Below are 71,125 nucleotides of genomic sequence, written 5' to 3'. Positions count from 1 at the left end.
TTTATTTATGACCCTATATTAGGATATTAGGAAGATCCACTACAGAGGATCTTGGAGGCCATGAAAGACACTTAGAAAGGACGAAAAGAGATTGACTAAGATCTCTGTAATAAAGGGAATACGATCAATTTAGTAATATCATGGAACAAAAATCAACATTTTAAAATGTTAAAATTAATGTTTAATATTAATAAAAAATAATGTATAAAATTTAAAATGGTGTCTGGTTGTCTTTGTCAAAAAAAAAAATTAGCCTGAATTATAGTAGGAGGGATTTGGACTAGAGAAAGAACTCAGCAAGAATTTGTGAGATGGACCCTTCAAAGCCATGTAGCCCAACCCTTCATTTTCATGGAAAATGAAGCCAGAGATTAACTATAAGGAAGATTTTTCCCAAAGCAAGAAGTTGGGTAACATTGGGAAGGATTTTGAAAGTTGGGGATATTTAGGCTCTCTTTCTCTCAGTCTTTAAAAGTAAGTTGGAGTCTCATGGCGAGGGATAATTAGGTGGATCGGCTAATTAGTTCTGGTTCAGTCCGAGGAAAGGAGATAAACTAGGTGGCTTTCCTAGTCTCGTCCCTGGAGTTACCAGAACCTGCTATTAGTAATAAGGACTGGTTTCGGCCTGCTCCAAGTAAACACCGACGCGAACACACTAAGCCCTTGCTCTAGCTCCTGCTCGCTTTTCTTCCTTTATTGCTCGAATATGAAAACCATTGAAATAGCTGGAGTTTGTTAAGATTGTGACTCTCCTGCAGCCCTCTTCAGTCACGGCTCCCCGGAAGCTGCACTAGAGTCAGCGTCCACGCCAAGCGGCCCCGCTGGTGCTCCCTTTGCCGGAATAACCAGAGGCCCCAGCGCTTCCAGCAGACCGCACCACAGCGGCAGAGCCAATGCCCCGTGCGCGGTGGCCGCTTTCCCCGCTTCCAGAGGGAACCGTGCGGGATCAAGGAACACGCGTGGCCAAAGGAGGCGGGATGGGGGGGCTTCCCAAGGTCGCGGGGGGCTTCCCGAGGTCGCGGGGGGGGCTTCCGAGGTCGTGGGGGCTTCCAAGGTCGTGGGGGCTTCCCAAGGTCATGGGGGGCTTCCCGAGGTCGTGGGGGCTTCCCAAGGTCGCGGGGGGCTTCCAAGGTCATGGGGGGCTTCCCGAGGTCGTGGGGGCTTCCAAGGTCGCGGGGGGCTTCCCAAGGTCGCGGGGGGCTTCCCAAGGTCATGGGGGGCTTCCCAAGGTCGTGGGGGCTTCCCAAGGTCATGGGGGGCTTCCAAGGTCGCGGGGGGCTTCCAAGGTCGTGGGGGCTTCCCAAGGTCGCGGGGGGCTTCCCAAGGTCGTGGGGGCTTCCCAAGGTCGCGGGGGGCTTCCCAAGGTCGTGGGGGCTTCCCAAGGTCGCGGGGGGCTTCCCAAGGTCGCGGGGGGCTTCCCAAGGTCATGGGGGCTAAAAGGGAACCAGAGACCTTATTCCATAGAGGAAGAAAGGGAGATCCGAAGCCACTGTAACTTTCCCAAGGTCCCACAGCAGGATTTGAATTTAGATCCTCTCACCGGAGTCAGTCCTCTTCCCAATGCATCCTGGGGGGGGCGCTAGGGGGAGGGCCCTGAAGCCCAAGATCATCCCCGAGCTACAGCCGCCCCCGGTCCCGGGGAAGCGCCCTTCTTTGTGCCAGACCCTGCCCTTCCCTCCCCACAAAGCCCCGAGGACCAGGGACGTCTGGCTGCAGACCCTGCCCTTCCCACGCTGTGGGCTCTGTTTTCTCCTCTCTACTGCCACCTGCTGGTTCGTCATTCCGCGCTGCCGCAGGCGGCTTCCACTGCCCCCATCTGCTGTTTCTCCGCTGAACTGCAGCCGCCTGGCAGCCGGGGACCGGGACTCGCCTGACACGGGGCCCGGGTCTGGCGACAGTGATGGGGCTTATTCCCAAAGACTGCCCGCTAAGGAAAAGGGGCCGCGGGCGTTGGGAGGGGGTACACATAGCGAGGAGCCTGAAATGCTGGGTCCGCGATTAAGTGAGGAGAAGAGAAAAGATCATTTACTGAAAGCACCAGAACACTAAGAGATTCCTGTAAGGAAGCTCCTACTGAATGCACTGAAGTGGGAGCCAAGGCTCTCCCAGAGGAGACATCTGGGCGCTCTGGAACCACATGTGTGTGTGTATGTGTGTGTGTGAATGTGATTGTGTGTGAGAGAGTGTGTGTCTGTGTGTGAGTGTGTGTCTGTATGTGTGTCTGTGTGTGAGTGTGTCTCTGTGTGTGTCTGTGCATGTGAGTGTGTGTGTGAGTGTGAATGTGGGGGGGTGAGTGTATGACTAAGCAGCAGCAGGAGAAGAGGCGCCTCAGGGCGTCAAAATCTGCAAAAATGGGGAGATGATCATCGGGCAAGCCGGGCACTCGCAGCCCTCCAAGTGGGCAGCTATCTGGCTTTTCCATTCAGCTGGTGAAATTCAGGATAGAGGAAGAGGGAGGGGGGAAGAGGGGAAGAGGAGAGGGGGAAGAGAATGGGGAAAGGAAAAGAGGGGGGAGAGGAGGAAGAGGAGTAACAGAAAGAATAGGAATGCTTACTGACAGCCTGCCTTCCCCCTCAGAACTCTCCCAATCACCTAGTCCCAGCCCATAGAGCCCAGGGTCAGGAAGACCGTCCATCCACCAAAGCCTTTGGTTTTCCACTCTTGTTGCCCTTAGACTTAGTAGAACTGGATTTCTGAGCTCTGACCTCAGATGAAGAAGTTCCTGGAGGCCGAGGCCCTCCAACAGTAACCATGCACCCCTGGGTCCTTCAAGTTTACCTCAAGAATTATAACAGACAACCATCACCTTCCATGGAGAACCATTTGCCCATACAAAAATCATAGAATGTTAGAGCAGGAATGGACTTTGGTAACAAGATGTCCAAATTTCAGATTTCCAAGAATTCAAAACACATTAAGGTTGGTGGAAAGCTTTATTAATTTGATGACCCTGTCAGGAAAATCTGGATTCAAAGCTGGTCTCAGACATTTACTAGCTGTGGGTCCCTGGGCATGTCACTTAACCCTCTTTGCCTCCGTTTCCTTATCTGTAAAATGGGCAATGGCAAACCATTCCAGTATCTCTGCCAAGAAAACCCCAACGGAAGACAACTGAAATGTCGGGTAGATACGACATCAGGTGGTCACAGAACAATCTAGTTTTACAAATGAGGAAACAGAGGCACAGTTTGGACCCATTCGCCCTAGGTTGCCTCGCTGGGCCTAGATCCTGCCCAGCTCTTCCAGCCGCACCACGATGCTGCAGTTTATTTATAACCCAGGTAAGCCTCCCTTACTCGAAGGAGTAAGCAATTGGACGCTTTTAGAATTTTTCAAATTACATACCATGGCTTTAAAAAACTAGAGCTGGGTGAAAGATTAGCCAATCTGTACTTAGTTGAAGTGTGTTTATAGACACCATTCCCAGTCCTTGCGATGGTTTACTCTAGTTATCTGAAGATTATAGAGCGCCTCCCCTGCTGACCTCTGTGATGTATATTGTTTATCTTCCCAGTTCCTAAGGATTCCACTAATAACAACCCTCACTCTCCTCCTGCTTTCAGTGCGGAGGACAACGTGAATAAATTAAAGTGAATGGCTAGAGTTTATCTCCATACATTCATTTAACTTGACCCAAAGCAAGGGATTCATCAAGCAAGTAGCCACAAAGAAATATTTGGACCGCTCATTTCAACCTCGGCTCAACCCCTCTTAGATCAGATCTGAAGGCAGCAACATCCAGGGTCGTTCATTATTTTATTTATTCCAATCATGTTCAAAACAAGTCGGACATTCACTGGCTGAGGTTTGAGAGTCTTTTTGCTGGAGACAAATTGTCACTAACCATGTCTGGGTTTGTTGTAAAAGGCTGGAGTCTATTTTCCGTTGTCTGTTTCAAAGCATGACGTTTACCTTAAAAGCATATTTTAGCAATAAATTCGGCAATAAATCATATTGGAGAACTATGGATGAATTAATAACATATTGGTTAACTACAGCCCGGATCTTGTTTCTCTTTAAAAGCTGAATCCTTTGGACTAATGCACTTGTTACTACAGACTATTTTTTACCAGGGAAAAGAGGCAAAATGTTTTAAATGGGGGACTCTGCTTATCTTCACATATGAACGATCCCTACGGAGAAGTTGTTGGGTTAATCTTATCAGAAGAAAAAGACTGTTCTTGAGAAATACAAATCAACCATTTGGGTTCATTTCTGGAACCTGGAGGAACCCAGGAATTTACAGATTATCAAAGTAAAAATACTGGGGGAGGCCGAGAGGTGCAGGATCACAGGTTTACAGCTGAAAGGAGCTATCTAGTCCAGTCTCCCCCTTTTGCAGATAAGAAAACTGAGGCCTCCAGAGGTTAAGTAGTTTACCCAAGAAGCTCCAGCTCCACATTCTTTCCCTGGAACTGTCCTGCAGCTCGGTCAGCTTTCGGGGCATCACAAAGCAGCTAGATACTAATGATTTTTTTTCTTTAATTCATTAAGTATTATGCAACGAGGAAAATTAGATGGATCAGATTACAGGTGAAGTATTCATTCTGTGACTACTGGGATTTGTGTGGTCTGACCAGGAGATGGGCAATGTGCTTGAGAAGAGCCCAGTTTCTCTTTCACTATTATGAATTATTCATTTATGGACATGGCATTACAAGAAATCACATTTTCCCCTGGTAAGACTCTTAGATATATTCTCTGTCTCTCTCTCCCTTCTGTTAGTCTCTGTTTCTGTCTCCTCCTTCTTTGCTACTCTCTCTTCCTCTCTCTCTTCTCTGTCTCTGTCTCTGTCTATCTCTGGCTCTGGATCTCTCCAACTCATCCCCATCCCTCAGAAATTCAGAGTCCAAATAATCCCTCAGTTCCATTTTGGCCACAAGACCAATCTTTCCTTCCTTCTACCTTCTCCCAAGGTGCTCCCATCCCCTTATGATTGGGTGATGACAATGTTTTCATTCACCTGCAACACCGATGCTCCATAGAAATCTCAGCCAGGAGAGCCAAAGTTCCTTCTCCTGGTGCCGGAAGGTACCCCCCTCCTTTACGTGGCGCCCCATCCACTCTGGGCGGGCCCCCTCCCTGCCTTCCAGCCCGCAGAGCAGCGCAGGGCAGCTGATTACAAAGGGGCCACCGGACTGCAGCCTCACTAAGGGTTCGGTCATGGAAATTCCAGATGCTACCAGACTCAGGGGCTCGATCTGTATTTGCCAGCTGGAATATGAAACCTGTCAGAGCCCAAATTAATGAGTTCCAAATTCCTTACATCACGATAACAGGTTAAGACTGGTCAATTAATTACATAAATCCTTCCCGAGTCATTGTGCGGCCGAGGCCCAGATTGTGTCGTACACTGCCGGGTGACAGGAGGCCTCTGGGCCCCGTTGACGCGGAGGCTGCCGGCGACGGCAAAATGTTAAATGTCACAGGCTAAACTTGCACTTTTCGGTAATTGCTTTTGTTTAAAATAAATTAAAGCAACCGGTAACGGTGGTAAACAGTACAGACACTGAAGAGGCTTTGGCTGCATGGAAAGGTACCTATGCCGGGCAAGGGCCCACTCTTGGCAGCTCCTTCTCTCTCTTTGAGGAAGAGGGGGACAACTGGGAGAAGACATGGGCCGGGTGCTAAGAGGATCCTGGTCTACCTCACTACAAACATCTCTGAAAAACCTGGCTTCCCCCACAAGATAAATAAAGAGGAGATGATTCATTTTACAAGAGGATGTTTCATTTTACAAAAGCATTCCAATAAAAACTTCATTAAGTAACTAGCTCCCACTGGACTTGGTGGGATGGGGCAATTTACAAAAACATGATTTGTACATGCTTTCTGTGCCTTTGTGTCTGAAAGGGATGTGGGTGACTGCGGGTCTAGCTATTTTTGGGAGCCGCTGGGACTAAAAAAAACCTTCCAGTTAGCAAACCCTTCCACCATGTAAGTCCCTACATCTGGAATTAGAAAGATCAGAAACTGAGAACTGCAAGGGGCCTTTGGAGCACGTATTAATCAATCAACCAACAAGTATTTGTCAATAATATAAATGTTAGCTAGTAGTATCAATAGTTATAAAAGCTTACAAGACTTTTACACTTTCACAGAGGAGGAAACTGAGACAAGCAGAGGTTGACTGGTTTGGTCAGGGTCACCTAACTCAGGCCTTGACCCTAAGTTTATTGCCCTTTCCACTGGACCACACAGTTCCCCAGATTAGCCACTATATATCAGTTATAGCTTTAGATATTTGCCTGAGCCAATGAAATATGACACAATGGTGATCACAATATATGTCAGAGACCACACTCAAACATACACATATATGTGTACATACACATCTCCATACTCATATCATATATGCTACATATATGAAGTGTATATACAGAGATATAACTATAGACATACCATTTTTCTATGAATAATCTGAAAGGTGAATAGTGAAAGTATTATAGAACCCATTTTGCAGATAAAAATAACTGAGTTCAGGGAAGTCAAGTGACCTTTGCCCGTGGTAGCAAAGTGGAGAAGGAGTAAAATCAGAGGATTTGAATCCTGTCTCTGCTCCTTATTTGCCTTTTAAATGTTAACAAATCACTTCTCTCTGGCCTTCCTCAGTTTCTTCATCTGAAAAATAAAAGGGGTGGGACTAGACATGAAGTTTTAGGTGGTTGTACATTATTTATGATTATATCAGTAATAGAGAGTGTGTGTGTGTGTGTGTGTGTGTGTGTCCCTGCGTTGCAGTCTGGGAGTCAGGAAGACCTAGATTCAAATCCCTCTCCCTTTATACCCCTCTTTCAGGCAGGTATGACTTGGCTATCACTTGGCCTTTCAAACGCTTCAGACTTCCGTTGTTGAGCTGATGCCATATTCATTAATATGGGAAGTTCCCTCACTCCCCTATCAACAAAATCACAGATCCTGACCCCCCACCAAAAAACCCACCTTTACAATATGTACTTTATAAGTGCAGAAAGGTAGGATGGTGCAGTGCTGCCCAGTCGGTCTTGGCCACACCCTCATGGGAAAAAAAAGATGTACCTGCTCCTCCGATATTATTTTAAATTATATACTTTTGCTATTGTACTAATATGTACATTATAAACATTTACACAAAAATGCATTAGAAAAAGATGAGATAACGATGAAATGATATTCGATCCTAAGGACACTAGGGATCCATGAGTTGAGAGAATCAATGTTCAGACCTATCTTTGGGGAAAGTTATTTTGGCAGCTGTGTTCAGTGTAGTTGTTGGGAAGATCAGTGGGGAGGCTGCTGTCAGAACTAAAGGGGAGCTGTGTGTGTGGAGCGAAGGGGCCGCTTTGGAGCCCACCAGGGTCCTAGGAAGGGCCCGCCACACACACTTGGTTCTAGCTCTGAGACGCTGCTCTGCATTTGGGGGTGGAGGCTCCGAAGGGCTTGGGACCTTTCCATGCGGAAATGGGAAGCGAGAGAAATACATCCGAGTGAAACGCGGATGATTTTGGAATCACCATTGCCAAGGAATGCGGCCCATAGCGGGCATCCCCGCGGGGAGGAGGGGCCACAGCGCCAGTCTCGCCGGCGCCCCCCGACGGCCTCCGGTCCCAAGGCTCCATCGTAGCCAAGTACAAAGGGGCCACCCGAGGAAAGCTTTCCCCGGCCGGGCGGCAGGGCGCCCACGCTGAGCCTCCTGCGGCCCTGCTCCCTCCGGGAAGCCGAATGATACCGAACTAAACGCAGTTTTCAAGGCCAAGATCTTTCAGGATCTGCGGGCGGAGGCCCTCGCCTTCGCAGGCCCCTCCCGTGGGAAACCAAGACAGGCGGAGGGCCCGAGGGCGGCCTTTCGGACTAGCCGCCGTGCAGAGGGGCGGCCTTGGGCTCCCCGACCTACCCCTCGAGACCAGGGCGCTCGTGGAAGCAGAGGCCTGCCTCGCTCCGCCATGGGCCCGCAGAACAAAGAGCTTCCGCGGAACCAGGAATAGGGCAGCCCCCTCCCTCCCCTTCACACACACACCGAGGGCTGGGACAGTCGGGCGCCCCACCTCCCAGCCCCGTCCCCGCCGTGCGCGGCACGCGCACGCACACACTAAGGCGTGCCATTGTAGCCCGGGACTCAGACAGACGCACGCGTGCGCACGTACACCCAGATCCAGACAGACAAAAGCGCGTGCACCCGCGCGCGCGCGCCAAGTCACAAGCCCGGCGAACGCGCGCACGCACAGACAGTTCTGCAAACATGGAAGCGGCTCGCTGGAAAGGCTTGTTGTGCACAGCCATGCACGGCTGCGGATGCAGACATAGGTGCGGGCGCTAAAACGCGCAGGCGTGCAGACACGACACACGCGCAGCTGCACGCACCCGCCGCCGCAGACACCACAGCCAGCCAGGCGTAGACGCCATGAAGTTCCCTGGCTCCATAATGCCGCCTTTATACTGAATAAATAAGTCTCTTCCACCACAAAAGGTGGGGACAGGTGGGGGCTCCCTCCCTCTCCCGGATGTGCCCCGGAAGAGACCGCAAGGAGTGGGTGGGTGATCATTAAAGTCCTCAACCACTGCCCTCCACCCCCGGGTAGGACTGGAGAGAGGGAAGGCTGCCAAGCCACATCCGCCAGCACCCCCTTCCCTCGGTCCTATAGCGACCACCCCTTCTCTCGTCCTGGCGAGGAGGGGCTTAATCCGGACAAGAGGGGCTCGCCAGGCCCGGGCTTTTATGCTGCCGGGGCTCGGGGCCCGCATTCCCAGCCTGCGCAGTAAATCGCTGTCTTTTTGTGGACGCGGTTGTTCACACTCCTCCTCCTCCTGCCCCTCCCTTTTTTGTTGCGGTTGCTATGGGCTACCAGGGCGGTTGCCATGGGTTACCGGACCAAGGCCGGCTGCCTGGTTACCTGACAAACAGTCCCAGCAGCCCGAGCCTGCCGGAGACTGTGCACACTGCAAGCCAAGGCTGGGGAGGAGGGGAGGAACGCGCGTGTGCGGGGCAGAGAGCGCGTGAGCGTGTACGCGGGCCACTGAGACAGACCCCCCGCACACAGTCAGTGTGTGTTTGCAGCTTCGGGAAAGCTACTGCAAGGGGGTGGGGGGGAGCTATAAAGAAGGCCCGGAGGTAAGAAGCTAGGCAGAAGCGCGGCTGGAGATGCTGCCGAGCCAGGGGCGTTGGCGAGGGGGGCCCAGGAGGGAGGAGGGGAGCTGCCAGACACACGAGACTAGATGCACGGGGGAAGGGGCCGCGGCCCGCGCTTCCTTCCTTTCTCCGACGTAGGCCACGGTTCAGAAGGCTCAGGGATTTTGCAGAAAAAGGACAGGGTCGTGGACGAGCCAAGCTTAAGCTGCCGAATCAATTCTGTCCAGTGAGTGCACTTGTCAGGACAATGAGAGAGGAAAGTTTCCTGCGAGAAAAGGAAGATCAATAGTAGGGTCTGACTACCGGGGACAATGGTGCCTTGGGGCTCTTATGCAGGAGGGACCCAGAATTGAAAACACTGGTTTCTTTTTTTTTTTTTTTAAGCAGCGTGGGTTACCTTATTTACATATTTTTCAAATTCTCACCTCCATCTTACACACTGTAATCATTTCTTATGAAATTTGTGGCTTTGGGGGGCAGGGTCATTGGAGGGACAGCGGTGCTTTGTCTAGTTGTCGTTAAAAACCTTAATTCTAGCAACATGATTTTTGTTTTTCAACCAAAAACTTTGTTCCGGGCCCTCTATACAATAAACCCAGCAAACAACATTTTTTTTTCCCCTGGAAAAAAAAAAAATTTCCACCCAGGACTCGGGTGAAAAGGCTGCATCGTGTTCAAAATGTGGCAACGAAGTAACTTTAGATTTTAAAGCTGGTCAGTTAGAAGGAATATAGAGCAAGGGGCGGGGGGAGTAAGCTAGGAAGGGGTCTTAATTTTTGTTTTAAATATGTTAAGGCCTATCTCGCAAACCATTTTGGCTTAAAAGGCTGGAAACCTCCTTGCGTCTTGTTGATGGTGCATTTTTAGGGAGCTAAAGATTATTTCAAAAGAAAACTAAAATGATTGAATAGATTTCCAGAATTAGGACTAAATTCTTCTTTTATATTTATAAGAACTGCTAAGGAAATTTGCCTCCTCTCTTTCCCCAATATATGTTTGTATTTAATTATGTAATAAAATGTGAATTAGTCTTGGGAAAAACTGCAACACTAGCAAGATCTTTCTCGGTGGACATTGCTCGTGAGCTTAAAAATACTAAGCTACTTCCTTGTAGCATTTTTCTTTTGGTAGCAATTTAAAAATCATACCATTTTTTAAAATGCAGGACTTTTGCATAGAGTAACAGGTCTTTGAATTTTATGGTGGAAATCTTCAAGAGTCACATAAACCAATTAAAAAGAAGTGTGGGGAGAAGTAGGGAAGTATTGCCTTAAAAAACAAATCCAAAATATCTATGTTAATAATAGACAGCCACTAATTCCTAGCAAACCATAAAATATTTTCACGTATTTGACATTTGCTTTTTTTATATATTTTTAAATAAACTTTTTTTTTAAAAATAAGAATCACTGAATGGCCCTTATTCTCCATAAGTAACTCTTAAATGTCTTTGCCTCATGGAAAGGTTTATATGGAATCAGTCCAGGTAAGTAAGAATGCCAAGGAAGATTTGAACAAAGCAGGGAAATGGGGCGGGGGAAGGGGAGAGATTGGGGAAGAGGTTAAGTTCAACAGACCTGGCTATCATGAGATTGGCAGGAAATAACTTATTTAGTCGACCTGTGTTTGGAAATCAAAACAACCAAACCAAAAATAATTTCCCCAAACTTTAACTGTTAAAAAAAAAAAAACACAGAAAAGCTAAATTTATTTAATTTGCCAACATACTTTAGGTAATTTGAAAAAACAATAAAAAATAAAATCTCAGTGAAAAAAATGAATGATTTTTTTTCCCCTCAGAAATAAACCAAACAAGCCAGACGAGATTTCTTCACGTTTAATTTAGAAACAAAAATCCACTGAATCTTATGGAACAAATTATAAGGAAGACATTTTGATATTTATGTTACAAGATCTAAAAATAACATTAAAATTTATGGCCGATCACATCTTTTCTAAAAATATTCCAAAAGCGAAATAGTGATTGTAAATTCAAATATGTATCGCTAAGAAAAATAAATAAATAAATCTAATACTACATGGCAGCCTACCCCCTCCTTCTCTTACCCCTATCCCCGTTACCAGGGTGATTAGAAAAGCTCTTAAATCTTGGGGTTTTTTTCCCCCTGTTTTCAATTAATGGCTCTCCCATGATGCAGTAACAGGCCTCACATACTAAATCAAGATTCTAAGCAAAATCTAATAAATGTTTAGACCAAACAAGAAAGCAAGACAGCCAAATTAAGAGAATAATTCTTGTCTTGCGTTTTTTGTTTTGTGTTGTTATTTCAGTACAATCCTTTGACCTCCATTAGGAGTTTATTAATAATGGAATGATAAAAATACTCCTTAAATTAACTGCTTTTACAAGCATCTTCCACCAGCCTTCAGGAGGAGAAAAAGCTAGGAGGAGCAACAAGTCACCTCCGTTTCTTTGTAAATATCTTCCTGCCAGTTTCTTAGAATGGAAACTCATTACTCTGTGCCACTGGACAAGGAAGAAATTTGGATAATTATCTTATTAAAGTGCTATGTCAACAGAAAGTTATATAAGGATATATTTCACCAGCCTGTAACATTTCTCAAGTGTAGCCTTAAAGGAGGTAAGAAAATGGATAGAAATTTTTTTTACTGCATAATCACACAGTTAATTTTATTTCCGAAACTAGCAGAATACTTTTTTTGTAAACATGACCTTGAGTCTTGTTTTTAAGACGGTCTTTCCATTTAGTGAAGAAATTCATCACCACCTAAAAATACTGAAGAAATGACAAATTCTGAAAAGAAATAAATGAATTTGTCTTTATCAAATATATGACAAAAATTAGAGTCTCCACATCTGAGGCTGAGGTCGATCCTTGCTTGAAAAGATGTTTTGTTAAGTCTGAAGAGACGTTAGTTGTCCTATTTATTTGAATTAACACTCGAATAAAAAATATTCAAATACTGGTCTGTGTTCCTAAGCTGTGAGTTCCATCTGTGTGCACAATAAATAGCAGGCTGGAAGCTGAGCAGTCCTAGCTAGTACTGAGTCAGCCACACACACTCACACTAACATCCCAAGTTTTTTTCCTGCATAGGGGACGGAGCCACGTAATATCAGCACATTTCCTTAATCCATGCTATGGGGTATGGCACTTGCTAGAATACGGCCTGCAAAATCCTATGACAGATTTCAAAAGTCTGTTTAAAGTGACACATCAATGTAGGGGAAATGCAATATCCTGGTTTTAATCTGTGTTTATGTACCAAGTGGATTTTTTAATTGATCAGAACCAAAGGTTTTACACAGCACACACAAATGTAAATTCACACCTATATATTAATATAAATCATTTCCTACTGAAGCAGGAGCTCATTTATCAATCATTGTTTATCCCCAAAATTCAGTCTTAGCCATTTTACTGAGTCACAGCCAAGAGAGTTTTGCTTCCCCTCTACCTGGACTAAAATAAGACAACATAAGACCCTGAACTGGGAACTATTAATGAACTTAAAAAAAGGGGGGGGGAGGAGAGAGGGGGGAGGCAACAGCTTTGAGAACACATCACCAATCATGTCATCCAGACAGAAGGGCTTTATGTAGGGAGCTATTGTGAACCAATCCTGTCCTTATGACATGGGCATGATTTCCTATTACTAAGATAGTAACATAAAAATTATTTTTCAGTATTCTTGAAGATCTGGGCTTGTTTTACATCCATGTGGACTGCTGTCTTCACAACTGTGACCAAGCCCGGAGGATGAACTGCAAAAAAAAAAAAAAAAAAAAAAAAGAAGAGAGAGGAAAAAAATAATAAAAAGAGGAAATTGGTTTTCACAACACACTCAAAGGCTGAGTAACAGAGGAGAACTTTAATTATCTCCAGTCACAAAGAGAGACAGGAAATTTGGACTTTTAATTAGCCATTTGGAGTGCAGTTGGATATTTTTTTAGCTAGATAATTTAAACGCGAATAATTCAAGTCTGACTAAATGAAATTCACATAATCAGAATGCAGATAATTGAATTTCTACTGCATTCATTAATTCAGTGTGGAGGTGTGTGTGAAGACTTCTATGATGAGCTGTCACAGCTCAATAAAATCTCAGTCAATTAATTTTTTCATTATCTTAGTATTACATCAACAAAAAAGTGAAGTGTGTATGTGTCTGTACACAAATATGTGGAAAGTAAATACACATGCACATATAATATAGGAAAAACGAATGTAACTAAGTACCTTTCTGATCCATATTCTATAGAATTGTCTTTTTTCTCTCCCTCCTCATTTTCTTCGGGGAAACGTCTGTTTGAGGAAGCAAACTTGTGAATTGCTTCGGTAACGGAATATTTTGTCTGTCCAGAAACACAGGCCTCGATGTCTTCAGAACTTAAGTGACTCTGTAAGAAGAGGTGAAGCCGGCTGTCTGAGAGCAAAAGGGCATTTTGTAGGATCCTGTTTAAAAATACAGACACACGTAAAATTGGGAGACCGGAATGGATGATTGTTTGGCCTGAAGAAGAAAAACATTTTTAAAAATATCATGAGGGAGAACACATCAGCTAGACCTAGAATTAAAGTGGATACCTATTAAGGTGATGATAGCATATGTTAACTTTTATTAAATTATTTGGAATTTTAGGTGAGTAAAAACATGAAGCTAATAGAGAAAGACATCTGTTATAAGAATAACTCCAAGGGCATTTCTGCAATTTACCCATCTGCCATGGCTGTGCGGAGCAATTACAGAAATATTTTGCTTATATAATCGTAGAAATTTATTCTCCTTTAAAGAAGTTTTTTAAATAGCTAACCACTAAGCTCAGTGATCTTTACTGGATAGACTGTATTGAAATGTCAAGTTTCTCAAGGACCCTTTCGTTTAAAACAAGCACACATGAATAATGGGATGCCTTATACTTAGACATGTTTTAGAAATCGGCTTTAACACGTAAACTATATATGTATATACTTCCACGTAGACATATGAAGTCTGGCTTGAGATTTTTTTTTACACTAATCCGAAATTTGAATTTAACATTTCTCCCATATCTTTACCTGCATCGGGTTTGTCAGAATCAGCAACCTAACTAAAGGATTATTTCTTTTCATCAAGCATATGGCTGGAATTTGAAGCACCTGGGATGTCCATCAAGAATTAACCTCCTCCATTCCAGAAAGATTTGTCCAAAGATTCTAACTCTCGTTTCAAAATTACGTCTTGGCAAGATTACGACATGCATACTAAACGGAAGCCAACGAGTAATCATAGATATATTGTAAAGTGGGACTCTGGGAAACACACTTCCCCTGATTTGACAAGCCAAGGGTCGACAACGACTCGGGGAAACCCAAACACCGTGGCCTTTTACATGAGCCCGGGAAGGTATGGGTTTGATCTTTGATGCATTGTTCAATGATAGGTGAATTTCCTGTAACTGACATAACCCAGGAGCCAGCAACACCAAATTAAGTGGCCGGAACGAAAGCTGTCCAAAATCCAAAGACAGTCTCGGGGAATTAGAGAACTTTACAGCCAGGTCTTTTCCCCCATCAAACAAAAAGGATCTGATTTTCTTTTCTCTTTTTTTGGAGACTTGGCTAGACGAGCAGTGGGTATATGGCTTTATTTTGTCTCCTTAAAAACCTAAGGTTATCAATATAATGGAAAGACTTCAGTTATTAGGCTCATGCGTATGATACACATAGATAGAACTAACTATGTAACTCAAAATGAAATAGCTTGGATCAAATGAGAGAATAATTGTTAAGTGTTTAGCACAGTGCCTGGCACACAGGAAGCACTATATAAATGCCTAGATATATGTATATGTGTAAATATATTTTCTTTTAATAAAAGAGGAGCTTTGAGCCTTTCCATTCTGTGAGGAATTATTTGCACACGTCTGCATGTATGTTCGTGTGTCGATGTGTGTATTTAAATGTGTTTCATTCAATAATCTAAACACAGATGTGAATTATTTGCCCGCATGTCTTTGGCATGGATGTGCATAAATATTCCTGGGAACGTGTCTGAGTATAGAGACTGGGATAACCTGCAGAGACTTTAGATGGGCATGTGTCCACACGTGTGAACATGCATGTGCATGTGTGTTGATGTGTCTATCACCATCCCAGGACCCATACATGACTGCAGTTTGAGTATGTATGTACCCATGAGCACACGAATTTTTACACTATACTAGATGCTTGTATCTTTGAAGGATATAGAACATACAATGTACATTTATATTTATATGAACATACTTAGCAAAACAGAGCATTAAACCAAAAAACTCAGGCCCTCCTCCAGAGTTCCCCCACAAACAAAAGCCACCCGGATTCCTTTCCCAGTCTCATCTGACAAGAATTTCGAAACAGCACACATTTCCCACCATCCAAAGGAGACTAGATGGTTGATACTTTTTAAATGTTTTATTTCCTAGCCAGAGGTCTGAATCCATTCCTCCTTGTCATGCCTTCTCACCCACTTATACCGCCACCACCACCACCAAAAAAAAAAAAAAAAAAACAGATGTGCTGATGTCATGAAAAAGGGGAGGCGGGGTGGGGGGGTAACACAGCTCCCAATACCAGCCACTATCCCCAGTCTGATCCCACTTAGAAAGTCTGCTCTCTACATTTGCAAATGGATCTCATGCATTCAATATTTCCCATGAGGAGGAGCTCAGCAAGGACCCCGCCCATCTCAATAAACTTTTCTGTGCTGGGCCTGGGGGGGGGGGGGGGGGAAGGATTATGGATTGGAGGGGGGAGGGGGTCTAGTTTCACCCTGGGCTTCCTGCCCCTTACCTCCAGCCCCTTCCTGCCCGCCAGTCTGGGGATAAGTAACTCTTCCTGAGATTGTACTTACTGCTTTGTTGCTGTTGGAAATGTATTTTATTTTCTTTATAAAATAATGGGCAATCTTTAAAATTGATTTCCGATGGTTTGAGGCATTACACCACAGAAGTAATGAGCACTAATGTCAATGATATCGGACACAAATTCATTTTGGCTTTATTTCATGTCTAAAGCAATTCGTCCAAGCCTTGAACTGCTCCAGCGCCGTTATTAACTTGCGAGCGAGCTAACACATGGGAGCAGCCAATGGCCGCGGTAAGAGCCCGGCCCGAGCAGAACCTCAAGGCTACCGGCCCTTTTCTCCGGCTATAATTCAATTTCCAATTTTACTTTACATTGGACTCATTAGTCCAGTTTTCTTTACTGCTTAATGGCGCCACCTGGAGGGCAGACAGGGGAGGCGCTTGAGGGCTCTAGCAACAACCTCCAAGGCCTAATCTGCCAGGGCTGGGCCGGATCCTGCCAGGAGGAAGGATGCTGGAAGGATGTTGGGAGGATGCTAGAAGGATGCTAAAAATCCTCCTGAAGGTGCTTTTCGAAAGCAGGTGCATCCCAGACTGCCTGAAGCGCTCTATCTTCTGGGCACTAAACTGGATTTGGAGAACACTCTCTACCGGTCCTGGAGTGCTGGAAAGTGTCATTTTTAAATTTAAAATAAATAAAAGAACCAGACAGGTTTCTTTTTGTGGGAGCAGGGGAAAAAAATCATCCTGCAGAGGAGTTACTAAGGAAAAGGAAATGGGCATTCGGCAGCAGTCCAGCAGGCCCACCACTGCAGTGATGTGTAATCCACTCTTCCTTGAGCTGCTTCCCTCAGTCTGAATGAGCCGAGGCTGCCCTTCAGATGCTCCCTTCTATGGAGCTCCTCCTGCCATTTTATTGTTGCCATAAACCAATCTGGATCCAATTCAAAGAACCTACCCTGTGCCGCACTTTGTGCTGGGGATACACAAACAAAATGATCCCCCTGGACAGAGTCCTCCTTTTGGAAATCAGAGGGTCCAACATTAAATCCCACCTATTGCCATCTGTGTGACCTTCTCCCCTCTGCCTCAGTTTCCTCATCTATAAAATGAACAGATTAGCCTTTCCAGCTCTCAAGCTATGAAACTATTTTTTAAAATTCTGCCTCCAAGCAACCTATATTCTTCATATTCTTGGAGCAGGAGCAACACAGTTGCAAGATGCTGAGTATCCAAAGACAAAAAAAAGCTTGCCTTCAGGTAGCCTACAGTCAGTGTCCTGGGTGGAAGAGAGACCTATGACTTGTAAACAGACATGTAAGCACATGATCACTGGAGGAGGAGGAGAAGACCAACAGCCAATGGAGATGAGCCAAGTTTTCCCATAAGAAATGACCCATGAGGGGCAGCTAGGTGGTACAGTGGATAGAGCACCAGCCCTGAAGTCAAGAGGACCTGAGTTCAAATCTAATCTCAGACACTTACCACTTCCTAACTGTGGGCAAGTCACTTAACCCCAATTGCCTCAGAAAAAAAAAAAAAAAAGAGGAATGGCACTAGAGACTCCCAGATGTGGTTTTAAAACACTTAACACTGAATGGGGACTCTTAAAAATATAATATAAAAGTCTAAAGTCTCAAATAAATTCTCTAGTGCAATAGGGATTTTAAATAAACAATGGCTGTTCTAAACAAAATGGCCTTAAAAAGATACATTTACAATTTAATACCAAGAGTTCAGCCTTTTACAGAAAAAAGGAACAAAAAGTAACTCTTGGTTTGATTCATCCAGGAAGTTTCAGGAAGCTATTTGTAACAGGAATCATAAAATTTTCCTTTTGAATGGCTCTCGGGGAGAGTTAGGGACACTGGGAAATGCAGGGGATGTAAAAACAGAAGACATACTAAAAATTTAAGTCGTTCCTTTTGCTTCCCAAGTTGAAGTTGTACAGAGACAAAACACATTTCCCTCTTACACTGGACAGTCAAAAATCTGCTTTTCCTCACTGTGATTTTATTAGGTGCATCATACACACACAAGTCTAATGGAAAACACCACTGGGCTGCACCCATCTGTTCTCACGTTGACTCATGATTTCCAGTGTCTCTTGGAACGTGGCCTAATAACAGATGCCTTTTTGGACAGGGAGGAAGGTTAACCGTTGGATTTAGGCCGACTAAAAAACAGCCTAAAATCGATTGGCCATTTACATGAAAGAAAGCAAACTTGGTCACAATCACTGAAGACATCCATGATCTGTATTCTGGTGCCCTCTATTGAACACAGGCTTCCAATAAGAAAGGGGAAGATGGTTACTCAGGGCCTTTTGAATCAAGCAGGTGAACTGGACATGGCTGCCAACATTTATGAGTGGGAAGGAACTGTGAGCGCAGGCCTGGATTCAACAAGTAAGGTACTACCAGCTTCAAATGTATGATCCCATTCACCTACATAACTAAGGGAAACACTACAATATTCAAAAATGTAAAGGCATCAAACTATTATTATTACTACAGTACCTAAAGCTCCAGGAGCAGACTTCTTCCAAAGAATCCCCCTTCATTCTCTTTCTTATCATACAAATAATAGAGAAAAAATTTACACTTAATCACTGAAAGAAAAAAATGCCATCCTACACAAATTATACACGTGGGACACAATTTTTACTTAAAAAACATATGAACCAATAACTAACCATACTGGAGAAATGTGAAAATAATGACAACGACTGATGGGAACTCAAGCCAGCACGCTCTCTAAGACCAAACTTCCTTAATCCATTCTGATACTGTTTCCCCAAATCTCCCCTGAATTTGTTTTTGTCCTTCAAATATTCATGATCTCTCCCTACTTCTCCTTGATCTTTCCCTTCAAGCAAAACTTCTCCCCACCATTTATTAAAACAACTCTCCTGGTTTCTCCCCTCTCCTTCTGTCTATAAAAATCACCCCCCCTCAAAGTGTGGCACAAACTCATAATCGGATTTTGCCGGAGATCTTTCCGCGTTAATAAGGTCAGGGAGAATGCCTCACTGGGATTCTTCACAATCTTTTCGCCTCATCTTTGCTCTCCCGACCTCGTCATGACCACATCATTCACTGCCGCTTCTATAGCATGTTAAGGTCCTTCGAGTCAACTGCTTAATGGTCATAATTATTCCCACTTTACAGAAAAGGAAACTGAGGCTCAAAAAGTGGCTTCCCCAACCAGGAAGTGTCAGGGGTGGGATTCAAATCTAGGTGGTGCCCTTTTTATTCTCCCAGAATGATTACAATATATTTTCAAATAACGTCAACATCATGATTTAATAATGATGTGCTAAATTAATCATTTAATCAAAAGCTTTCATTAGGAGGTGGTTGTGGTGACAGTGTTTTGTATCTTCTGCTCTCTCTGGAGACCAATCTGGCAAGGTGACTACGGAGCTCAGAGAGCCACATTTGGAATTCTGACACTGGATGGCTGTGGGATGGGATCGAAGTCACTTCAAGTTCAGTTTCCCCATCTGTGAAATGGGCATCACTGTATTAGGATTAACAAGTGACTGGGGCTGCTGTGAGCCACAAATGACAAGAAGCATGAGAAACCTTGGGTAATTTGGGAGTTACAAATAACTCCCTTATTTGTAAAAGTCAGCTACTACTACCATTGTGACTATTACTCCACCTGGACAGCTCTGAAGTGGACTTCATTCCAAAGGTGACTTGAAAGGAAAAATTCAAGAATGAGCTTCCTCCAGAAGGCCCCTTGAATACCGATCATCTGGGGGAAATCTGATGACCTTGCATGCAATGCAGCTTGGGAAACTGACCAAAAATGCATTCAGAAACACAACAGATCTAACATTTCCTAGCACCATAATAACCTAGACTGCCCTTCCTCGGAGTTCTGGCCATAATATGGCAGAAATATGACTGCATTGAGGCTGCCCCGAAGTTCTATTCACTTCTCTGATTTTTCCTCAAGGTCAGGAGAGATTCCTTTTATCTCAGCATCCCCAGCCCAGTGCACAAAATAGGAGGTTAATAAATGTTTGCTAAATTAAAAAAGAATTGAGATTTGTCCTTTCATTAATGTTGGAATGGAGAATATCTTTCCCCTCTCCTGCAAAAGGCCTAGGAGCAGCTGGGTGGGGCGGCGGATGGAGCACCAGGCCTGAAGTCAGGAGGCCAAGAGTTCAAATCTGACCTCACACACTTAACACTTCCTGGGCAAGTCACTTAATCCCGATTGCTTCAGAAGAAAAAAAAATACACTATTCCCTCATTTGCGCAAATCCTCAGCCCGGAACCCAAAGACTCCCGTTAACCTCTGACCTCCAACCCACAGCTCCCCGCTGCTCCGCCCCTTGCCCAGCCCTGCCTGGGGAAAGCCAGTGATGGGAGGCGGCTCCTGCCCAGCAGAAGAAAAAGGCCTTTAAGACTTGCACCTCAAACCCCCTCCCCCCCCAGGTTCAAATGGGGGATGAGGGAAGGGGAAGAGCACCAGGGAAACACTATGTATCCAGGAAAGCAACTGAAGACAAAGTAACTGGGGGGAGGGGATGGCACACTGATGGGGGATGGGGCTGTTATTATGAGGCACGTCACGATGTGGGGGAGGGGCCGGCGAAGGCTTCCCTAGATCTCCTCTGTCGAGAAAAGGGGGCCCTGAAGGAGAGTGAGGGGACCAGCCTGATCTCTTCCCGTCATTTCCCCTCCCTCTGCCTTCCCAGTGTCCTGAGCGCCCACGGCCATCAGCTCCTATAACCTGGTCATTGCCTGACAGCGGCCCTGCCCCCACCCTTTAGATAAGGGTCCAGTAACCAGGGAGCCGGGCTCTGGGCTGGGAAGGCCGGGGTTCAAGCCTGGCCAAAGGGGCCGCTGCCCCTCCCCTCCCCCCGCCCAGAGAAGGCAGGGCCGACTGGAGCCGGCCGCCACACGGCCTAAGCCGACGCGATCCCGCGCCCTTCCCGCCGCATTGCCGCTGCCACCGCCCCCGCCCGCAGGGGCGGGGCCTGCTGGGCTGGCACTGCGGAAGCACGTGACCCCGGCTGTCTGGGCTGTTTTCCATGACGAAAAGCCTCAGAGAGGAAAAAACAAAACCCGAGCAGCCCGAGGTGCCGTCCCCCTGGGCCGCCACGAGGTGGCGCTCCAATACAGCACATGGATAGGCTCTTCTTCCAGGCTCAGGAGAAGTCGGTGGCTGAGCAGGGACGGATCTCAGACCAGAGTGAAGGCGGAAACCCGACCAGGGGCTGGTCACTTGGCCCTGCCCCGCAGGGGAGAGCGGCCGGAAGCCCGTCTTCCGTCCGAATGGCCGCCCCCTTTGAAAACGGCGCCCATCATTCAGTGTAATCTCAATAAAAATGAGAATAATAAACGATGGTGGGGATGAGGATGATGGCAATAACCTCAATTGGTAATGGGAATTATTGAATAATTTAGGTTAATTAATGATAATCTCAATAAATGCAAATGCATTTACTGATCTCCCACAATGCACCCGGCGCATAGGTAGGCTCTGAGCTACAGGAGCAAAGCTTCTCTAGAAGCTTACTCTGCGCAGGCGCCTTGGAGGCGCTGCGGGTGTGACCCGCGCCCTTTGGGTCTGCTCTCAGCCTGAGCTGCCCTCAGTTTCCTCATCTGTAAAAACCCAGAGACTGGGCGAGATGATTCTTGGACCCCTTTCGGTTCTAAACTTCCGCGTCCCTGGTTTCCGGCTCACTTCCCCGAGATTGGGGAGGTTTGTGGGTGAAATCCCCGGGGAGAAAGCAGCCTGCTCCTAAGCTGGGAATGCGGATTACGGGCCCTGGTAAGAAGTACTGAGTGAGTGCCTGCTGTGTGACAAACAGGGGACTCACGGCTGCCCCCGCCAGTCCCCGGGCAAGAACGGCTTCAAAGGGGGCCGAGGGCTCTCCCCCACCCCACCCCCCCTCCATCTCAGCGCAACTTACTTTCTCAGAAATTCTTCCAGGCCTTGACGCCGCTGGTCAACGTGCTGGCGATTATTGATGTTGAAAAACAGGTTTTTAGAAGGAAGTTCGGGAAGTTGTCTAATAACAGAGAAGGGGGGAGGGGGGAGATACTCTCTTAGTGAACACAACGAAGTGACCTGTGATCAAGCTGCTTTCCGAGGCCCGGTGAGGGAATACGAGGGGCGGGGAAGGGGATCCTGGCTTTTCCTCATCGTATGGAATATAATGGACTGGAGGAAAAAGAAAGGAATTGTTCACTGCCAGAGGAGCCTTTTCAGACTCGCCAACTTGGGCAGCAAGGAAAGAAAAAAGTCCACTCGTGGTTCGGTTATTATTTGGGGGAAAACACTGAATTCATTCAACACTCCAGCTAGCATTTCCTGAAGGCCTACTATGTGCCAGGCGTTAGGCTATACAGACAGGGGGAAGCAGTTCCCGTCTTCTGTCGGGGGAGGAGGAGATACAAGGATGTACTAATAAGTAAAGTTAAACTAAGGGTGAGAATAACAGGATGGGGGCGAGGGGAGGCCCGGGAAAGCTTCCCTTTGCAGGTGGGACCAGGTCGGCTTCTGAGGGAATCGGAGGCTGTCTCAAAGGGGCAAAGGGGAGAGAGAGGGGCTCCCCAGGCACGGAGGCTGAACCTGAGCAAAGGCCTGTGGGAACCTAGTGGGCCCGCCTGCCCAGAATCCTCAAAAATGTGAAAAAAAATGCTGGGAGGGGCTTTGAATGCAGAGCTGCTGACCACAGGGGGCGACTTGCTGAGGCAGGATGAATTCTGCAGAGACCGTAGTGGAGAGCAGGAGAATGAGCAAGACTGACCAGTGCTCACCCACTCAAGGCCTCCTGGGAGCTGGCTGGCACCGGGGTGCAGGGTTCAAGTCCAGCCCCAGACACTTATTAGGGGACACAAAGAGATCGTCCTTCCCTGCCTTTAAGGGGCTCATAGTATGACAGGGGAGACACAAAGCAAGCTGCAGGAGAAATAGGAGACAATCGACAGAGGGAATCCAGAGGGAAAAAGTAGAGGCGAGGGAATAATTCAGAGGCTCTTGTCCAGGGAGAGGAGAAGACCATCGCCCAGCCAGTCACGGGGGACGGCTCCGAGGCTGCCCCCAGGCCATGGCCTAGGTCCCCTGGCAGAGATGGGATCGACCTCGGGGAGGAGCTTTCAGGCCCGTGGCCCAGCTGGCCCGGTCCCCCCACAAGGTCACTCACATCAGCAGCGCGTTGCTCTGAAGCCGCTGTCTGAGCCACACAAACTCCCGAAACCGCCTCCTGACGCAGGACGTCTTCATGGTAAAACACATGCTGTTGGTCTGCAGAAACGAGATGGAAACGGTCAGTTCGGGTTCAACACGACTCACGTTCTTAAGGAGAGACGCAGACATACATGAGGTCAATGGCAAAAAGCGTTCCCAAGTCCGCTAGCACCTACTAAGCGCCTACCGGGCGCCAGGCACAAGGGACGCCAGCAAAAAGCTGTCCCTGCCCCGCGAGAGCTTACAATCTGGCGGGAAACAGCCCTGTCCAAACCAGACTCAGGCAGGACAAATTAAAGGCACGGGACGGAGGGAGGGCACCAAGACTAAGGAGGATTGGGGAAGGCAGGAGAAAGGAAACCTGCGTTTATTAAGTGCTTACTGTGTGCCAGGCATTGTGCTAAATGCTGGGGATAGAGACAAAGGCCCCCACTCTAGAACCCCGTGAAAGTGTTTCCCCTTACTCTGTAAAGTGCTTCCCTTACTCTAGAACCCTGAGATTCCCCCCTTATTCTAGAACCCTGTGAAGTAATTTCCCTTACCCCAGAACTCTGAAAAGGTTTTTCCCCTTTCTCTAGAATCCAGTTCTTTCCTTACTCTTGTTATTCAGTCATTTCAGTGGTGTCCGGCTCTTAGTGACCCCATTGGGGGTTTTCTTGGCAAAGATAGGGGAGTGGTTGCCATTTCCTGCTCCCAGCCATTTTGCAGATGAGGAAACAGAGACAACGATGAAGTGACCATAGAGTGCGTTCTCCCTCTAGAACCCTGCGGAGCACTTCCCACACTCTAGTCTTGTGATCAACAATCCTTCACAAGGGCCAGCAGGGCCTCGGCCAAGGAGACACCGGCCCTTCCCCCAGCCGGGTCAGCCAAGGACCTCCTCACCCTGCACCAACCCCGAAGGTCCAGCCCACTCCCCTCCAGCGCCAGGACGGAGCAGCGGGGATCCCGGCCGTCGGGCAGGTTGTCCCAAGTGGGAAAGCTCCACCAGTGGGCGTGGGCTGAGGGCCCGGCTGACCGAGATCACCAAGCGGTGCCAGGGACCACCATCACCCCTGCAATCATCCCCGAGGAGCAGGAGGGCCGCTAGGCAGAGAGAAGTCCCAGGCAACAATCTCTAACTACTGGAGCTCTTAATACTTTACAAGTTGACACAGAGTTGGAAGGCAAAGCCCAAGGTGCTGGAAGTCAGCGGCCTGGGAGGAAGGGAGTGTGGTCTGGTGGAATGGGAGAAGGAGCCAGAAGTCCCGAGTTCAAATCCCGAACTTTTCTATTTGTTAGCTTTGTGACCCCCGGCAACCCTCTTATTCTGTCTGAACCTCAGTTTCTTCATCTGCGGCCTCTGAGGACTCTGCCAGCTCCTGACTCTCTGGCTCCGGGCCGCAGCAGAGATAAGAGTGGCAAAGACCCCGGAGGAGGGACAGAGCTGAGCCGGGTCAGAGGAAGAAGGCTCCCAGGCCGGGGCAGGGGGCCAGAGTTCCCGGAGGCGGGTCAGCTAGATGGGGCACAGAGCACGGGGCCTGCCATCGGGAACACCCGGATTCAAATCCTGCCTCAGATGCTCCCTAGCTACGGGATCCTGGGCAGGGTCAGACTTTCTGTCGGCCTCCATTTTCTCAAAGGAAAATGGGCGCAGTGACTAGCAGCCACCTCCCAGGGCTGCTGTGAGAGGGTTAGAGCCTGGCCCTTAATGGGTGTTTCTGTGGCTGTTTGGTCATTTCAGGCTCAGGGGACCTTCCCACCCCCACGTGGGGATTTCTTGGCAGAGATGCTGGGGGAGTTTGCCGGTTTCTTTTCCAGATGAGGAAACTGAGGCTAACAGAGAAGTGACCTGATCAGGGTCACACGGCCGGTGAGGGTCTGAGGCTGCGCCTGACTCTGCTCTCCCTGACTCCAGGTCTGGGGCTCTGGGCGCTGGGGCGCGCCGTAATGGCCCCAGTAAAAGCCAGTTCTGAGTGACTTTGTTGCTTTTCTGAAGGGACCTTTCCGGTTAGAGATGAAAGTAAGTTGGAAGGACCAGAGGCAAGACGCTGCACTGACAGAAAAGGGAGCTTCCACACCAGGAGTTCCCTTCTTGCTGCTCCTTGAGCGATTCTCCATCTTGCCCCGGCTGCTCCCTGTGCATGAAATGAATGTTCTCCTCCTCCCCTCCCCCACCTGCCTTCCCCAGCTTCCTCCAAACCCCCGCCTCCAACAGGAAGCCTTGCTTGGTCTCCCTAAGGTCAGGGCCATCTCCGGCTGCCCCGTCCGCATCTGCCAGGGCTTGTCCTGCCTGTCTTTGCATCCTAGCTTAGCACGGAGCCTGGCACATAGTAGGTGCTTAATAAATGCTTAACGACTGACTGATGAAATCCAGATCCAAATAAACACAGAATCCCAGACCGGCTCCCTGATCTCAGTCGTAAAGGCCGGCCGTTATGAAATGGGGAAAACCAGGGGAAATCACGATTTCCCTTCTGAGCTCACACTCTGGTCTCATTCCAAGTCCGGTGACAAAGTAGCTACTCTCCGTTTCTGTTGTTGGGTCGGAGGGCAAGGGCGCGGGTTCCCTTACGATGAAAATGACCCAGGCTCTAAACGAAGGTAAATCGATTCCAGACAATTATTTACTTCCTGCTTTCTATGACTGTGACATATTCTGCATCTCTTGGGGGAATCATACACCTGTAACTATGAAATTTATTTAGTGACGTGTCCCCCACCGAGAAAGGAGAAAGAAACAAAAGCAAAATAAAGATTTAACGAGGAATTTCAAACTTCATCCTCTCTGGGAATGGATAGTTCTACACTTATCAGAACATCAAGGAAAGGCAGTGTGACCTAATGGTTGCTAAAAGTCACTCAGTCAGGCAACTAGCACCTTTAAGCTCGCCTGTACTCTGCCCGAAGCAAAATTAATTGTTTTGCCTATCTTTGCATCCTGGCTTAGCACAGAGCCTGGTACACAGTAGGTGTTTAATAAATGCAAAATTAAATCTATCCTTAGACATTTAATCATACGTCACTTAGAGGTTCAAGAAAGGCTTTCCACGTTTTTTATTTACTTCCATCCATTCTCAGATCCAGCTACACTTGTTATTATCATCATCAATGTTGCTGTTGATTGTTATCATCATAGTTAATTGTATCATTTCTTATTGTTTATCACAATCATCACCATCATCATTACTCCAAAACTGAACTAAGTTTCTAAAATAATTTGGGGAACCAACTTTAAAAGCTGCGCAATAAATAAATCTTGATGGTCGTAGCTGAGATAAAGCGGTAATGAAAATGAACTCGTCCAAAGTCACGTTTTCCGTTATTTTCCAAGTCATCAAACACCCACGAGCCCCCTTGCCTTTGCCCTGGGCCACAGGGCGAATCGTTTACTCACATGGATGCAGATCTCATAGTCAATGTAGGAGTGCCAGAAGTCCTCCTTTTGAATGCGAGGATCCCGGACCCAGACACTCACGAACTCCTGGGAAGACATAAGAAGCCAAGGGATTTGTTTTAGAGTCAAAGGGGGTCTTGAAAGCCTAGAAAATCATCTCTTGAGCAAACAAGATGAGGAGGCAACGTTCTAACTCTCTAGAAAGAGAAGCAAGATGTGAATCACCAACCCTCAACACGCCTGGGAAAATTCCCAGAGTCAGCTTGCCCAAAAAGGAATAGTTTTAGAAGAAGGCGATACTGAGATTTTAGTTTGGAAATATCTGGGATTTCTCCTCCAGATTGATTCAATTCAACAAACATTCAGCTAATCGAGCCAGGTTCATTACACATAAGAAATAATTTTAAGAGAGTATTTCTCTCCTCTCCCCACAATAAAATAGAGGTTGAAGGCAAGAACTGATCCATTTTTGTCCCTTTTGTTGTGTATTGTTATCATTGTTATCATCGTTAGTTGTATCATTATCAGTTATCATCATCATCACTGTCACCTAGCACATTGCCTGACACATAGTAGGTGCTTAATAAATGTTTATTGAACTGGATTGGATTGTAATGATCCCATGACAAGAGAAAGCTGAAATCTGGGATGACAACTTTTAAAAGTATATAATTTAATAACAAACTAGTAATCATGTATGCTTAAAAAAAAAATATACCAAAATAGACATTTCAAAAGAATGAAATAATATTTTATTCTGGAGGTAATAGGGAGCCACTTGAGCTTACAGGGTAGGAGAGTGTCCTGCTCTTTAGGGAAATCACTTGGGCAGGGAATACTGGAAGCAGGGGAGTAAGTTTTTGTCTTCCTCTTCCCAACATCTAGTAGGGCCTGAACATAGTAGGCCATCAGAAATCATCCCATAAAGACAGAGACCATTCTCAGAGTGGGTTCTATTTGACAATATGAGAGTCCTGGGGACAGTCTTGGCCCACAGGGGACTCAGGGCCAAAAGCCAGATCCCCTTCTTGTCTACATGACAGGAAGGCTAATAATGACCAAGATGATGGGGCTCAACCAAGCCCCTCCTCCTTTCCAGCAGCGATTCCCATCAGGACCCTCCTGAGTGTTTGCCAAAGGAGGAGGAAGGGATGGGAAAATGGGCTCACTCAACCACAATTCATAAACATTAAGGAGAATGTCATGCCCTGTGTTTGGGTTCAACAAATCAATGGAATGAGAATGGAAGTAAAAGGCCTTGGGTAGGCGATAGCTCTCAAAAAAAAAAAAAAGATCTGTAGGTTTGGTGGGCCACAAGCCCAACATGTGACATCACAGACAATGAGCTAATGAAATCACAGGCAGCACTCCCAGAGGTGCAGTATTGGAGGCCCCTCCTCCCCTTCTGCAGCAATTCTGTAATTCCACAATTCCACTTGGGCAAGAAAAAAATAACGGGTCTTTCCCTTCTTTCACCAGTTTGTGAAATACACAGGCCCAGCCCTGGCTACGGGGTGAAATTAGTCACTTGTGAGACATGGAGTTTGGGGAGTCTTGCCCGAATGAGTCAGGGCAAGAGCAAAAGGCCAGCGGGGAGGCTCCCATCACCAAGCTGGCACAGGGGTGGGCATAATCCCGTACCAAGGGCCGGGCACTAGGCGGTGCAGGGTCAGGGGAAATAATGCAAAGAAAGTCATCTGTGCCCCCAGGAAGCTTCCAATCTAATGAGGGAGACCAAGGCAGGAGAGGAGGCCTATGGGGAATTCCCTCTGGGAGGCAGCTCAATACTTTCCAGAGCCTGAGAGATTTGTGGGGGCTCCCCCAGCCAGAGGCACCCTGCCTCTGTTAAATAAGAATTTACAATGTAATTAATATCAACTTATATTTATCTTTTTTTCCTTTTCGAAGCAATATCAGTCACCCCATGACCATCATGAAAAAGATTTTCAGACACTGTAAAGTCACAAGAGTAAAAGGATGGATGAGTCAAAAGGGCTCTGAAAAGAGGGGATTCTGGGACGGGAAGTTTGGAGGGCAAACTGGAAAATGTAACGCCGTTCTTAAAAATCATGCTAAAAAATAGTGTAGGTTCTTACTGCAATCTAGGGTTTATCTAAGTCATTTTGTATCAGTGGGACTCGTATTAGGAAACAGTTTAGTCACCGAATAACTACAAATTAGCTTTTAAATAATTCCATTTGTCCCACAAAGGCACCGACAACCAGTTATTGAGCTCCCAAAAAAATCTCCTGCTTTTCTCTGCCCCATCCCCATCACTCCATTTATGAGAAACAGGCAGAAAGCTGAGAAAAGGAAGCTTCATTTCCTCTGCTGTGTCAAGATGAAAGAGAAAGTCTCCATTTTGAAAAAAGAAACTGAAAAGAGAAGGGGATGGGGAGAGGAATCGTTTTTATTACCTACAAGTTACATAAACACGCTGTCACGGTTGCAATATCTGCTTTCTTGGAGAAATCAATTAACCTCCGCCTGCCTCGGTTTCCTCCTTTGGAAAATGGGGGATAATAACAGGATCTACCTTCCAAGGCTGTTGTGAGGATCGACTGAGATCACTATCGTAAAATGTTTAGTCCAATGGCGCATAGTAGGTCTTACATAAATGTTAGCAATCAGGCAGAATGAGAACCACTTTTTGACGAGCCAGTTGGAGCTGAGCCATGGGTCCTTTGAGGCTTTCGTGCCCAAATCTCCTAGCTTCTCCCCAGAGGCACTTGCTCCCATTTCCTGGGAAAACTGCCGGAAAACTGAGTCTAAGACACCATTCAACTTGTGGGCCCTTCAAGAATGCCTGATAATCCAGGTTATCTCTTTTGTAAAGCTTTTTGTCTACAAAGATAATGCAAAAACAAAAAGTAACAAAGATAATGCAGGTCACAGGCAGTGTGGCTGGGAGATGGACGGCTGACCGGGAAGACCTGAATTTAAGGTGCTACCTGAGTCCTGCAGGCTGGCTGTGGCCCTGTGCAAACCAGCTTTCAAATATCCTAGTGTCCCAAGCCAGGGGAGAGATCTGAATTTAAATCCTGCCTTTCCTTTCCCTTTTCCCACTTTCCTCCCTCCCTCCCTCTCTCTCTGTCTCTGTCTCTGTCTCTCTCTCTGTCTCTGATTCTGTCTCTCTGTCTCTGTCTCTGTGTGTGTGTGTGTATCTCTTTGTCTCTCTCTGTGTCTCTTTGGCCCTCTTTCTCTTTGTCTGTCTCTCTTTCTCTCTTTATCTCTCAATCTCTCTCTGCCTCTGTCCCTGTGTGTTTCAATCTCATTGTGTTTCTATCTCTCTTGCTTTTTGTCTGTGTGTGTGTGTATGTCTCTCTGTCTCTCTCTCTGTCTCTCTCTCTCTCTGTCTCTCTCTATCTCTGTCTCTCTGTCTCTTTCCTCTCTGTCTCTCTCTCTGTCTCTGTCTCTCTCTTTATCTCTGTCTTTCTCTGTGTGTGTCTCTCTGTCTCTGTCTCTCTCCCTCTCTCTCTCCCTCACTCCTCAGTCTCTGTCTCTGTCTCTCTCTGTCTCTCTCTCTGTCTGTCTCTCTCTGTCTGTCTCTGTCTGTCTGTCTCTGTCTCTGTGTGTGTGTGTGTGTGTGTGTGTGTGTCTCTGTCTCTGTCTCTGTCTCTCTCTCTCTCTCTCTCTCTGTCTCTCAATCTCTCTCTGGCCCTGTATCCGCGTCCGTCTGTCTGTCTCTCTCTGTCTCCCTATATCTAGCACTGCACCCAACATACAATAGGCACTTAATAAATGTTTATTATCTGACCACCACAGAGACTTTAAGGGGCAGACAGAGAAGTTTCCTTTTACCCCAAAGACCCGGGGACTCAGTGGAACCTGAGGGCGCTGACCAGCTCTGACAGGGCCATGTTTACCAGGGGCTTCTTAATGAGACCCATCCATCTTTGGGGAGTCTCGCTGTCAGCTCTGGAAAGAAAGCTGACTCACTCCCTGAGCCCCGGCCTCCTCCCTGCGCCATCCCTGCCTGCAGGATCACGTGGATTTCCTGGGGAAATGGTCGGAGCGGCCGCCGCACTCATTCAGTTTAATAATCTTATTAAACATTTTAATGACTTCTCGGTCCTAACGAGAAATCAAGGCTGAAAGAAGCTCCGGGCTGCCTCGAATTAACCCTTTCCCTCCCAGAGACAGCATGGAAGCAGGGAAAGGGGGGAGGGCTAGAAATGGGGTCCCCTCTGCTGTCACCGGGAGGCCAGCTGGCTGCCGATTAACCAGCTGCGGGGGCTCCCCCTTCTCCAAGGTCCAATTCCCTCATGCATTAAACAGAGGCAACGTCGCTCCACCACCTGCCTCGCTGGGGCCAGGGCGGGCAGGCTCAGAGGAGATGGAGCAGTGATCAGCATTCACTTGAGGACCTACTGCGTGCCAGGCACTGTCACTTGAGGACCTACTGTGCACCAGGCACTGTCACTTGAGGACCTACTGCGCGCCAGGCACGGTCACTTGAGGACCTACTGTGCGCCAGGCACTGTCACTTGAGGACCTACTGCGCACCAGGCACTGAGCTGGGAGCCGGGGCCCTCGGGGAGCTTGTGCTCTCTCAGGGAATGGAAGTCTGAAATCACGAATTCCCCACACTATTTCTGACTTTCCGTCAGACCTCTGCCAGACTTTAGTCCCGTCTCCTCTGCAGGCGGGCGCTTCGATAGTGACCTTGTCCGTGTGGCTCCTCCCTCTAACACAGGGCTCGCCCGTCGTCTGGCCCTTGTAGACACGGCCCACCCGGCGACACCCGGCGTGACCGTCCCCGGGCGCCTCAGACGCAGCATTTCCCGCTCCTTCTCTCCCCCCCACGCTCCCCCCTTTCCCGTGACCACGCTCTCTGCGGGTGGGAAGCTCGCGCTCAGAGCCCCCCTCGGTAAGTCACCCACGGGGAGCTGGACTCAGAGACTGAGACTCGAACCCAAGCCTTGAGGGGAACAAGGATCTGGGGGGCGGGGGGGTAGAGGAGCACATTCCAGGCCTGAGGAAGTGGGAATGGAGAAGAGGGCGAGAAGGGTTCTAACAAATAGTGATTAAGGGGCTCCCAGGGATCTCAGGGGATCCCTGCCCTCAGGGGGCTTACCCACCAGTAAAGGCTTTTACTCATTCTGGGGAGGCTCGAGGGACCTTCGGGTCCTTACAATCTCAGGATGAAGAGGATCCCCAAGTGGGCAAGAAGCCCCACTCTACATGACCAGGAATGTCCTTCCCCCCACAACCCCTTCATTCTACAAATGGGGAAACTGAGGCAAGGCCCTGCTTGGGACCAGACAGGAAGCAGCTCAACCAGAATTTGAACTCAAGTCTCTGCCCCCCTCCCCCCCCCAAGGCTTCTCCTCCCACAGCACTACCTCTAAACTGATCTCCTTGGAACCACGGGTCCGACCTGTCACCTCTGACCTGAAAGCAGGAGTTCTGCTGCCGGGGGCCAGGCAGGCTGGCCCAGGTGCAGAGACCCCGGGCAGGGGCAGCCGGTCCTCAGGGAACAGCTCATGGGCCTGAGAGGCCCTCGGGGGAGCTTCCACCTGGGCCAACGATGGGAGCTTACAGGTGGAGCCCCCCGGCTGCCCTGCTCCCCCCACCCCCATATCAGCATCCTGGGCAGAGCCTACTGGCATCCCGTCCAGGCCCCCCATGAGACAGTGGCTCGAGTGCCGGGCTTGCAGCCAGAAGGAAATGGGTTTACTAGCTGTGTGTCCCTGTGCAAGTCACTAAGCTCATAAACTCACCCTCAGTTTCCTCATCTGTAGAAATGGGAACAATCACAAGACCTAAGTCTCACCATACAGGAAGCACTTGCAGACCTGACTGCTCCGTGAACGCCAGGGAGCGCTGTTCCTGGTTTCCTTTGGGGGGGGACTCCCATTTGACACCCGACGCAATAACTAGTCAGGGAGAAGGGAGAGTCACTCTCCTAGACCAGACAAGTGACTAATCCAGACTCAGACAAAAAGGAGCCGTCCTCCCTCCCTCAGAGCACGCCGCCCCGCCCCCTTATTCCGAGGGCATTTTCACTCTGGTCCATCCCCCCATGGCAAGGCCGCGGCCTTTCCCCTGTGGACTCCCCAGGCCCAACTCCTCTCGTCCTCCCCATTGAGTCTTATTTCAGCTCTTCCTTTGGGCCCGTCCAACGGGGGACGTCCTGCCCTGAACCAGGAACCGAAAGCACCCGCTGAGAGAAATTCGGCAGCGAGTTCCTGTTGGCCCGCCGCATTTAGGGAAGGAGAGTCAGAGGCACGTTTAAAATAAGGGAAGTGGGGGGAGGCTGGGGAGCTGAAGCCCCAAGCTACCGACCAGGGAAACCCAGAAAATGCCCGTGTGCCAAAAAGCAAACCCTTAGCAAGATTCGTCGTCGTTAAAAGCTGTCCCGGCCTCTGATTTTATGTCTCCCCCGGACTCCCCCGTCTGCCTCTCCCGCCTGGTTTCCCCCTAACAAAAAAAACGCTTAAAAGAAGCCAAGAAATCCAGCCTCTCGGTCCCCTAGTGTATGCTGCGTTCCGAGTCCCCAGACTCCCCCCTCCACCTTCCTTCCTTATCAGCTTTCCAGGACCAAGGTCAGTTATTCAGCCCAACAGTGTTAACGTTCGCCCAAAGGCCGACACTGTTGGTTTCTTCCTTCTCCATCCCTTGCTGCAGGTTTTCCCCGTTCTAGAATTCTTCATTTTTCTAGAGGGGCCTGGGGTTTTCTTTGATGTGAGGAGCTCCGAGTGAGGAAAATCCCTTTATCCGGGCCCCTGCTCTGAAATTTAAAGCTGATGGGTGCCTAAAGCACCCCATGGCCTGGCACACAGCAAGCACTCAATAAATGTTTTTTGACTCTGGGACCAACACTCCTTATGTGACTTGAACCCGGGTCTTCCTGATCCTGAGACCAACTGTCTACCCACAACTCAACATCTGCCCCTCGGCCTTTCTGAAAACCTAATAATACACGCAGAATTCAACCCCTAATGAACAAACATTAATTACTTACTATATGCCAGTCACTAGGCTAAGTTCTAAAGATAGAAACAAGAATACAAGTCTCCTAGAGAGAGAAGGAAGGATCCCAGAATGCACTGTGGCCAATCACTTCATTGTACAGATGATGCGATGATTCAAACCATTTCCAATGATCTTGTGATGATGAGAGCCATCTCCATCCAGAGGGAGGATTGTGGGAACTGAGGGTGGCTCACAACACAGCGTTTTCACTCTTTCTATTGTTGTTCGCCTGCATTTTATTTTCTTTCTCATTTTTTTCTGGTTTGATTTTCTTGTGCAGCAAGAGAATTGTAGAAATATGTGCGCATATGTTGGATTTAACATCTATTTCTACCATGTTTGCCATATATTGGATTACCTGCCATCTAGGGAAGGGACGGGGGAAGAGGGGAGAAAATTGGAACACAAGATTTTGCGGGGGTTAATGTTGAAAAATTATTCATGCATATGTTTTGAAAATAAAAAGCTTTAATAAAAAATGACATAAAAAAGAAAAGAAAAGAAATAAGTCCTAGAGAGATGTGCTTGCCAAGGTCACACAGATAGAAAGAAGCAAGGATTCGAATCCATGACCTCTCTTCCCAAATCTAGTGCCCTTTCTATTGTACCAATGGGATCCCTTCCCTTGTGTCCAAGAAGCAAATCAAACCCCTACTAAGTGCCCCTTTTATTGTGCAGGAGTTATTTGTACCCTCCCATCCCCCAGTATTCCTGGCCAGCTTCTCCTCCTCGGCAGTTTTGGTTCCCCTTTCCTTCCTCCCTCTCTCTATGGGTCCAAACACACCCAAATCCCGAGGCACAGATTTTTTCCAGCTTGGGTTTTGTATTTTTCTACGAGCAGAACGTCCACCATGTTGAATATTTCATTACAGATGGAGCCTTTCTTTCAGTCGCTTTCTTCCTTGGGGAATACATTCATTAAGGAAATCTATGGGGCAAAAAGTACGAGCTGTTTAATGACTTTTCTTATATAATTAAGATTCATTTTTTAGGTGCTTAGAAATAGTTATTAAGAAGGAAGTTCACACAAAAAGGGCGCCTTAAAGGGCCGTCTAATGGAACGAAATGCTTCAGGCTTGTGTGATTTCCACAGTAGGGGCTCTCCCACCCTCCTCGGTCTATTGGAAGCCCTTGTAGACTCAGCTCAAATTAATAACGCAATAAACATTAAGCACCTACTATGTGCCAGGAGCTGTGCTAAGTGCCAGGAGTTTTAAAAAAAAAAAAAAAAAAGGAGGCAAAAGGCAGTCCTTGACCTTGAGGAGCTTACTACCAAATGGGGGAGACACGCAAACAAACAGGGCAAGCTTTCTTTGCCCATCGGCTCCAGCGACCGGGTCTGTCCCCCAAATACAGCTGGGAAAACTACTTGTGTGTGAGCAGCCCCCCCCCAACAAATCATGGCTCACCCAGCAGCTAGCACAGGCCTACCAAGTGCTTCCGGACCGATCTGACTGGGCAGATGCAGCAGCTGGGGTCAAGCGGGGAGGGGACCGGCGGGCTTGCCTTGGGGAAGCTGCCCCTTACTTTGAAGGACCCCAAGTTTCTCCCCAAACACGGGCCTTTTTACATAACAAGCTGCTTCCGGGCTATTTTATGATCGTGCGATCCCAAAGAACAGAGGTGAACCTCACCTCCCAAAAACAATAGAGAAGGGCACGGTAGGTGGGAGGGAGTATCCCAAAATGCAGCAGAGTTTCTGCAAATAGGAACCATCTTTTGCCTCTTCTTGTATTCCCGGAAATTAGCAAGAGCCGAATAAAGCTGACTGAGTTAATGAAGGACTGGATGAGAAGAGGTATGAAGAGAGCCCTTGGAGAATGAACACGCTAGAACAACGAGGGAGAGAGAGGAAGGGAAGAAGGAGAGAGGGAGGGAGAACTGGCGGCCATCTGGGCTCCAGCCACGTCTGCCATGTCTGGAGAACGACAGGAAGGCCCCCGGCACTCTGGCTGAGCCCACTGAGATTCACAGCAGTAGAACTGGATAGAAAGCAGCCTTCCATGAACCAGGGAACAGATAACCCGGGAGCAGATAACCGGGGAGTGGATAGCCAGGGAAGGATAACCAGAGAAGGATAACCAGGGAGCGGATAACCGGGGAAGGATAACCGGGGAGCAGATAACTGGGGAGCGGATAACAGAGGAGCGGATAACAGGGGAATGAACAACTGGGGAGCGGATAACCAGGGAAGGATAACCAGGGAAGGATAACCAGGGAAGGGATAACAGGGAGTACGGCTGTGCCCGAGACTTACACGGTGCAAGGACAGGAAAGACGCGTTAGGGAGAACAGCGTGGGTAGAAGGAGCCTCTCCCCCACAAATGGGACATGATGCTGTGGGTGACGGGGCCCGAATGTGACATCATGGGCAGGATGGCCGGCCGGGGACGGGCACCGAGACCACACATCAACCAGCGTTTTGCTGACCCTTGTTAAGCTCCTAACTTCAAAAGCTCCACACAACCCCCATGGAGACCCCCCGGGGATCCCGATGTTCTTCCATCAGGCCCTGCCTGTGAAATGCGGCCTTCGTTTTCCCACTCAGGTTTATCTGCTGAAGAAACAAACTCTGAAATGGGAAACACGATCTGGGAGGAAGGGGGAGGGCGGGGCTGTGGGAAGGAGGCAAACTCCACTCATCGGCCTTTGGATCATCACGAGGCGTCAGGTGCAGGGCGAGGGAAGCTCTGGGAGTCCGGCCGGCTCCTCACTCAGAGGTCCTGGGGCGGCGGCTCCCTCCCACCTACCCGGCCCCCACACTGAACACCAAGGGCAGGAGCTCTGCCCCTCCTCCTCTCCGACTTCTTTGCTTGGAGACCCCCAAAGACAAGGGACTCACTACCTGTCCTGGCTAACTGGAAAAGCCAAAACATGGGAGTTTTTCCTTAAATTGAGCCAAACCAGCGCCCTGCAATGTGCCCCCTGGCTAGTTCTGCCTCCTGGGGAGATCTGCCTCCACAGGACAGCTCCCAGGCTCCCTCTCCGTCCCCTCCTCTTCTGCTCAGACTCTGTCGGGGCAATCAGGACTCCGTGAGTCAGAAGTTGCCCAGGAGCACCGGCCTTCACGGGTTCTGTCAGTCTTGCCCACCGCCGGCTGTCCCTTGTGGGGCAGCCGCTTCCCCGGCTCCCGAGGCCTCTCCCCCTCCCCCAGCCTGTCTACCCCCCTGCCACCTCACTCCCTCACTCGCAAAGGATCCAGCTAAATTTAGACTAAAGTGTTAATGAGCACATGCCCTGCTTTGTCCAATGTGGAAACCACCTTATCTTTGGGATAACTAATTTATTAACGAGCACTTGATTATTGATGAGGAGAGAGCATGTAAGGCAAAGCCGTCCCCTCCCCCCCGCACCTGCCCAGGATGTTCTAGCTTCTTCAGCCCCTTTGGGGACCCGGTGGCCCGTGCAGGTGGGGAAACCCCGAGTTCCAATCCAGACTCGGATACTTCCTGGTTGCGTGGCTGCCTCAGTTTCCTCATCTGCAAAATGAGGGTAAAAGTAGTACCTGCCTCTCAGGGTTATCTGAGCATCAAATGAGATAACGATGGTAAAACTCTTAGCAGCGCCAGGCGCAGGATAGGCGCTTTATCTATATTTTCAACATGTTTAACAATATTGGATCACTTGCCATCTAGGGAAGGGGGAGGGGGAGAAAGGAGGGAAGGAAGTTTGGAACACAAGGTTTTGCAAGGGACAATGGTGAAAAATTATCCTGCCTGTGTCTTGAAAATTAAAAAAAAATTAATAGTTTTTAATAAAAATTAAGTTAAAATGACACAAAGTCAAAAAAATTAGTTATTATCCATCAACATAGAAGAGGGAGGCTCCTCACAAAGGAAATCACAGGTAATAACAAGAATAATAATAACTAAAGCCCTGGAAAAAATCACGAAATAACAGCAATTGTCCTGGAGAAACAACTGAGTCGCCCCCGACTGAAGCCCGCCCTCCAAGGCGGCGGCTCCCGGCTCCCCGAGCCAAACAAGGAAGGTCCTTTTGGACCCCGGATTATAAATGAAGCCCCTTTTCCCAAAAGCCTCCCTGAGGAGCTGCGATCCCCGCCCCACCCCCTTCTTCGGAAGGTCCATCCCCAGCACAGAGAACGGGGCCTCGGTCTGGTTCCATGAATCATCTTTATTAAAATATGTGCCCATAATATTTTAATTGTAAATTAAAGCTTCACGCCCGGCTGAGGCTGAATGCTTCTCATCTGGCGGAGGCCTCGGCCCAGGCCCATTAATGGGAGGCTCCGTCAGCCCCCACACGGCTCTCCCGGGAGAGAACGAAGCTCCGGGGGGGGGGGGGGGGGCGGGGGCTACGGCCCATCCTCTCCCTCCGCTCCCTGGATTTATTAAGGCAATAAAGCTGGCTCACCAAGGCAGGCGCAGGTGCTCCCTGCCCCCAGCCTTCAACGAGGGAATCAAAGGGACAAACTGCCAACCCAGCCCTGCCTGGAGGAGGGCGCAGGGGTCTCGCTCCCTGGCAAGGGAAGGACTGAAACAAGGGGTGGGCTCAACACGGGCGCGAAAGGGGGAGACTGGGAGAGAGAGGAACAGCTCTAAGCGGGCACAGGGGCCCCTCTGGGCAAGGAGGGGGGAGAAGCCCCTCGCCTGCTTGGGCTGTGAGAAAACCTCCCTGGCGGCTTCTCCCCAGCCCTCACCCGCACGTGCACCCGGCGAATTTGCAGAAGCCACGCTGAAAGGCTTTCAGGCCTTCTGGCAGTTCTGGAAGCCCCGGGGCCGGTGACCCCAGTGGGGGGAAGCAGAAGGCTGGAGAGCTGGGGGCAGCCTCTGAGAGGGACGGGACCTGCAACTCCAGATCCGAACTCGGGACCTCCCGAGTCCACATCCTGCCTCAGAAACCTCCTAGCAGGGCAGTCACTTTACCTTTTCCTCATCCGTAAAATGGGGACAAACACAACGCGCTTTGCTCATTCTGTCTGATATAAAAGCTGGTCGTCCCACACACACACACACACACACACACACACACACAGAAAGAGCCTCACAAAGGCTTAGGAGAAGCCCAAGCTCAGCCTCCCCCCCTTGACAGAGGAGACCCCGGGAGGGGAAATTATCCCTTCAAAGCCGCAGGTTCTAGAGCGGTTGGACACGAGTGCAAATCCTGTTTCTCATCACCCATGTGACTTTGGCCAATTCACAGCATCCCGGACCTCATCAATCAAAGGAGGGGCAAGGACTGATCCCCCTGGAGCTCCCTTCCTGCTCTGCGTCTAAGGTCCCAGCTCACTTAATTTCTCTGGGCCTCAGTTCCCTCATCTGTGAAATGGAGAGACTACCTTATTGTGTGCCTCCTGAAAGAGCCTTAAAAACATAAGGAATCATGGGCTGGCAGCAGCAAGGAGCCTCGGAGAGCACTTAGTCCAGGTACCCATTTCACAGATAAGAAAATTGAGGTCCAGAGAGAAGTGAAGGGGCTATCCTGAGAAACAAGAGCTGGGAGGGCGCTCCGAGCCCATCTAGCTTATCTTACAGATGAAGAGGAAGCTAGAAGGGTGATTTGGCTTGGGGGGCGTGGGAAGCAAGGCCCCGCACCCAGTTCTGCTCCCGGATTCCCAGACGTGGGTTTGAACCCAGGAGCTCGGAGGCCCACCCCGCCCACCCTGGAGTTCTTCCCCGGCCGCCTGCATGACCCACAGAAGGCCTTCCTGTTGGCTATTTCATGGGAGAAGTGACTTACCGTTTTCTTCTCCTCTGGAAACATCTTCAGCACTTTGTCCTGATCAATGGGAATCTGAAAGACAGAAGAGGCGCGTGAGTCCTTCAGAACCTCGTGCTGGGCCCCCTGCGCTGGCCGGCCCCCCGGCACTGGTCGGCCCTCCACACTGGCAGGTCCCCCCCCAGGCACAGTGCTAGCCCAGCTTTGCATTCCTCCTCTTCCTCCCCCTCCATCATCATCCTTAACAACTCAGTGTAGCCCTACTATGTGCCAGGCGCAGTGCTAGCCCAGCTTTGCATTCCTCCTTTTCATTATCACCAATTTGATGCAGCCCTACTATGTGCCAGGCGCAGTGCTAGCCCAGCTTTGCATTCCTCTTCTTCCTCCCCCTCCATCATCATCATTAACAACTCAGTGTAGCCCTACTATGTGCCAGGCACAATGCTAATCCCATTTTACATTCCTCCTTTTCATTATCACCAATTTTATGCAGCCCTACTATGTGCCAGGCGCAGTGCTAGCCCAGCTTTGCATTCTTCCTTTTCATTATCACCAACTTTATGCAGCCCTACTATGTGCCAGGCTCAGTGTTAGCCCAGCTTTGCATTCCTTATTCTCCAGTTTGTGGGGGGTCTTTTCCCTTCCTGGATAATGAGGATCTCCCTCAGCTGTGAGTCGGGACTGGACCCCCATTTGCCTGAATGAACTTTCTCCTACCTAGATCCTGGGGCTTTCTCCAACCCAGGCTGCCCTAGTCTGAATGTCCAGCTCTGCCTCATGCCCGGCTCCGGCAGAAGGACGAGGGAGGCCGGACAAGTGAGGGAGGCCAAACAAGTGAAGCCGGACGAGGGAGGCCGGATGACGGAGGCCAGGCGAGAGAGGCCGGGTGCTGAGATGAGAAGGGAGAGAGCAGGCCCAGAAGGGAAAAAGACTCTGCTCCCACTCTGGGCTCTCCCAGTGCCTATAACTTCCTTATTGATTTATTATTTTAACAGAAAAAAAACACAGAACGGTATGCATGGGTTTCCCAGCAGCAGAGCAGGTGTGAGGACAGGTGGGAAAGCAGGTGGTGAGGAGGTCAAAGGGACCGGTGAGCGAGTGCCAGGGCCCAACGGGGAAGCTGACGACCTCCCCCCGGGACCAACCTCAGAGGCCGCCAGTCTTATTTTACAGACCGTGAGACCGAACCCCAGCTGGGGGACGCCCACCACAGCCCAGGGCAGTGCCCTGCGGAGGCAGCCGGCCTGGGAGCGGGAGGCGCTGCTGCAGAGGCCACGTGCTTCACCGAGGCTTTAGAAAGAAAAGCTGCTCCAAGACCCTTGGGGAGGAAGCTCCGGGCCGGCCTTGCCTCCAAGGCCTCGGGGATCTCCCCCTTCAGAGTCCCCTCCCAGCAGCCCCGGCAGGATGCAGCTCCGAAGGGCCCGGAGCCGAGGGGGACGTCCCTCCCACCCCAGGGCTGCCGGGGCTGCCTTCGTTCCACTCTTCGGGAGGCTGCAAAGGGAGCCAAAGCCCAACGGTTTCCTATGGTTGCCGACTTTTGTTAATCTCCTTGCAACGTCTAACGGGATTTGTGCGAGGTCGGGAAGCCCGGGCACCGGCCCAGTGTCCCGCACACAGTAGGAGCTTGAGGAGAACGAATAAATGAAATGCAGAAAATGGTAATTCAACTTAGACGAAAGAGCAGGCTCCAAGCAGCTGGTGTTGCCTTGGTAACCAAGAACAGGAAATTCGACTTGCTATTAGACTATACCCATCCTCCCTTCCTGACGGCTGGGGGAGGGAGGAAATCTGGAACTGAAAATAAAGATAAAGTCATTTTTCTTTAAAAAGAGCACGCCCATCCTCTCCTTATTCTTTTTTTAAGAGGGAGAGTAGAGGAATGATGAAGAGCCATTTTTATTACACTGACTAAGACAAAAACAGCAGCATCAAGGAAGCGTTTTAGAATCTGGATTTACAAAGCACTTTGAGTCAATCATCTCATTTGAAATAAAGTAATCCTGTAGGTTAAGATTAATTTGATTCTGAATCTAGAATCAGGGGTTCTGGGTTCAAATTCAGCCCCCGCCACTGATCATTGTGCATCATTGGCCAACTCATTCATCCTCCTTCGGTCCCAGTTCCCTCCTCGGTAAAACGAGGCAACCGGCTCTAAGTCTTTGATTCCTGACCATCACTGGCTCGCAGGGATTAAGCGCCTGGTCAGTACCGGACAAAACAAAGCAAGTGCAGCCAGGCTTGGGAGGACTTTGCCTCCTGGTTGGGAAGAGGGAGGCACAGGGCACGTCTGCCTCCCGGCAGCTCGGCCCACTGGCTGTCAGCCTCAAGAGCGCACATCCAGGGCCCCTCCGTGGGGAACGGCCGAGTAAATTGTGGCCCGTGAAGGCTATGGAATATTCCTGTTCTGTAAGAAACGACCGGCAGGATGAACACAGAGAGGAACTGACGGAAGCGAAACCAGCAGAACCAACAACGAGACTGCATGATGGTCACTTCTGATGGACGCGGCTCTACAGCAATGAGGTGGTTCCGACCACTTCCAATGGCCTTGGGATAACGAGAGCATCTGCGCCAGAGTGTGGCTCACAATATAGTGTTTTCACCTTTTTGTTGCTGTTGTTTGTTTGCTCGCTTTTTTTCTCATTTTCTCCTCCTTTTGGATTTTTCTTATGCACCACGATCAATGTGGAAATGTGTTCAGAATAATTGTTTAACCTAAATTAATCTAGGGGAGGGAGAGAGGAAAAATGGAACACAAGGCTCTGCCAGGATGAATGGTCAAAACTGACTCTGCAGGTGTTTGGAGAAATAAAAAGCTATTATATAAAAACCAAAAACAAAGATTGCACATCCAAGTGTCAGGCGGGACACCAGGACACACTGACCCCAAGGGGCTCGCCCAGGGCCACGCAGCGGGATTTGAACATGGGTTTTCCTGATTGTAAGTCCGCTCCCTTTGACTGTCTAGCACCTCGGCTGCCTCACTAGGACTGGGCCAACCTGGCCCAAAGGGCTTCAGACCCTTCCTCCGGCCGGGGAACCCAGTAACTGTTATTGTCTTTTGGATCCAGACGCACAGACCGTCAGGGCTGGAGAGCCCCCAGGGCCCTCTGAGGCAGCGCCTCCTGTTACAGATCAGGAAACTGAGGCTCAGGGAGGTGAGCAAGGGCCGCATTTCCTGATTCCTGCCAGAGCCTCTGACAGTGGCCGAGTTTCTGGGGAGAATCTGGACAGAAAAGAGGATTTCCCCCACAGACGAGGACGTCTCTGAGGACTTTCTGAAGCCTTCCAGGCACAATCCAGGCGCAGAAACGCTCGCTCGTGTCAGGACGGCTGCCTTGGGAAAGACCAGCAAAGGCCCACGAGCCCACCTCCCTGCGGCTGTGGTTCCTGAGTCAGCGGATGGCAGGGCCAGAGCTCCAAGGGGGAGGCGGCCCGAGCCCAGCCGAGCCCCTCGTTTCCCAGCCCAACTTCTCTCCAGGTGAAGTAAGTGAGACTCAGAACAGGTGACTCGTGGGAGCCCCACCACTAGCAAGTGTCTAGGAGGGGATCTGAACTCGGGACTTCCGGGTTCTGGAGCTGAGGCTCTGTGTTCCAGGTCACCCAGCGGAGGGGGTGAAGGCCTCCAGAGAGAGAATAAACTGGTCTGAGGTGGGCCCTGAGGGACAGCGACCCGAAGGAAGGTTCCGCCAAGGAGACCAAGGGCAGTCAGGCAGGAAGCACCAGGAGCGAGCGGGGAGGTCCGGAGAAGCCGGACAGTGGCAAACGATGGAACAGCCACTGGATTGGGCAATTAAGGGATTCTTGATAATTCTGAAGGGGCAGCATTGGGCCAAAGTCTCATCTCAACATCCCAAATGCAATGTGCTAAAAGGTGGGGAAGGCCTTGGGCAGCAGGTAGCACAGCCCATAAATCCAACCTCAGTCCGTACTAGCTGTGTGACCCTGGGCAAGTCACTTGACCCTGCTGCCTCAGTTTCCCCATCTGTAAAATGAGCTGGAGAATGGCAAACCCCTCCAATATCTCTACCAAGAAAACCCCGAACAGGGTCATACAGAGTCAGACATGGCTGAAAACGACTGAATAATCACCACAAAAGCCACGGTTTCCCTTCTGTGTTGGTTTACCAGCACCTAGAACACAGCAGGCATGGGAAAATGCTGGTGGATTGTGCCAGTTAGTGACTACTGAGAAAATGCTTAATGATAGAAACCTGCCATTAAGACAGTGTGGTCCATGCAACTGGAAAAAATAAAATACCTTTAAATAAATGGATGAATAAATAAATAAACAAGGCAGTGCGGACAGTGGTGAGTGGGTCCAGAAGAACGGGGCTCTGTCCCTGTTCCTTTGGACAAATTACTTCCAGAGCAGACCTCGGTTTCCTCATCTGTAAAATGAGCTGCTCGCTGAGCCGGCCCCGGGGTCCCTTCCCCTTTTGCAGCGATGACCCCAGCTCCATTTTTGGCATTTGGGAGCTCTGGCTTATGCGTCAGTCTCCAGACCACGAGTGGAGAGCCGAGGAAGGTCCAGGAGCTCTCGGGGCTCTCTTCAGCCTTGAAGTCCACAGCTCCTGCTTTTAAGGCTGAGACCGCCCAGGTCTCCAGGGGCAGCTGGGACAGGAATCAAGGAACCGGTCTAGTTAAAGAAAAACCCCTTTCAATGCCTCCTAACCTTGGCGTCCCATCAACGAGCCAAAGTCCAAATCTCAGCCGCACAAACACACCTGGGAGGAAAGGTGAGGGCAGGGCTGGGGAAACAACATCAGCACCCCAGCTGCTCCAGCCCAGGGGCCTTAAGGGAGGCCATCCCGTCCAGCCCCCGCACTTTCCTGAGGGGAATAGGGAGCCTGCAGGGGTGAAGAGGGGAGACAGAAGTCCTGGGTTCAAATCCAGGCTGCCAGAGTTACTCAAGTAACAAGGATTTGTTAATGAGTAACAAGGAGGTTTTTATAATTATTGTTTACTCCGTGTCAAGCACTGATCTTGGGCAAATTACCCAGACTCCCGGCGCGTGTCCTTCCCTATAAAATAGGTGGTTGTACAAGAAAGGCTCGAAAATGTCCCTTCTTTGTAGTGGCCAGAAACTGAAAACTGAGTGGATGCCCATCGGTGGGAGAACGGCTGAATAAGTTATGGAACGTGAATGTTATGGAATATTATTGTTTGGTAAGAAATGAGCAGCAGGACGATTTTAGAAAGGCCTGGATAGACTTACATGAACTAATGCTGAGTGAAATGAGCAGAACCAGGAGATCCTTATATACTTCAATTCTGATGGACCTGGCCCTCTTTAGCAATGAGATGAAACAAATCAGCTCCAATGGAGCAGGAATGAACTGAACCAGCTACGCCCAGAGAAAGAACTCTGGGAGATAATTAAGAACCACGACATAGAATTCCCAATCCCTCTATTTTTGCCTGCCCGCATTTTTGATTTCCTTCACAGGCTAATTGTACAATATTTCAGAGTCCGATTCTTTTTGTGCAGCAAATAACGGTTTGGTCATGTATACTTATTGTGTATCTAATTTATACTCTAATATATTTAACATCTACTGGTTATCCTGCCATCTGGGGGAGGGGGTTGGGGGAAGGAAGGGAAAAATTGGAACAAAAAGTTTGGCAATTGTCAATGTTGTAAAATTACCCAGGCCTATAACTTGTAAATAAAAAGCTATGAAATAAAAAATAAAAAAATAAATAAAGAATAAAATAAAATCTCTCTTCTATGATCCTTAGACATGCCCAAGGTGAACCAGGTAATATCTGACCCTTAGAGCTTTCTCCTCAATTTGCTCCCAGAGAGCAGAGAATCCAAGAATTGGAGAATCAGAAAAGCCCTTGGAGCCATCCTGGTGAGGCTCACTCGTAAAGTCTCCTCTCTAGTCTCAGCTCCAAGATCTCCAGTGATGGGGAGCTCACCCCGCCCCACAAGGTAACCAGTGCACTCAGGAGTAGGAAGTGACACTGAGTCTGAGCTTCCTCCCTGCAACGCGCCTAAGTGCCCCCGTTCTACCTTTGTTCTGCCCTCTCAGGCCAACCTGAAAAGGCTCTAGAACTTGGATCAATGCAGTGACCAATCAGAATCTCTGAGAAATGAACAGACATGACTCCTGATTAGGTGCAGGAGGAGACACATGGCAGAGAAGGGACTTAGGTGCAGGAGGAGACACAGAGACCCCTTTTTTGAACATGGCCAGTTCTAGAATTTGTTTCTCTAGACCAGACAGAGATATATGTGTCCATATGTACATAAATATACTGCAACAGTTTTGTTTTTCTTTTTTTTTTTTTTGAGAAGAATGGGATGAGAAAATGAAAAATCAAAGTTTGTTTATTCAAACAAACCTCGAATTATCATTAAAAAAAAAACATATCAACAAAAACAAGGCTAGGGGGCAGCCGGATGGCACATTGGATAGAGGACCCGTGCTGGAGTCAGGAGGACCTGAGCTAAAATGCTGCCTCAGACCCTTAACACTCACTAGCTGTATGACCTTGGCCAAGTAATTTAACCCCTATTGCTTCACCAAAAAAAAAAAAAATCAAGGCTGGCCTTTTGACAGAAATATCCAGTGGTTTAGAATGGAATAAAGATAACCCTAATAACCCAGACTGGGCTGAGATAGTAGCGTGGCTCTACCCAGCAGTCACTTACTAAGTGTTTATTGATTCACTGATAGATATTTACTGATACTGGCTTAATCTCAAATCTGACAAAATAATCTCTTCACAAATCACTTGTTTTTCAGGCTCAATTCCTCAGATTCATAAGCAAATTCTCTTTTCTACCGTACTATCAGACTGCCTGGGCCATAATAAGTAATAAGTATTACTTACTTATTACCACATATCTATAGTAATATATATATACTAAAGACACAGTATATATTACTACATTACTATTATTACTTGCTATTATATAGTATTACATAATAATAAATCCTTGCTGATGGATTATCACACTTGAACCCGGCTATTAAATGGCACTGGGCAGCAAGTCCCCCAAGGACTCATAATCACAATCAGAGCTAATATTTATGTGGCCATTCAATGTAGAAAGGCTTTCCAAGCATTGATTTCGCTGGGACGTCTCATGCTTGTGAGGGGCGCTGTGATTGCCTCCGTTTTACAAATGAGGAAACCGAGGCTGGAGCCATTAACTGACTTGTCTAGGGGTCAACCCGGCTAATATGTGTCAGCCCATCCAAATTAAGTCAGTTGAATCCAAGGCAAGTTCAAATCTAGACCTTCCTGACTCATTTTTCTGCTAAACCAGGCGCTTCTCTAAGACACACTATATTTCTAAGTATTTCCTGACTCAGTAGTATCTCTAATTCCCCAAGATGGGCGTTCCCTTTGGCAACAGAATCCTACTAGAAGTAGTAGGGGAAAAATTTAGGGATCACTTTCTATTCTCTCATTTTACAGATTGAAAAACTGAGGTACAGAGAATTAGAATACCTTCCCCAAGATCAGTAAACATCAGAGGCAAGATTTGAATCAATTTCTTTTTCCGCTACCCCCAATGGTTTCAACTAACACTGGATCAACCATAAGCAACAGAGTCATCAGGTCCTTAGATATACCTATCCTTAGACTCTGAAGAGAAGTGAGTGACGTGGGCAGTATTCTGAGTGCAGCCCTAAGAGGAACTACCAGGAGAATAGGGGCAAGGGCCCTCCAAGTGGAGTGAGCACTGGGATTGAAATCTGTACCACTAGATCCGTCCACAAGATCAGAGAACTCTTGATCCTTCTCACTCCGGTTTCCTTTGGTAACATGCTGAGCCTATTGATGCTCATTATGGTAGATGGACATGATCCACGGTCATACGGATCACCAGAAGGTTCAAATCCAGTGTGGCAGCCAGCTGCCCAGTAAAATATTAATTCCTTGAGGGCAGAAGCTTTCGTTTTTCTTCCCGTTTTGGGAAGCTTCTCACTCTCTCACCCGCACACCTAATCAGTCACCAAGTCCCTCCTTCACAAGGTCTCTGACACCTGCCCCGCCCTCACACCTGGACTATTACAAGAGCCCACAGGTGAGTAAGTCTGCCACTAGTCTCTCCCTGCTCCAAACCCTCCTCCACTCCGTCCCCCAAAGTCCTCGGCTGGTCATGTCAACCCTCATTCGATAAACTCCAATGGTTTCCTGGCACCTCCAGGATCTGATAAAAAATCCTCTGCCATTCAAAGCCTTCCATAATCTGGCTCCTTCCCAACTTTCCAATCTTCTTACATCTAACTCCACTTTCTGGCTTCCTTCAGGTCTCAACTAAGTTCCTACCTTCCAAAAGAAGCCTCTTCTACTCCTTCATTTTACTGCCTTCAGTCTGAGATTGTCCTCAGTTTATCCTGTCTGTATCTTATTTCTTTGCATGTTCTTTCCTCCAGACTGGAGAGCAGGGCTCAGTTATTTTGCCTTACTTTGTATTTCCAGCATTGAGCACAGTGCGTGGCACATAGTATGCACTTAATAAATACTAGCTGATTCATTGACTTATATGCACACAGCAGGCTCTTAATAAATGTTACCTGACTAATTTGCTGGCACACAGTAGGCGCTTAATAAATGCTAGCTCAAAATAACTGTATGGACATGTATACATATAGTGTATTTAACATATACTTTAACATATTTAACATGCATTGGTCTACCTGCCATGTGGGGGAGGGGGAAGGGGGAAGGAGGGCAAAAGTTGGAACAGAAGGTTTTGCAATTGTCAATGCTGGAAAATTACCCATGCATATAATTTGTAAATAAACAGCTATAAAAAAAAAGAAAAGAAATACTAGCTGACAATACTTTACCGGCACACAGCAGGTTCTTAATAAATACTAGCTAACTGATTTACTGGCACACAGCAGGCTCTTAATAAGTGCCAGCTGACTGACTTACTGTTATACAGCAGACTTCTAACAGATGCCAACTGACCAGCTGATTTACCAATATGTGGTAGGGGCTCAATAAATGCTAACTGACCAACTAACCTAGGACAGACAGTAGGAGCTTAATAAATGCACGCTGACTTGACGGAGCGCTCAGAAACGAGCACAATCTTTTCACATTTTTGTGGGACTGAACTTCTGGTTTCTTTGGTCCAGGGAACTCAGAGAAGAAAGTCTCTCCATCGATGCACACACTCTGAAATGTATAATCTTAAGAGTTTTAAGACCCTCTCCAATATTAAATGAGACCCGGGGTCACTCGGCCATGTATGAGAAGCCAGACTCCTCCGAGCCTCCCTGACTCTGAGACTCCTCTCCAGCTGCCACGTCAGCCACTTCATGTCTAAAATATGATGAGTCCAGATTTAAGAAACTGCTGCCCCCTGGGAAACAGCCCCCGAGCCCTCGTTTCGAAGAGATCTCAGTACAACGTTAACTAGTCTTCACCTACTATGCTACAGAAGTCTCCCAAATGCTCAAATATTAAATTGTGGAACAACAGCATATGAATATAACAGAATATTATTGTAGGATTACAAATGAGGAAGAGTTTCTTGCCTTCTCAATGGGTGGGGGAGGGTTGGAAGGAGGGAGAGAATTTGAAACTGAAAACAAAAATTATAAATTTTTAAAAAGTGATGAAGAGGAGGAATCTGCAGAAACATGGGCAGATTGGTTCCTTTCTTTCAGGACCGATACTGGTTTTCAGAATTACTCAAACGTTTCCTCTCTTTTTTAGTGTTCTTTCCATTTAAACTACTGTAACCATTACATGATGATCATTATTGGTGGAATGAAATTAAATTGAACTCAACAAGCATCTACTATATGACAAAAAATTCTTAACAGATAGCTGCCTCAGTTTCCCCAACTGTAAAATGGGAAGAAGAATAACCCCTCTCTCACAGGGTTGTTATGAAGATCAAATGAGATCCTATTTGTAAACCACTTCTTGCAAACCTTAAAAGACTTTACGAATACTAGCTGTTGTTAGATATAAATCTAAAAACAGACCCGGCCCTCCAGGAGCTCAGCTCTGCTTGGTGGACCGACACGTAGACTAATAAGTAAATAGGAACGTGAGGGACGACCGGTTGGAGAGCCGGCCTAAGAAGCAGGAAAACCTGGGTTCCGATGCCGCCTCGGATTCACACTGGCCTTAAGCATTCCCTTAGATAATGCACCTCAGGGAGGGCCCAGGATTGCTGGGAAGTTTCCTGATCCAGGAGCTCCCCAAGCCAATGAAATCCCAGGTAACAGATACACGTACATGTCATTAGTGATAACTGACTAAAAATAGAGGAACATTGCTAAGTGGTCGCCATGGGTGGAAGCAGGTGGAAGAGACATCGGGGACCTCCTTTTACAGAGGAGAGGACCAAGGCCCAGAGACAAGGCCCAAAATACGCAAGTAGCAGAATCTGGGCCCGGCTGCTCTCCGAGTCCGGCACTTAGGAGAACTCTGGACAGAAAACGCCATCCGCATCCAGAGAGAACCAAGGAGACCGAATGGAAGTCGGCACACGCTCTGCTCGTTTCTTTTTTCTGTTTTTTTCTCTCCCCCATGGGTTTTTCCTTTTGCTCTGATTTTTCTCTCCCAACATGATTCATACAGCAAAGTGTGTCAAAAATAAATAAATGAATGAATGAGAGACAGAGACAGAGAGAAGGAGAGACGACATCCCTCCAACGCTGACACCCCCAAGGAAAGCCGGAGCTCGGCAGCTCCCCGGGGAGGGGGAAGCGGGCGTCGCCACATCCCCTCCTGGAGGGGAAGCTTCCAGCCCCCCCACTGGCAGCTGCCAGCCTCCCCCACCCCCGGCAGCTGCCAGCCTGGGCTGCTCTATCACGCTCACGGCTGACCCGAGCTTTCTGCCACTCCCCGGGATGTGACTAACTTCTCCTTCTCGCCTCGCACAAGAAGTCGCCGGGATAATGAATCAAGGCTCAGCCGCCCCAGCCAGCTCCTGGTAAAGGAGTCCTGATTTAGCCCAGGTGCCGAGCCCGACAGCGAGCATCCGGAGGGGGTGCCCTGATTTTCAGAGACAGGACCGAGAAATCACCGACTCGTAGGAGGGGAAGGACAAGTGGGCGTCCAGATTCCGCCCGAGGACCTCCAGGAGGAGAGGGCCCAGCACCCGGGCCTGCAGGCAGCCCATCCAGAGAAAGGGGCAGCAGGGTTTCGACATTAAATAGAGAATTTATACAGGCTGCGAAGAGTTCTGCCCTCTGGAGCCACGCTGAGCAGGGCTAACCTCTAGCCCACGTTTCCTCTTCAGGATAAACCTTTTTTTTGGTTCCCTGCGCCAATGATGGATAGAAGTCCCTGCTCTCCTCAAGGTGATGCTTTGAATGGAACCCGAGCCTCCAGCTGATGGGGGCCAAAGGTCCCCTCCCTAGGACTGGGCCCCTGACTTTCCAAATACAGCCCCAGATCTCACGAGTTTTCCTGACTCAGCGAGCGTGCAGACCCCCGGACCTTTTTCTGCCAAGCGGCCTACTTCAGTGATTTTGTCCCAGTCTCACTCTTCTGATCCACAACATACTGTGTCCCCCTTAGGGTGAGAAACCGTTTATTCCAACCTTGGCTGTGCTTCCGCTAAGCACAATTCTCTCTATCTGCTTTGTGACCTACCTACGGCTCTCTTAAAAGAGCTTAAAAAAAAGCAAATCACATGACATTCACAGGTCATGCTCAGAGGGACACAACAGATCTGAAATCAAGGTATCCCAAAGGCCAAAATTCCAATTTCCACTCAATTTCAGCCTTGTCTCCCATAACCTCTGTTTACCTCAGTTTCCTCCATTGTAAAATAGGGATAACAAGGCAATTGTGAGGATCAAATAAGATAATATTTGTAAAATGCTTAGCAGAGTGTTTAGCACATAGTAGGCGCTTATTTCTGGGAAGCTAAAAGCCACCACAGGGCACAGGGCACTGGGCCAGGATTCGAAAAGACTCATTTCCTGAGGTCAAATCTGGCCTCAGACACTTCCTAGCTGTGGGACCCTAGAGAAGTCACTTCATTCTGTTTGCCTCACAGACAAAAAAGAAAGAAAAGAAAGAGAAAGAGAAAGAAAAAGAAAGAGAGAGAGAAAGAAAGAGAGAGAGAAAGAAAGAAAGAAGAAAGAAAGAAAGAGAAAGAGAAAGAGAAAGAGAGAGAGAGAGAGACAGAGAGAGAGAGAGACAGAGAGAGAGAATGAAAGAAAGCTTTCTTCTTTCCCTGTCTTCCCCTCTTTCAAGGACAAAAGCAAAAGGTTTCAGAGCAATTTATCTAAACAAGACTGACAGCTTCAAGGCCAGATTATTAAAAATACACAAACATCCATATGCCCATATGTGTATGTATTTCCATATTGCCAGAAGAAGCTTCAAATGCTATCATCAATCCATTAAGAATGATTTCATAAGTCCCTGCTGAATGCAAGGCATTGTGTTAGTACATGGAGACACAAATGAAGCTGATGTCAGTGAGGGAAGCATCCTGGGATAAACCAGAAGAAAGAAAAAGAGGGAGGGAGGAAGAGAGAGAAAAAGGAAGGAAGGAAGGAAAGAGAGGGGGAGAGAAGGAGGGAGAGAAGGAGGAAGAGAGGAAGGAAGGAAAAGGAGAGAGAAAGAAAAAGAGGAAGGAAAAAAAGAAAGAAAGAAAGAAAGAAAGAAAGAAAGAAAGAAAGAAAGAAAGAAAGAAAGAAAGAGAAGAAAGAAAGAAAGAAAGAAAGAAAGAAAGAAAGAAAGAAAGAAAGGAAGAAAGAAAGAAAGAAAGAAAGAAAGAAAGAAAAACTTAACTTTGTTACCTGCCCCAAAATCCAGTGCTTGAGGACTGATTCTGCGTCTTCGGTCTGCTATTAGCTTAGTTAGGAAGTCTCCTTAACCCAAGCAGACCGTAACTTTGAGGAAGAGGGCAGGGACAGGTGCAGGGTCCGCCCTTACAGCTACCCGCCTTCAGCCACAGACTTCACAGCCAGGACTTGGCAGAGGTCCCAAACCTGCCCAGGCCGGTGCCCGCTGCCACCCCCGGCCTTTCTGAAAGGCCAAAATCCCGGGAAGACGGAACTTTTCTGAAAACGCTCCCAGGGCCCAGGGGGGCTCGGGCCCTGTGTCAGGACAAGCTGCCAGCTCCAGTTCACGAGACCCACAGCGAGCAGGAAATCCCGGATTCGAAGCCTACTTATCGAACGCCGGGCTCACTCCAATGGGAACAAACGTGGGCCGGGGCATCGCCGAGCGGCCTAAGGAAGCGCAGCGGGGAGAACGCAATCCCGGCGTCTTCCTGAAAAAAGATCTTTCCTTCTTTCTCCCACCCACCCCCCCAGAAAAAGTTGCTTCCCCATTTGGCCAGACTTTTTCCTCTTTAATTATTAACTTTTGCACTTTTTTCAAAGGTAGAATTAGGGGCTTTTCCAGTAAATGAGGCTTAAACACCGAGTCCAGCAGAGACCTGTTCACACAGTAACCACCAGTGTGGACGAGGGGCGGACCTTTTACCCTTTCAGGGGCCTCGGACGAAGCGGAGGTCCCCTTCCTCACTTAGGACAAACAAAAAATGTTAAAGAAAAAAGCAAGATCACTCAATCTAACCGATACACCCAAAATCTCTCACATTAAGTGCAATATTCTCCCCCCCATCTCCATAAAGAAGAGGAAGGAGGGGCAGCTGGTGGTGCAGTAGTTAGAGCCCCAGCCCTGAAGTCAGGAGGACCCAAGTTCAAATCTAGTCTCAGACACTTAACGTTTCCTGGCTGTGGGACACTGGGCAAGTCACTTAGCCCCAATTGCTTCAGCCAAAAAAAAAAAAAATAGAGAGAAGGTCAGCAGCATCTTTTTTATGATTATCAGCCTGATGATGCAGCAGCTAATGATATAATTATATCTACAATAAGTATAAAATTCCATAAGCTTTTAGTTTTTCACTAGCTTTATAATTACTTAGCATCTCATTTGATCCTCACAACAACAAGGCCGATGCTCTTATTATCGTCCCATTTTATGGAAGGCAGGAAGGCAGGAGGGAAGGAGGGAAGGAGGGAAGGAAGGAAGGAGGGAAGGAAGAAAAGAAGGAGAGAAAGAAGGAAGGAAGGAGGGAGGAAGGGAAAGGAAAGGAAGGAGGGAGAGAAGGACACATAAAAGAAGCCATTCAGTTTTTCATCTCTCCATCCCCTGCTCCATCTCCAGTACCAAAGGTGTTCCCGGTTCCCAGCTTCCTATGGCTTCCAAGGCCCAGATTGTCTCAATAACCAAGTCGTTTGGGGGCAGAAAAGCTCTTTACCGAGGGAAGGAGGGAAAGGGGAACAGAGCCACTGGGAACTGAAATAGAGTCCGGCCAGTTCTCTCGGGTCCTCCTGATCACTGGCAACAAGTATCTGCTAAAGCACCTACTGTGTGCCAGGCAGCATGCTAAGCACTTAACAAATACTGTCTCCTTTGCTCCTGTGCAGCAGTTACCTTCCTCTCTCATGCCCGGGACTCACCTGAAGTCTTGTTTTCTTAACAATAGATAATAAAGTTATTTATCTCTATTAGAATCTGAGGTCTTTGAAATCAGAGACTTTCTCTTTTCTATTTGTTATCTCCAAGACTTAACAAAATGCTCTGTACACAGTAAGCATTTAATAAATGCTTCATTCACTCATTCAGTCAGTCATCTATAAAAGCACTGAAGACTATTAAGTCTCACTGGACCATCAGATCCTAGATTTGGAGCTAGAAAGAACGTTTAAAAGACATCAATAATGCAACTTTTTCATTTTTCTATATAAAGCCCACACTGGTTAAGTAATGATAATAATAACCAGCATTTATACAGCACCTGCTGTATGCCAGGGACTGTTTTAAGTACTTTTGCCCAGAGTTGGTAAGATTCTCAGGTAAGATCTGAATTCTGTTCTTACTAACCAAATTCTGTGCTCCACTTACTATACCACACTGCCAGCGTCCTAAGGAAGAGAGATAGCATGGGGCAGCTGGGTGGTGCAGTGGATAGAGTCCCAGCCCTGAAGTCAGGAGGACCCAAGTTCAAATCTGATCTCAGACACTTAACACTTTCTGGCTGTGTGACCCTGGGCAAGTTACTTAACCCCAATTGCCTCAGCAAAAAAAAAAGGAAGAGAGGCAGCATGGGGTGATAGAGAACTTGGATCAGAGGAGCTGAGTTTACATTGTGACCCTCCTTCCCAACACTCATACTGGCTGACCGATTTGGGGGCCAGCACCTCTGGAGGCCTCAGTTTTCTCCTATGAAAATGCCATTAATAAGACTGGTAGCCTCTAACATTAAGGAAATGTTCTCTATTTTCACATATTGAACGTGTATGGGACTACCTGCCATTAAGGGGAGAGGGTGGGGGAAGGAGGGGAAAAGTTGGAACAGAAGGTTTTGCAAGGGTCAATGTTCAAAAAATTACCCACGCATAGGTCTTGTAAATAAAAAGCTATAATTAAAAAAAAAAAATTCAAAGCAAAAAAAAAAAAAAAAAGGAAATGTGCTTTGCGAGCCTTAAAGCGGATTGTATATGACAGTGACCATAGATTACTGCTATAATTAGGGGAGGGGGGTGAATTTGACCTTAAAATGAGGGTCAATTATACAAAGAGAAAGAAATGTGGAAGCAAAGACTCACAGTCAGTCCTATTGGGAGACAGTGAGGAAGATGATAATTTAAGCTGCAGATGCAGAGCATCCAAGGCCACACCCTTATTTCAAACAGCAGCTTAAATGATGCCTCCGATCATCCAGAAAGGAAGGCGCAAAATTCGAACCCAAGACCTCCCACTCCAAGCTCACTCGCCTGGCGCGGAGGAGGGGAGCTTATGGCCCTCAAGTCTGAACTGAGGCCACTGGGTTTAGACTTTGTCCTACGGCGGGAGGAATCGGGGTGATTTTTGGTGAGGTAGAAATGTAGTTTAGGAAGATGAATCCGCAAATGAAGAAGATACATTAGAGAAGTCGGGGAAATAACCCGAGAGAGGAAATACTGCAATAATCCAGGCAAGAAGTCAGAAGTTTGAAACAAGGGAGAATGGAACGAAGCAAAGAGGAAAATGTGGAAAGGAATGAAAGCGGAACAGGGAGAGAATTAGCTCTGAGCTTCCGTAATCTTGGGAAAACAATGAATCTCCTGGAACACAGCTGCCTGACCTATAAAGTGAGCCTTTTCTCTCTCCATTTATCATCAGGTGGGAATTGCTTAAGCGCAGATAAACATAGGAAAGAATTAAACATGAATCCAAAGTTTCCGGCCTGGACGATAGGAAGAATGTGTCACTGAGAGAAATAAGGAAGTGGAAGAAGGAACCAGTTCCGAGGAGCAGCCGATGGAAAATTAGTTTGGTGGGGGGTGTATTGAGCAGGAAATCCACATGGAAAAATCGAGGAGGGAGTGCTTCGGTTTATTCAAAAAGTCAGGAGAGAATCAGCTCCCAGGATAAAAGCTCCCTACTCACTGAAAGTTGCTGAGGAAAATGGAAAGCAGTCTGGCAGAAATCAGGTTTAGACTATGATCTCCCACCACTTACTGCCCAAAATATCAGCACCAGAGACGATCTAGATCCCCAAAATCTATCTCACAAAGTGTGTTCTTCATGCAGAAAGTAATAAGGGAGCATCGAGCTTTCCGGCTTCCACTCATGCCAAAGTGGGAAGGTGGCCGGGAAGCAGAAGGCCTGAGTCCCAGCCCGGCTCTTCTGCATGACCGGGGAGTTATTGTGTAGAATAAACCCCTGAGCCCCAGCTTCCTTCTCAATAAAACAGCTTGGGTAGGTGGGTGGAGGGGAGTATGGGGAGAAAGAAGGAGCTCGGTGGGCCTCCCTTCAGTTCTACTGTTGGATGAATCTAGCAAACAGTCATAGTGAAAGACTCCATTCCCCGCAGAAAAGAGGAACCTGTTAGGAACTGATTGCAATCGGCCGGCCATGATTCAACGAGAACAAGATGCAGTTAATCAAGTAAGAAATTTGAAGAAGTGGGAAATAATTTTAAAGATTAATTCTTGCCCCCCCGAAAAAAAAGGGAAATAGACTGGAAACAAAAATATAAAAAATTTAAATATAAACAAATGAAAGTTAATTTTAAACAGGGAAGTTTGGGGGGTTTTTTCCCATGAATTGTTATCATATATTTTTACAACACCTTTGTTTTTAATATATCGCCCACACCCAACAAGTTATTGCAGTTAAAACAAAAGGTTTTTTAAAAATAAAAAAATAAATTAAATAAAGCAAAACTAACCAAGATAATCAACTCCATCTGATAGTGCGGACTATATTCCACATTCACAGTCTGATATTTCAGCACACCCACAGTATCACACTTCAAAAAAGGCTGAGAGAATGTTTTCTCATTGGGAGAAGAGGCAGGGAATTAATACTTATATAATGTCTCCTAGGCACCGGGGGCTGCATTAAATCCTTTTACAGATAAATCATTAGATCCTCATCACAAAGCTGGGAGATAGGTATTATTCTCATTTTAGGGATGGGGAAACTGAGGCAGACAGAGAGAAAGTGATTTTCTCAGGGCAACACATCTAGTAAATTGAACTCGGGTCTTCCTGTCTACCCCAGAGTCCCAGCTCCATCCTTAGAAAATAATCATCACTTCATTTTGTTTATGCTTTCAAGATGTCAGGCATTTACTCCAATATGTAAGACTAAGAGCTAATTCCCAGAAGATAGATGAGTACTCAGAATAGTCAATTACCAAATAAAATTAGGGCTTTTTTTAAAGTTCTCAAAAACATATACAATTATAAGCTCTTAAAATTTATATAATTATAAACTGTTTTAAAAAACATACAAAATATCGCTCCAATTCATTAATAATTAGAGAAATACAAATCAAAACCATTCTGAGGTTTCCACCCATTGGAAAAAAGATAGGACTCGATGTTTGAAAGGTTAAGAAAAGGCAGGCTTACTCATACATTGTTGGTGGAGCTGTGGATCGGTCTAACCATTCTATCCGGAATCACAAAGTGAGTAAAATTCAACTCTTTCAACCACTGACCCCACTAGACGCACGGACCCCAAAGAGGGCAAAGACAAAGGAAAGGCCCTATATAATTATGGAGGCCCTCACCAAGGCCCTGCAACAATATGCTCAGCAGCACTTTTGGTGGAACAGCTTGATCCCAAACTGTGCTTTACGCCCCATTTACTCAGGTCTCCCTCAAATGACCAGAGGCTTCTTGCACACTGGTAAGCCTAAAACCCCTCCCCCTTATATGTTTTTTTAGGCAACAGGTAACCTAAAAATAAACCAATAAAATAAGTTTACCAATCACAAAGCGTTAAAAAATGAATCAGTCCTTTGTTACAAGAGCAGCGGAAAGGCGACGGCCTTCGCGGGGCCAGGCAGGACGTCAAGGTTTCTCTGACGGGAATACTGGGCCCTTTTTGTGTCCCTCCAATACACAAGGCCCACGGCAGCTGAGCCCTAACCTGGCTCCAGAGACAGCAGGGACTCGAGGCCCAATCCCAAATCCCCGAAGCCCCCCCACTCCGGCGCCTTCCCTTCTTTCCCAAGCAATCTCCTCATCCTAATTCAGCTTCCCAATGCCCTCCCTCCTGGGAATCCCACATGCAAACCATCCAGCAAAAACATCCGCCCCACTTTCCCATCGTAAATTATTCGGTCGTGCTTCTGGTCGAAGGAGTCTCCTGCGGCCGGAGTGCGGGGAGCCAGCTTTCCCAGGGCCTCTCACCTCCTCCCACTCGTTTCTGAGTCCTGACATCTCAAACCTTGGCCCCGTGGGCGCGGGAGAAAGAGCCTGAAATAAATAACCCCTCCCGGTCCCCCAAGGGCTCCCCTGGGAGGCTCATCAGCACCGGGGTCTCGGGCTCAGTCAGCCGGCCCCACGTCAGTAAGACCCCTGAGCTCTAGCCCCGCCCTCTGGGCTGCGGAACAGCCACCGTACCTCAGTTTCCCCACTTGTAAAATGGGGAGGGTAAAGCCCGCCTTGTGAAGCCTCGGCTGGAGGAGCTACGTGAAGAGCCGTAGAAGAGGCAGCTCCCACCAGCTCCAGTCAGGAGGCCCGAATTCCCATCGGATCGTTTATGGCCCTAGGCATGAATGGCTCCCGAAAATTAGAATTGGGGATAACAGAGTTAGATAAATGTCCGTTACCGACCATCTTTGGTTCCCCCACATGAAAAAAGGCCCGATTTAGCTGCCTCCGCATCTGGACAGTCAGAAGCACATTTAGAGCCAGGTACTGATACCCACTCGCTGTGTATCCGTGGGCTCCCAGCCGTGGGTGCTCCCTCCAACAATGCAGGCTGCCGCCCGGGGAGCCCCCCAGCCTGGCAGTCAGTGCTCAGAGAGCCGGGAGCACTCCCCAACTCCTCCTCCCCTCGGGGCCCAGTCCCCGTCAGCCAATCAAGCCGCATCCTGTGAAGGACCCCCCTACGCGAGGCAGCCCCTCTTCAGCCGGTTGGTCTCCCATTTGTATCCGGGACACATTTCTTTAAAACACCCTCTGTCAATCAGACAAGAAGCATCTGCCCGCGCCGGGCGCTGCGCTAACAAGCAATGTAAAGACAAGGGAAATGGTCCTTGGAGAGGCTTCCGCTCTGCCGGGGGAGAAACAGGAGAGAGACGGCGCGGAGCGGGGGCTGGGCCGAGAGCGGGAATTCTCAGGCACTTGGTTTGCCTCAGTTTCCCCAGCTATAACCCGGGCGAGCGGCTCCAGAATCTCCGCCAGGAAAACCCTCGGCGGGATCCAGAGTCCGCCGGGACGGGGCAGCACCTTCATTCTCTGGGGCTGCAGCTGCTCGTACCCTCCGCTGCCCCATCCGAGGAGCCCCGGGAAACCTGACTGCCCTTGGCGTGGAAGGAATCGGCAGGGCCCTGAGGAAATAAGGGGGCCGTGCAGAGGGCGCAGAGGGCGGGGGTCTGGGGGAGGCACAAGACCCAGAGGGAACCCGCTGACAAGGTCTGGTCCGGCTCCCACCTCCCCTAAGGGCTTCCTGAGGAGTCAAGGAGGGCATGACCACCTGTGTGCTACTTGAAGAGGGATCCTTACAGCAAGAGGCATTTACATGTCTACAGCAGGCGCTTATAGTTGGCACGTGCTCAGTGCGCCGTGGTGACGTCATGGTTCTACAGCGGGCACGTGCTCAGTGCGCCGTGGTGACGTCATGGTTCTACAGCGGGCACGGGCTCAGTGCGCCGTGGTGACGTCATGGTTCTACAGCGGGCACGGGCTCAGTGCGCCGTGGTGACGTCATGGTTCTACAGCGGGCACGTGCTCAGTGCCCCGTGGGGACGTCATGGTTCTACAGCGGGCACGGGCTCAGTGCGCCGCGGTGACGTCATGGTTCTACAGCGGGCACGTGCTCAGTGCGCCGTGGTGACGTCATGGTTCTACAGCGGGCACGTGCTCAGTGCCCCGTGGTGACGTCATGGTTCTACAGCGGGCACGTGCTCAGTGCGCCGTGGGGACGTCATGGTTCTACAGCGGGCACGGGCTCAGTGCGCCGCGGTGACGTCATGGTTCTACAGCGGGCACGTGCTCAGTGCGCTGCGGTGACGTCATGGTTCTACAGCGGGCACGGGCTCAGTGCGCCGCGGTGACGTCATGGTTCTACAGCGGGCACGTGCTCAGTGCGCTGCGGTGACGTCATGGTTCTACAGCGGGCACGGGCTCAGTGCGCCGTGGTGATGTCATCCTACTAAAGTACTTGGGGCTGAGAGGACTTGAAATAAACGGTCTCCATCTTTGACCATCCTCGTGGGTCTCCAGCCCCTTCACTCCTCCACTAAGACCAAGGACTCAGGCCAGTCCCGAGATCCTCCGGAGAGCGAGTCCAGACAGTGTATTCTGGCATCTGGGGCTCTAGAAAGCACACTACAGAGCAAGCCCATTCACCAGACCTGAAGGCTGAGGCCACAGCTGCTGCTCATCCCTTCCAGAGCCGCCACCTGGCCCAGCCTGGTCCAAGTTTGTCATGTGACCGGGTTAATCTGCTTTTGAGCCGGTGACCAGGGCCAGCCGCCCAGCGGATGCTCTCAAACACCTTTCAGACTGAGTCGGAGCCCCGGAGGGAAGCCCCTTGTCCCGGGGTCTTCGCAGGCTGGAATTTCCTTTCCCAGGTTTGAATCTGCCCCGGACACTTATTAGCTGCGGGTCCAGAATGATCCCGTTATGCCACAGTTCTCTCTAACTGTCCTGACTCAGTTTCCTTGTACAAGTTTCCCTTGTCCCAGTCTCCCTAATTACTCCCCTAAGCTGTAAATCTCCCTCTGGCCCATGAAGGCTGAGGACCAATTAGTCTCAGGTTATAAATTGTTAGCCCAAGCAAGATAAACAAGAGAGCAGACCTCCTGATTATCTTCTGTCCTTGAGAATTTACAACATCCCTCTCAAATATTCCGAGATAGTTCACTGACATCTTTATCTCTGGGTATTCAGACATCCTGTCTCTGGGTTCCTCTTTGATTGCCAGCTGGGCTTCCCGCTCTTTCCTACTCTTTCCCTCTTCTTTGTCTCTAAAAGGTATATAAAGGTTAGAGATTCTCCATTCATGGCTGGAGAATGGCGGCTGGCGGTGGACGCTGGATTCTTTGGGTCCTCCAGCCCTGGGACCAACATGGATTCCTTGGTCCCAGTGTACTTATCTCTGTCTGACTGGATAATCTGAGAAGAGAGTCCTGTCCAGTCAATCTTACTCTCCCATTAATAAAATATTAAAAACTCTCTAATCTCTCTCCTGCCTCAGTTTCTCTGGCATTACAATCCCATGACTTGCCTCGGTATAACAGAATCGGCCCTGAAGCTGGAAGGAGCCTCAGAGGTTCCGGCCCCTCACGGCACAAAGAGGAACCTGCCGAGGGAGAGGAAGGGACTTCCCAAGCCTCACCTTGCCGGGCTGGGTCAGCGGCCCAGAATGCGGGTGAGGCTTCCCGAGACCAGGGCCCAAGGAGGGGGGGGAGGGGCTCCTCTCTCCCCTCCCCCCATCCTTCCTCCCCAGGCTCCCATGAGCCTCTAAAGTAACCAGGGCCCTTATCTCGCATCACCCTTCCTTCTCCTCCCAACCCCAATGGCTCTTACTCGCCCCGGGCACAGCATGGCGTGTTTGTCTCATGGAAAAAGTGGCTCACCCCAGAGATAGACGCTGCCGGAGGCATTATTCCATTTATCAGATGCAGAAATCGAGTCCAGAAAGGTCCTTGGTTCCCTCTCCCCCGCCCCCATTGCCCTGGGCGTAGTATAATAGTGTCTCACATGGAAAAAGTGGTTCAGGACAGCTCCGGGGGGAGATGCTATCCCAGCCGTCATCCCACTTCTCAGAGGCAGAAACCGAGTCCCAGAAAGATCCTTGGCCCACAACTGGCGCGTGTCGGAGAGAAAGAATTTAAAGCAAGTTCTCTGCCCCCCAAGCCCGCGTTCTTTCCACCGCACCAAGCCCCCTCCCACCTTCTCCCCAACACAAACTTGGAGCCCCCAGGACTACGTCCAAAGGCTTGTCCATCACTGGCAAAGCCGCCCCCTTCTACACCTTCTTCCTAAAAAAGGCAAGTTCAGGGTCGTACCCGCCTAGCCTGGCTATTGATAAATTTGCTTGAGAAGAGCTCTATCTTTTTCTGAATTTTACTGAAGTCTTGGGGTTTTTTAATATCAATTATTTCCTGCCACCCTCCCCCTTCCCGCTAAACGCTCCCTATAACAAGGGAAAAAGAAGGGACAGGGACGGTGCAGGAAACATGGACCGCCCCCCACCTCTGCGCCGTGAGGGGGGCGTCTGTGCCTTCCTGACTCTCCTCCCAGGCAAGGCTGAACATCTGTCTTAGATCCCGGCCCGAGTCTACAAGTCCACTTAGTCGCCCTAGAGAAAATAAGGCCTCGTGCAGGTTCTCCAAAAAACAACAACTTGTATCATGTCTAAATCATGTCTTTGAAATGGCCAGATTGGCACCAAAGAGCTGGCACATGGCCATTCGCCTCCCCAGAGCTCCTCTCCCCTCAGACTTGGCTTGGGTCTGACTTGCTTTGTGGGGCTGAGATTTTCTATAAATGAACCAATCTGTAAGCATTTATTAAGCACCTACTACGCGCCAGACTATGCTCAGAACTGGGGGACAAAGAGAAGCCAAAGTGGCCCCGAGGAGCCCAAATAAACCCGGCAGGTTACAGACACACCAGATATGGACAGAAATGTTCCCGGGAGCTCAGGAGGGAAGGCTTGGGTCCTGCGGGAGGGGCCGGAGGGCGGTGTCTGAGCAGCCCAGAGCTTGGCCCAGATGCTCTCATCTGTATGGGGGGGAGGGGAGGGAGGGGGTCATACTTCCCTTAGGACCTCGGAGAAGACAATGCCCTTCTGGGCCCTGGTTAACACCACTGCAAAATGAGGGCGTTGTATTAGATGCCCTTCTGCATGTGTGGTCCTGCTGCCCCAAGGAGGTTTCCATCCTTTCTTCCAAGATCACTGCATCCCCACCCAGAGTCACCTCTGCTAGGAGCCTCGCAGGCACTTTCCACTGTGTACACGTAGGGCCTACAAACACGGCGTCTCCCCAATGGCACAGAAACTCATTAAAGTAAACCAGATAAACATGGAGATTTGCTTTGCCCGGACTGTATCCTATCTTTTCTCAATCAATGGGGAGGGACCAGAAGTAGGGAGAGATTTCAAAACTCAAAATATTTAAAAAAAGGAATGTTAAAATTAAATAAATAGAAATTGAAAAAAAAAGTAGCTAATATTTGTGGAAAACTCTAGTACAGAAATGATCAATAACACAGTACATATTAATTTGTCACAGCAACTCGGCTTTAGTTATCCCCATTTTACAGATGAGGAAACTGAGACACAGAGACTCAAGACGGGGTCACAAGGCCAGCAAGGGTCTGAAGCAATGGTAGAACTCGGTCCTTTTGTGTTTTTTCTTGCTCCACCCCGCGTTTCATTTTTGTCTTCGCATCCCCAGCGCTCGGTAAGTTGCCTTATGCCCACTAAGTGCTCGCTAAATGCTTGTTCATTGGGGACAAGTCCCATTATCTCCGGCTGGAAAGGGGGCCAGGCCTGAGACAGTGTTGGGGAAATGCGCAGCTCGGGCTCTGGCACCCAGCAGGCTGCTCGGAAGCACTTATTCTCCTTCCCTTCCTGGGCCTCAGTTTCTCCCTCTGTAAAAGTGAAGCGGAAGGAGGGTCTCCGCGGTGCCCCAGATTCTCTGCCCCGCACATCTCCTGCCTTTACCTGACATCATTTCCCCAAGGCGGCTCCTCCTTTGCAGAGGATAAGGCAGCTCGGAACCCTGATCTCGGACGGGATAAAAATCGGGAAATAGAGCCTTCCCCCAGAAGCGTCTCACAGAAAATCCCCAGAAAAGCGGCTCCCGGGAGAAAGTGCGGGCTCCCGGCTCCTGCTCCCGTCCCCGCGTCTCCCCGTGACTCGGAGTGTCCCCGTGTGTCCCCCCTCCCTCTCACCTGCTCCCCGGGGAGAGCCGGGCAAAACCCGAACCTCCCCTGGAGCCCGGCCCGGGCTGGCCCGCCCCGATCGCCGCGGCCCGGCCCCCGCCCGCCCGCGCTTGGGAGCGCCGCCGGCCGGCTCGGCACCTCCGGAAGGGGGAGAGCCTCCGCGCCCCCGGCAGCCCCCGCCCCCCCCTCGCTGCGACAGAAGCGGGAGCCCGGCTCCCTCACTTACGGCTCCGGCTGTCCGCGGCGCGGGCGAGCACAGCCTGACTCGCGGGCCGACGCGCGGGGAGGATCTGCGGGCTCCCACGCAGCCGCCGCAGAGCCCGGCGCTGGCCAACTGCGCGCTGCGGCTGGGGGGGGGCCGCCCCGAGGCCTGGGGGGCGGGGGAGAGCCACGCTGGGCTGCAGCATGTGACAGGCTCTGCCCGGGCTCCAGCCCTCGCTCTTGCCCCGGCCCCTGCCCAGACCCTGCCCCGGTCCCGGCCCAGCACCTGCCCAGCCCAGCCCGGACCCAATCCCTGCCCCTAGCGCCGGACCCCCTGACTCCAGAACCAGCCCAGGATTCAGCCCCGAGATCCCTCCCTGAGCCCCGGCCCCGACCCCAGCCCCACATCCTGACAGATTCAGCCTTTGTCCCCCAGCCCCAGACCCTGCCCAGACCCTGCTCAACCCCAGCCCCTGCCCCAGCACATACCCTGCCCCATCCCCAGCCCAGATCCTGCCAACGCCCCAGACCTTGCCCAGCCCCTGGCCCTGGTCCCAGCCCAGGATTCAGCCCCAGATCCCTCCCTAGGCCCAGCCCCTGCCATGACCCCAGCCCCACATCCTGACTTAGATTCAGACGTTGCCCCCCGGCCCCAGCCCTGCCCCTGCCCTGCCCCTGCCCCTGCCCCAGCACATACCCTGTACTCTGCACTTCTTTCTCCTTCCGCGGGGGTCCTGCTAGGAGCCCTCCAGGAAAGCCCCTTCCCCACGGTCACCTTCAGCCCGGGTCAGGGAAGGGCTTATCTAGCGCTCTGGGCCAGGAATTCCCTGGGAGGGCCCGGGCGGGGCAGGGAGGAGGAAAGCCCGGGCTTGTGCAACCTCAGCCAGCTGCGGCATCCCCGAGCTTGGGCAACCCTCGTGGTGGCCCGAGGGCGCTCTTCGGCAGAGCCTCCCCCGAGGCCGGGGCCAGCCCGCAGCGAGCCCAGCCGCCCCTTGGGCACTTCTGGCGCTCCTTTCCCTCCTTAACCTTCCTAGAAGGGACCATCAGGAAGGGAACTTGTCCCGAGCCAGCCCAGGCAACTCCTGGGGGAAGGGGAAGCCCCCGGCGCCCCCCATTTCGTCCCACTGGTCTCGGACTTCTGTGGGACCTTGGGCAAAGAAGTCACAACTTCGATCCTCAGTCTCCTCATCTGTGGAATGGGGGGAGGCAGACTTCCCCTACCTACCTCTCAAAGGACTGTGGGGAGGAAAGGGCCCTGGAGGTCCCAAGTGCTGGAAAATGGGACATTTGTGGGAAGGGGTTGCCTGGTGTCCCATTTGAATGGGACTTGACCAAGAATCAGGTGTCGTAGAAGGGAGAGGAAGGAAACTAGATTTTCTATCGTGCACACGCTAAGCTCTTTACAAACTATCGCATTTGATCCTCACAACAAGCTTAGAAAACTAGGGCTGCTATGCCCCTTTTACAGATGAGAAAACTGAGATTGGGTGAGTCCAGGATTACACAGCTGGGAAGGATTTCCAGCTAAGGCTGGATTCGAACTCAAACTTCCCCACTCCAGACCCGGCACTATCCACCAAATCCCAGCTGGCTGTCAGGGTACGGTATGGTACCTCTGAAAGCCCAATTCAGGAGACAAAACAATCCATTCCCTCACAGAACTTAGACTTTAACATCAGCTGCCTGATCACAGGCCAGAGATGAACAGGAGCCTCCTCACCTGTAAAAGGGACACTCACTCTCCTTCCACCGAGCTCCAAAGCCGTTTTAAGGAGTCTGACAAAGTTTTAGAAATAGGAGCAAATCTTTCCCCAAACTCGTTACCAGGAGATTCAAGCTTCAGCTGAGCTGGTGTGTCTACACACTCTGAGTGGCCTCCGTTGAATAAATAGGGCCAGTCTTTGCCCTAGAGATCTTCCAAACCCAGTTTTCTTTCAGTACTGTTCTAGAACCACCTCCTCCGTGGGGTCTTTTCTAGATTCTCCCCCTTCCTAACTTTTCCCCCATCTCTTAAAAAAAAAAATTACCTTGTAAATGGCCTTGTCTATATAGAACCTGTAGTCTATATACTTCTATATGGCATGTCTGTAAATATAACATGTAACATATATGTATATATACCTACATGCATGTGGATAGATGGATGGATGGATGGATGGATGGATGGATAGATGGATGGATAGATGGATGGATAGATGGATGGATGGATGGATATAGATCGATAGATAGACGGACGGACAGATAGAGAGATAGATGGATGGATGGATGGATAGATGGATGGATGGATGGATGAATGGATGGATAGATAGATGGATAGATGGATGGATGGATGGATAGAAAGAGATCTTCATTGATCTTGAACTCCTTTGAAGGAGCATTTAATTTTTGCATCCCTGGCACCTAATAGGCATGTAAAAAATGTTTAGTTAATGAATTCACTGTTGAAACCCCAAAGACATTGTCCAACCCTTCTCCCTTTACATGTCAGTCAATCAATGAGCATTTATTAAGCACCTCCCATGTGCCAAGCATCGTGCTAAACTCTAGAGCTACAAACAGAGGCAAAGGACAATCCTTGCCCTCAGAGCTTACAATAGGGGAGACAACCTAAGTACAAACAAGATAGAGACAGGATAAGGCGAGGGCAGTCTCAGAGAAAGACACTCAGAGAAAGAAAGAAAGGTTAAGGCCGGGTAAGGCTTCTGGACTTTAGCTGAACCTTGAAGGAAGGTCAAAAGCCAAGCAGTGCCGATGAGGAGGGGGTGTTCCAGGCCCGCAAACACTCAGGGCGCCCCCTTTGACTAACAGCCCAAATTAGTGAAAAGAAAGGAAACTTTGCACCCCAATAACTCCGCTAGAAAACTAAGCATCAGACAAGCCAGCCTAGAGCCCTTCCCAGGAGGACTTTGGTTTTTCAGTTGTGCCCCATGCTTCCTGAGCCCATTTGGAGTATTCTTGACAAAGATACTGGAGCAATTGGCCATTTCCTTTTCTTCCTTCATTTTACCAGTGAGGAAACTGAAGCACACTGGGTGAAGTGACTTGTGCAGAGTCACCCAGCTAGTCAGTGTCTCAGGCTGGACTTGAACTCAGGAAACTCATCTTGGTGTCCTGTGCACTATGGCACCTTCTTACTAATATAGTGAGTCTTCGATTCGTGCTGCTGGGAGGGCATTCACCGCACACTCTGGAGATACAGCAGCAGGGAGCCCTGCCCTTGGACTGGGGCTATTATAAGCCTACTGCAGGAGAGAACTTGTGCTCCGGTAAGTACAGTAGTAAATGTGTATATATATGGGGGAGATACTTCTCTCTCTCCTCTCTCTCCTCTCTCTCTCTCTCTCTCTCTCTCTCTCTCTCTCTCTCTCTCTCTCTCTCTGTCTCTCTCTCTCTTCTCTCTCTCTCTCTCTCTCTCTCTCTCTCTCTCTCTCTCTTTCTCTTTTTCTCTCTCTCTCTTTCTTTCTTTCTTTCTCTCTCTCTCTCCTGTCTTTCTCTCTGTTTCTCTTTCTTTTTCTCTCTCTCTTTCTCTCTCTCTCTCCTCTTTCTTTCTTTTTCTCTCTCTTTCTCTCTCTTTCTCTTTTTCTTTTTCTTTTTCTCTCTCTTTCTCTCATTCTCTCTCTCTCTCTCTTTATATATATATATATATATATATATATATGCCAGCACTAAGGCATCCAAACTTACAGCTTGTGATCTCGGTATCAAGGAGAGATATGTTTCCTGTCTTTTCCCATCCTTCAAGGCCCACTTTGGTTTCTGTGGGGAAGGAAGAAGGAAGGCAAGTTCATAAAAAATTAAAATTTCTGCAATTCCTAAAAAGCTTCTAATGAATCAATGCATTCCCAGTCCCTCCTGGTCAGAAACATATATACCCATCTCTAGATTAAAAAGGAGGATGCCCACAAACAAAGGAGGCACTGGATTTCTGTTCTTTATCTTGTGCTCCTGGGGGTAGAAATGCATTTTGGTCTGTCCAGACTTATTGATGGGTACTATAATTACCTGATGGTATAAGTAAGCTCTATTACTCTAGAGAATAAAAATACTCTGTTGCATAGTTTTTTTTTAAAGAAATGCTTTGGGAATAAAAGAGCAATAAAATAATAACAACAAGAAGAAGAAGAGTCCACGTTTACAAGCCAGTACTGGGCTCTGGGCTAGGCATTTTACAACGATTATGTCATTTGAGCCTCACAACAACCCTGGGAGGGACGTGCTTTTATTGTCCCCATGCTAGAGATGAGGAAACTGCCACAGAGATGAGTGAAACAGCTATTAAGTGTCTGAGACTGCATTTGAACTCAGGTCTTCTGGTCTCCCATCTCCCTGCTCTGTGGTGCCCTCTGGCTGCCCTTAATATAATTAAAAATCTGGATCTTGTAGAGTCTCCTCTATGAAAACTTTGTCTTACACATTTTCCTCATGACTAAAAAATCATTTCAATCAAAATGTTTCCACTTTTCAGGGGAAAAAAATTCCTCTCCCCCAAGTTTCTCTTTTGTTTTCCCTCCATATCAGCTTGAGATACCCCATGAACTTCATACGTTGGGGAGCATATTTTTTTGCTTCCTCGATGGGTGAGGGGTGGGGGAAAAGGGATTTGGAACGGAAGACAAAAATAAGACATTTAATAAATAGCTAAATAGGTTGGATGAATGAAAAGCAAATAGAGACAGATGCTACATGAAATGATTAGAAATGCAACCGCAATATATGATGGAAGAGAGTATTGGACGTGAGGAGATCCTGGATTCAAATCCTGCCTCCATTTCTCTGGGCCTCAGTCTTGTCATCTATAAAAGGGGAACAGGGCAGCAGGGTGGCGCAGTGGATAGAGCACCAAGCCCTCTGAAATCAGGAGGACATGAGTTCAAATTTGACCTCAAACACTTAACACTTCCTGGCTGTGTGATCCTGGGCACTTAACCCCAAGTGCCTCAGGGGGAAAAAAAAGGAACAATAATAACCACAATATGTGGTAAAACTTAAATGCGATAAAGTACAGAAACCATCTTGCCAGTCTTGTAAACAACAAAAACCGGTAGCTGCCGTTAATCTAGGTCCTCCCAGCCTGCCCTTGTTACCAAGAGATCCCAGGGCTTCCTTCATTCATGCAGACAGAACCAGACAGATTCCATTCCACCAGGCTGAGCAATATGTGTCAGAGAGGCAGAAGCCTGAGCTGGGACCGAGACCCTCTCTCTTCCCTAACGCGGGACCATTCCAGCCCTTTTTGTTTCTGCGAATCCAACCGATGGCCAGTGTCAGGGGTCAGGGTCAGGGGTCAGTGTCAGGGGTCAGTCTTCCCCAAACCCACTCCTCTCTCACCTCGTTAACTAGCCATCCTGCTGAGGAAACTCCTCCCTCTGGCCCTGCCAGGGATTCCAAGGAAACAGACTGGCTTCACAAAAAACCCTCTTGTATGGCCCGTACCAGATTGAGAAGAGATACTGGGGTTCTCACAAGGGGGAAGAAGAATGGAAGATTTAAAAGGCTAAATGGGGAAATAAGGAAAAAAAGGAGGAAATCCTTGAAGAAACCAAAAAAAAGAAGGAAAATAATAATAGCTAATATTCGTATAGTACTAGGAGCTTTACAATTATTATGTTATTTGACCCTCACAACAACTGAGTAAGGTGGGTGTTATTATTATCTCCATTTTACAGATGAGGAAACTGAGGCAGGAAACTGTTAAATGATTGGCCCATGGTGGTGCAGCTAGAAAGTATCTGAGTCTACATTTGAATTCAATCTGCCTCATGCCAGGCCCGGTGTTCTATTCACTGGTAGAGAATCAATGTAATGACGGGTGAAATCAGCAAAGGCCAGACCATCTGACAAAGAAATGATTAAAGTCAGTCAGATGGCACAGTGGATAGGATGGGCACTGAAGTCAGGAAGACCTGAGTTCAAACCTAATCTTTGACATTTAACACTTCCTAACTGTGTGACCCTGGGCAAGTCACTTAACCCCATTGCCTCAGCAAAAAAGAAAAAAAAAAGAAGAGAAGTACCATCAGAAAGCCATCTGCACCAGGGAGAGGATTATGAGGACTGAATGGGGATCACAACATAGTACTTTCTCCTTGTTGTTGCCACTGGCCTGCTTTTTTTTTTCTTTCTCATTTTTTTCCCTTTTTGATTTGAGTTTTCTCGTGCAGCATGATAATTGCAGAAATAGGTATAGAAGAACTGTCCATGTTTAAGCTGTATTGGATTACTTTCTGTCTAGAGAAGTGGGAAGGGAAGAGAGGGAGAAAATTTTGAAACAGGTTTTGCAAGAGTGAATGTTGAAAACTACCTTTGCATGTATTTTGAAAATAAAAAGATACTATCAAATTTTTTTAAAAAGAAAGAAAAAATACAAAATAAGTACCAGCCCCTAATGTGTCTCTGGGGATTAGAAGCCTGGTTCTCTTAACAACTTTAGGATTGATTGTGTGACACAGGAGACCCTGGCACAGGCCCGCCGGCACATCAGGCAGAACCGAATCAGACCAAAAGAACCGCACGGTGCGTACTATTAGAGAAGCCCCAGGAAGTTCATGGGGACAATGTGTCCGACCTGCAGCAGAGCGTTCTGCCTCCTACTGATCTGACCAGCCACAGTTGGACATTTCGGTCCCTCTGAGAAGGAAGCTGTTTCTGAAGCTCTGTCTCACTGGGGCCCCTGGAGAAGCCTGGTGGGGTTGGGACGAGGGGTGGTGACTGAGGCTGCTGCTGCTCTTTGGAGCTTGTCTCCTGCTCAGCCTGGGAGTGCAGCCGCCATCTCTGGACTTCATCCTGTTCTCTTAGAGACCCTTCATCATCCAGCTGGTGTTGACCTGTTCCATTTCTCCCCTGCGTAAGCAGCCCGGTGCCGGCCCGCTGCCCTCCTAGGAACGTGCCCTCCCAGTGCTGGATTTGGCTAAGACACCATATTGGCTTTAGACCTCCTATAGCTCAGACCTGAGCTCGGATTACCCAGCAGCCTCGGCGGGGATTACATCGTCAGGCCAAGTGGTGTTAAGTTTTTTAGAAACTATGATCATCACACTGGAAAGGAGGTTAGGGCTCACTAGGTCCAACTCCCTCATTCGACATGAGGGAAAACCGTATGTAGGAGGAGCAGCCCTTTTGACTGGGAGTGGAGAAAGAGGATCAGTTGATCTCAAAACTTTTTTTTCAACTCATCAAATATTTATATTTTATAAATGGTTTTTTATTTTTCCAATTACATGTAAAAATAGTTTTCTTTTTAATATTATTTTATTTTTTCATATATATATTTAGAAATTACGTGACCATCTCCAGCAATGAGATGAACCAAATCAGTTCCAATAGAGCAGGAATGAACTGAACCAGCTACGCCCAGTGAAAGAACTCTGGGAGATGACTATGAACCACTACAT

General features: G+C 48.7%; 1 protein-coding gene across 3 annotated transcripts; it reads right to left on the bottom strand.

Annotated features, from left to right (window-relative positions):
- Nucleotides 1-10,928: 10,928 nt before the first annotated feature.
- On the bottom strand, nt 10,929-64,520 carry SNX10 (sorting nexin 10). Of its 3 annotated transcripts, none has more exons than XM_051963503.1 (7): nt 64,432-64,520; nt 39,187-39,240; nt 26,509-26,595; nt 23,089-23,189; nt 21,853-21,951; nt 13,330-13,545; nt 10,929-12,854 (listed from the first exon to the last, which is right to left on the bottom strand). In XM_051963503.1, exons 2-7 carry the CDS (start codon nt 39,208-39,210, stop codon nt 12,773-12,775), a joined length of 609 nt encoding a protein of 202 aa, XP_051819463.1. In that variant the 5' UTR covers nt 39,211-39,240; nt 64,432-64,520; the 3' UTR covers nt 10,929-12,772. The 3 variants fall into 3 exon arrangements, with proteins under 3 accessions (XP_051819463.1, XP_051819462.1, XP_051819461.1); XM_051963502.1 differs by lacking the exon at nt 64,432-64,520 and adding an exon at nt 63,760-64,046; XM_051963501.1 differs by lacking the exon at nt 64,432-64,520 and adding an exon at nt 51,915-51,956.
- Nucleotides 64,521-71,125: the final 6,605 nt, after the last annotated feature.

The sequence above is a fragment of the Antechinus flavipes genome, chromosome 5, assembly GCF_016432865.1.
Source record: "Antechinus flavipes isolate AdamAnt ecotype Samford, QLD, Australia chromosome 5, AdamAnt_v2, whole genome shotgun sequence".
Classification (NCBI taxonomy): Eukaryota; Metazoa; Chordata; class Mammalia; order Dasyuromorphia; family Dasyuridae; genus Antechinus; species Antechinus flavipes.
Note: the sequence above shows the minus strand (reverse complement) of the source record. Positions and strands in the feature narration are given on the sequence as shown.

Excerpts from the sequence above, each read along its gene's own strand:
- SNX10 (XM_051963503.1), bottom strand. The coding sequence starts at position 39,210 with ATGTTTCCAGAGGAGAAGAAAACG. Across the intron at positions 26,596-39,186 it reads TTCCAGAGGAGAAGAAAACG|GAGTTCGTGAGTGTCTGGGT; the intron begins GTAAGTCACTTC and ends ATGTCTTCCCAG. Across the intron at positions 21,952-23,088 it reads CAGAGCAACGCGCTGCTGAT|ACAACTTCCCGAACTTCCTT; the intron begins GTGAGTGACCTT and ends CTCTGTTATTAG.